This window comes from Lolium perenne, chromosome 4, assembly GCF_019359855.2.
Source record: "Lolium perenne isolate Kyuss_39 chromosome 4, Kyuss_2.0, whole genome shotgun sequence".
NCBI classification, from domain to species: Eukaryota; Viridiplantae; Streptophyta; class Magnoliopsida; order Poales; family Poaceae; genus Lolium; species Lolium perenne.
This window is the reverse complement of record NC_067247.2, coordinates 109,353,117-109,425,205: the sequence shown is the minus strand read 5'-3', so window position 1 is coordinate 109,425,205 and position 72,089 is coordinate 109,353,117. Positions and strand designations below refer to the sequence as shown.

At 45.8% G+C, this 72,089-nt stretch overlaps 2 protein-coding genes across 3 annotated transcripts; one reads left to right on the top strand and one right to left on the bottom strand.

Moving 5' to 3' along the window:
* Positions 1-30,902: 30,902 nt before the first annotated feature.
* LOC127293632 (uncharacterized) lies at positions 30,903-41,539 on the top strand. Its single transcript, XM_051323275.2, has 4 exons — positions 30,903-31,125; positions 31,240-31,324; positions 31,489-32,676; positions 41,245-41,539. Exons 2-4 carry the CDS (start codon positions 31,296-31,298, stop codon positions 41,255-41,257), a joined length of 1,230 nt encoding a protein of 409 aa, XP_051179235.1. The 5' UTR covers positions 30,903-31,125; positions 31,240-31,295; the 3' UTR covers positions 41,258-41,539.
* Positions 41,540-60,003: 18,464 nt separating this feature from the next.
* Positions 60,004-69,608, bottom strand: LOC127293631 (probable E3 ubiquitin-protein ligase BAH1-like 1). Of its 2 annotated transcripts, none has more exons than XM_051323274.2 (7): positions 69,375-69,608; positions 63,081-63,296; positions 62,227-62,471; positions 61,895-62,158; positions 60,973-61,110; positions 60,654-60,712; positions 60,004-60,556 (listed from the first exon to the last, which is right to left on the bottom strand). In XM_051323274.2, exons 2-7 carry the CDS (start codon positions 63,289-63,291, stop codon positions 60,451-60,453), a joined length of 1,023 nt encoding a protein of 340 aa, XP_051179234.1. In that variant the 5' UTR covers positions 63,292-63,296; positions 69,375-69,608; the 3' UTR covers positions 60,004-60,450. The 2 variants fall into 2 exon arrangements, with proteins under 2 accessions (XP_051179234.1, XP_051179232.1); XM_051323272.2 differs by lacking the exon at positions 69,375-69,608 and adding an exon at positions 65,059-65,345.
* Positions 69,609-72,089: the final 2,481 nt, after the last annotated feature.

Sequence of the window (72,089 nt, the reverse complement as noted above, 5' to 3'; positions counted from 1 at the left end):
ACACCTTTTTATTAGCAGCATAACAATATACTAACCACTAGCAATCCAGGCTCCAAATGGAACCTTTGGAGTAGATATATAGAGAGCCAATATAGCATGTCACTCCAAATGAAACTATCCATATGCAGGCAACAAAGTAATTTATTCAGATACTGCACATGAGCAGCATCACTGAATCAAAGAAACTAGCAGCAATGCATCCAGAGCAACAACATCAATGCATCCAAAGCAACAGCAATGCATCCAGAGCATCATCAGCACAACCTAGAAGCACGAGCATTTCGTCGAGCACTTTGTGCTCGCGCGGGAGAGGAAGAGGGAGGGGAGGGGAGAGAGTTCACCGACGACAGGGGTGGAGGAGGAGGTTGACGATGACGGGAGCGGTGGAGGAGGAGGAGGACGCGGCGGCTCCTCCACCTTCACGCGACGGCGGCCCCTCCTCGCGGCGGCCCCTCCTCGCCGTAGCGGCAGCTTGTGCTGCAGGTGGCGGGGATGGGAGGACCGTGGCGGCATGCGGCCCTCGCGGAGGAAGGCAGCGGCGACGGCGATGGCGACGACCATGGTGGCGCGCGGCGGATCGGAGGAGAGGGGAGAGGGGAGAGGGGAGAGGTGAACAGGCGGGGGAGGGCACAGGCGAGATGATATAAGTTACCTTAATTCTGTGGCGCACCCGAGCAAGTGCACCACAGAATCAACTACTTCTGTGGCGCACCGAAGCACGTGCGCCACAGAAAGAGTTATTTCTGTGGCGCAGCATGCCATGTGCGCCACAGAAATACCTACACTAATAATTGGTGGTGGCAGGATGTGGGCCCCATACAATTTCTGTGGCGCAATGTTCAGCAGTGCGCCACAAAATTAAGCTATTTCTGTGGCGCACCTAGCATGGTGCGCCACAAAATAACATTCTGTGGCGCATTTTCAGTGGTGCGCCACAGAACTAAGCTCTGCCTATAAGGGTTTTCCTACTAGTGTTATGCAAATTGTATTCAAATGCAACATTTTAATCTATGCATACCTTGGGGAGCTTCCTCATTTTATTTAAAGCACAATTTTGTGGTGATCATTAGAGTTTAATTTACTTGGTATCTTTTGTTTTGAATGCTTTTATGGGAGTGATGATTCCATGTTTGTGCACTTTATACTCCAATGCAAATTGTCTAGTGTTGTGCACAAACCTTGGGAAGCCTCCTCATATTATTTAGAGCAATCTTCTTGATCTTATCATAATATCTATCTTTCTTTTGATATCTTCTTTGTGGTTCATTTGGTTGCTTGCTTCATTTGTTGAAGCTTCTTGACTTTGTTTTTTTTTGAAGCTTTAACAGTAGGAAAGGCTCCTACTGTTTTCTTTTTGTATTACTATAAGATATGAGGTTACATCAAATTACATCATACATTGTACATCAAAGTGGAAAGTATCCCCAAAAACAAAGTGTGAGGAAGCAAGACTTTTTTCCTAGAGATTATTTGAGAGATCAAGAATAAAGGAATGTAATTCCTCTTTGGTCCTATGAATTAATAGTGGGAAAACCTCTTTGAACCTTCTCTTCCAGGATTGCAATGTCGGAGCTATGTTCTTGAAGATCATGTCATTTCTTTCCTTCCATATGCACCATGCTCCAACAGTGAAAATTTCCATGAACATCAAGCTTTACCATTGTTCTTTCCCTTTTTCAATAATCTGTAATCTTGTACCACTTTGTTGCCAGTGGAAGTTCAGTTCAGTCCAGCGGGAAGTACTGAATTCACAGTGAAAGAGCAAATGCTCGATTGTTTCCTCACGTGTTTTGTCACAAAGTACACAATCATATGATGAGTTGATGTGATAATGTCGTCTTTTAAGCATGTTGCGTGTATTCAACCTGTCAGATAAAACCAACCAGGCAAAAAACTTCAACTTGGGTGTACATTTGGACTTCCAGATCCATTTGAAGGCACAATGGGGTGTAATCTCTTTGAAGCAGAATTTATAATACATTCTTGGCGAGTAGCAATCAGACCCATAAGCATATGTCCAGGTATCATGGGTATTTCCTGTAAGGGTGACATCCAAAGTTTGTGTTTGTAGCAAGGAAAAAAATAGCGCGCTATAATAAAATAGCGTGGGTCTAAAAATACGCTATTAGCATGTTATAGCGTGCTATTAACGCGAATAGCGCGCTATAGCGCCGAAATAGCGTAGCGTCGGCTCTCCAGATATGCTATAGCGTGCTATTAGCATTGGAATAGCACGCTATTTTTTCCATGGTTTGTAGCCTTCTTAGTTCACTCATTGCTTCTGGAGATAGAGGGAGGAAAAAATTATCTGATAACCTGGAGGCAGTTAGAATTTCCTTAACTGAAGAATCCTCCCTGATGGCATAAGAATAGGCTCTTGGGAATTCCTCATTATTAATATGTGATAACCATAAGTCTTTACAGAATAATACAGAAGTGCCATCTCCAATTTTGGCTGTTGCAATTCCTCTAAAAATAGGTGTTAACTTGAAAACCTCCTTCCACCAAAATGATCCACATGGAGCAATGCTATGGGGAATATGCTCCCTGTAATAAGTATTCCAAATCAACTGCACCCATGGAGTGTCCACCTTGTTGTAGAATTTATGTAAGTACTTCAGCAACAAGCCTTGGTTTTGAATTTTGAGATTTAGCACTCCAAGACCTCCTTTATCCTTAGGTCTACAGACCATATCCCAGGCTGCTAGAGAATTACATTTCTCCCCATCCTCTGTTTTTTTGTTCCATAAACAATGTCTTCTAATTTTTTCAACAGTCTCCAAAATCTTAGGATTAATCTTCAGAGAGCACATAGTGAAAGTTGCTATGGATGTAATTAAACAATTTACCAGAGAGACTCTCCCACTATATGACATCATGTTAAAGGAGGCAGAGACTCTTATTTCAAGTTTGTCTATGAGAGGCATCATCTCCTGTACTGTAGGTTTTGTTGTCCCCAAGGGCAATCCCAAGTAGGTAAAAGGCATAACAGCAATATTGCATCCAAATAGTGCAGCCATATTCTGAGCATTTCCTTCTGAGAGATTAATAGGCACCAAAGAAGATTTATGAAAATTGATTTGCAACCCAGTAGAAGATGCATACTTATTGAGGATATCTTTCATTATGGCTATTTGAGTGGAGCAAGCTTGCATAATTATTAGTGTATCATCTGCATATTGGATCACTGGGAAATCCTTGATGAATTCAGATTGGAAGGGAAGCTCCAAGAAACCTTGAAGGAATGCCTTATTAATAGCAGACTGTAAAAGATCTGCAGCTAGCACAAAAATGAGAGGGGATAATGGATCTCCCTGTCTTACTCCCCTTCTGCAATGAAACTGTCTGCCAGGAACTCCATTAAGTAAAACTGCAGATTTTCCAGAAGCAAATATCATGTATATCCATTTGAGCCATTTGTCATCAAATCCCATCCGTTTCATAATTTTAATCATGGCAGAATGATCAATAGTGTCAAAAGCTTTTGCAAAATCCAGTTTTAGAAGGATTATTTCTTTCTTTGACTGCTGGCATTGGTACAAAAATTCATATGCCCATGCCAAACAATCCTGTATATTCCTTCCTTTAAGAAATCCATATTGATTTTGATGCACAATTTGTAAGACCACCTTCTGTAATCTTTTGGCCAACAACTTGGTTATAATTTTGAGCACACAATTAAGAAGTGTAATTGGTCTATAATCATTGATTCCTTCTGGTACACCTATTTTTGGTATAAGAGTGATATGACCCATATTTATACTCTCCAAGTCCAGTTGTCCATCATAGAATTGAAAGCATAACTGATAAATATCCTCCTTTATTATCTGCCAACAAGATTTTAAAAATTGTCCATTGAAACCATCAGGCCCAGGTGCCTTGTCTGCAGGCATTTGTTTTATGACCTCATCAATCTCCTCCTTAGTAAATGGATTAGATAAATCATGCAAACCAATTGTCGGCTCAATCAAGGCTTCTAGATCAAACTGCATAGCAGGAGTAAAGCATGTGCCAAGTCTCTGTTTATAAGTCTCATAAATAATTTTCTCTTTGTCTGAGTGCTCAGTGACACAGGTCCCATCAGAAGCTTGTAAAGAGGATATAGAATTTTTCCTATGTCTTTCAGTAGCAATGGAGTGGAAGAACTTTGTGTTTTCATCACCAAATTTTGTCCACCTAATGGTACATCTCTTCTTCCAATAGGCATTTTGGTATTCCAACAATTTAATCAGGTGCTTCTTGAGTATCTTCCTAAAATTTGTTTCAGCAAGGGATAAAGGTCGACAATCTTCAATAATATCTAGCTCAAGCAGTGCATTATTTGTGTTTTGTATGCAGATAGTTAACTTGGAAATAGACTTGCTCCAAAACTTAAGATCATATCTCAACCTCTTAAATTTAGCATTTAAGTTGGCAGCACTATTCTTTTTGTGTGTTGGTTTGGACCAACTTTGTTCCACTGTTTGTTGGAAACCCTGATGTGCAACCCAATAGGACTCAAACCTGAAGACCTTACTGGCAGGAATAGTTGTCTTGATAGTAATAACACAAGGTACATGATCAGAAATTGGTTTTCCTTGTGTGGTGACAATTGTAGCAGGGTATACAGTTGTCCAGTGCAAAGAAGTGAAAAACCAGTCTAACTGTTCCATCAATGGATCCTCCTGCATATTGCTCCAGGTGTATTTCCTCCCCTTGATTGGCAGTTCAGTTAGATTTTGTTCTCTGATAATATCATTGAATATAAACATATCAGTCACACTGCCACCAGGTTTATTTCTATTTTCTGGAGATCTTATGAAATTAAAATCCCCTAATAAAAGCCAGTCCTCATCAGTTGGAATGTTAAGATTATATAACCATTGCACGAAATCTTGTCTTTTTTCTCCTTGGCAAGGGCCATACACATTGATCAGTGTCCAAGATTGAGAAGATTGTGTAGATGTGAAATGCACAGAAATGGCAAAAGATTCACAGTGCATAACCATGCCAGAAAATACTGAACTGTCCCATATAATTATTAGACCACCAGAAGCACCACTTGATGGAATAAAAACATAGTCATCAATTTTTTTTAGGACAGCAAGATTTAATAAAAGATATATCGAAATCATTTTTCTTAGTCTCTTGCAAGCATATAACAGAGCAACCACTTGTAGTAGCAGCATTCATAAGAGCAAGCTGCTTAGATTTGGCATTAAGTCCCCTAATATTCCAGCACAAAATATTCCAGTGCTTTAAAAGGTTCATTACTTATTACAGATAAAAAGACAAATTAAACATTGTCTTCACTTGGATCTTCCTCTTGAAGGGTGGAGAGCAGCTTCTGGGGAGATATCTCCTCTGCAGGAACTCCACAGAGGTTCACAGCAATAGACTGCATCACCTGAATAGGAGTGTCAGGAAATACAGAAGTGTTTGCAGCAGAGTCCTTCCCCTTGATCAAACTCTTCTCTTTGACTTTTGGAATTTTCCTGGGCTTCACCTTGGACTTGAGTGGCTTGACATCTGGATTGTTGTGCTGCTTGAAACCATCATACTTGTTTGATCTAGTGATTCTCCTCACTTGTGAAGAGCATTCTGGGGCAGGTAAGAGAACTTGCTTCCTTTTCTGGCCAATATTGGCATCTTCAGATAGAGCTAACCCATTCCTTTCTAGAGAAAACACAGAAGGTGTAGCAAAGGTTCCAGTTTTCCTAGCAACAAGCCTACTCTGATACAGAGCATAAAATTATCCAACCAATTCATGAAGCATGGCAGTTGTCATTTCCACGGTTACTGACAGAAACCTACAGTTATCTTGGTTGACAGAAGGGGTACCACAGGCAGATAAAGCAGCTCTGGCCAAAGTAACCCTGGCCCATAATTCTGAATGAAGTGTTGCAAAGTTACCCTCATGCAATATCACAGAGTTAATCTGGACAGGTGGCTGTGCATCAATCATCATATTATCCCCAACAGAAGAACTAGATGAACTATCAGCTGATAGACTGTCATTCCAGGCTTGCATAGGACTGTCTACCATATTATTAAGAGGCAATAAACCATCAGTGAAAAGAGCACCCTGTTCTGCCAACACAGTTTGGAAATTAAACAAAGGTGGTGCTTGTTCCAGCTGAGGATTAATATTGACTGGCTCTGCTTGATCATTGGGATGGTGATGATGGAGGAAAGCCTGGTGCTGTCCCTGTTGGTGTCCATGATGAATGTTGTGTTGCTGACCATGTTGATGATGGTGACCATGAGGATGATGACCATGTTGGTTATGCTGCCCTGCTGCTCCATTTTGTTGCCACCATAATGCCAGTTGCTGCTGATAGATCTGCTCAGCTGTGAGATCATGACCATAAAGTGGATGTGGGTTACCATTATCAGGTGCTGGATCTTCTGGGGGTGGTGGCACATAGGCTTCATGAGCATTCCAATCCACACTCCTAAGCATAACCACAGGCACAGCCCAGCTATGTCTTGCTCCACCCAATTGATTCATAACAAGAGATTTTGGGACAAATTTGGGATCTACTATCCAGGCCTTAACTAAGACAAATTTCTTGTTCCCTCTTGGGTTTTGCCAGATAGTGAGCAGACCAAAGTCCTTAACAGCATTCTGAATATACTCTGTAGTCTGATAATCTAAAGGAAAACCAAGATATAAAATCCATGTCTCTCTACCAAAAGAAGTCAACCTCATATTCTTGGCTTCATTGTGCTTGACAAAAGTAACAGTAGTAATCTCATCGAGCTCATAGGTCAACCCTTTAACAGCATCAGCAGTCAGAGTATCAGGGAAAGTATAAACACCCAGACCAAAAGGATGATCATCATAATAGCGCACAATGTACCCTTCAGTGACTAACCAATCCCTTACATCTTCTCTCATCTGCTCTCGATGCTGAATCGGAATAAATCTACTCGTCTCTGCTATGAGGACTCTATCATTCTGTAACGGAGCAATAGCAGGAACTACCAAATCCGAGCGTACCTTCCTGTTCACTGGACCTTGATCCACTGGCATGCCATCAGGTAAGAACGGGAGAGGGTTGACGGGGAAGGTAGCCATGGCGATGTCGACAGCAACCTTTGCAGCAGTAGATGGAGGAGGCGAAACGGTAGGGGTGGGATATGCAGATACTTTTGGAGGAATATGTGCCGGGGTCTTAACCACCCAGATTTTTTTCCCTTGCTGTTGTGTCCGACCTTGAGAAGCGGGAAGAGCTTTAACTCTCCAGATAGATTTCCTTTTATTAGAGCACATCCAAAAGAAGTGACCAAATTTCCCACAGAATTTGCAACCAAATCGTTGATTAGATAAAGCGCTAGGTTGTTGTCGCTCCCGCTTCTGTTGATGGGCTTCCATAGGTTGGGCCTTAGAAATGCAAGCAGGGCACTTAATGCCCAGAAATTGGCATTGTTCACAAACACCTGGACAGTTGGGCTGCAAATGATCAGTAAGAGAACACCTTGAGCAGCACCCGATAAATTCATAAACCAAGTCTTTGGGCGGGATAAAAGGTAATTTTAGAATTTCCATAATATCCTTTTCTGAATACCGTGCCAAACGGAGATCCTCAAGGTGCTGCAGAACAGAAACTAGCAAGCGTTGGCATAAAATTCTGCCGCAATTTGCTCCTATAAAAGTGAGATCCTTAACGGCCGGCAAAATTGTCGGAAGTTCAAAATTAAGAGATCCGAAGTTCAAGGACGTAGACTGTCGCAAAGAATGATCATGATGAACAGCAGGAGTGGAATTTGTGGATCCAATGTTGCATGCTGAATGAAGAACCCTTTGATCCAAACCAAATTTTGCAAGTTCAGCAGAGGAAGATAAAGGATCCCGAACAGCACTATCCCGAAGAACTTAAATGGAGGAATTAAATTTTATAGAGCTCCTGTGGGCAATGTCAACTAATTGATCTGTCGAATTCCAAGCAGATTCTTCAGAGGGTGCAACAAAAAGAGATACATATCCTCGATAGACTTTGTTATCTTTTTGCAATCTTTGATCCTATCTATAGTGTGATTCCTTTTGAATATTCGTCATTGGATACGTGCATTTGATTCCACTCAAATTATGAGAAATGCACACGCTATGGAGGAACTCTCACTATATTGGCCTTCTAAATTTTTCACCCATTTCGGCAATTGGTGCCAATGGGGGAGAAGTTTGAAGGGTTTAAGGGAATTTGGTTATGTCTTTGCTTTGTGCTTAAGCATGTGCCTTTATTGCATTGCATCTTGTTGCTTTGCATAGTTGAATATTTAGAGGAAACTCCACTAGGCTTTGAATGCCAATATATGCAATGAAAGTCAAGATCATTCACACATGCATATATTATGGGGGAGTTTGCTCTATATATTCAACTTGTTTGTTACTTAAATTCCTTATATAAACCCTCTCAAAGAGATTGTCATCAATTACCAAAATGGGGGAGATTGAAAGTGCATGGAGCCCCCATGTGTGGTTTTGGTAATTAATGACAATCCCTATAGACTAATGTTTGCATTGAGTTATATTTGTAGGTGTTGTCCATAGGCAATGCTTGAACCATATATTGGCTTCAAGGTTGCAATAAGAAGAAATTGATGAAGAATATCAAGTGTCAAGTATGTCTTGAAGATGAAGATGAAAGGAGCCCTCAAGTTACTTCAAGACATCAACATGATGAAGAAATGAAGAAATGAAGTGCAAGTTCAAGATGAGCCAAACTCGAAGAGATCATATGCTTGAAGCTTGCCATCCATATGGTGATCATGGATATGTGAAGATGCGTCGAAGAAGAAGCTCTCCCATAGTGGAGTATGGGGAGCATTTCGCATGACTTCATCAAGCAAGCACAATCAAGAAAGGCGTTCCATCTTGTTGCGGTCAAGACCGTCATCATCAAGCTCAAGTGGAATGCGCAAGGTTAAGGTTTGCTGTTGATAGGGTTTCTTTCTCACCGGTCTCATGGTGTAGTTGGAGACCGGTTTATAGTTTAGTTGCCGTACTATCAAGAGGGCTCTCGAGTGAGTAACTCGATCGTATCCTTCGGAGAGCTCAAACCTTTGCATCCTTGCACCATCTTTCTTGGTTGTTATTTGGATCTTATCCATGTGATGTTTTAGAGCTTGTGCTTGTTCTAATGACAAGCTCTAGTTCATCGAGAATGGTTTTTGCACGGGCAACTTGTTGCATTTTCAAGGTTGAAGGTTTTACCGGTATGTTTTTTTTAGATAGGTCAAACCTTTATTCATTTATTTCTATCCTAACTTACTGGACTATGATGGTTCCCTGCATGATCTTGTAGAGCTTTTTACTAGCTTCGAAACGAGCCCAAGATCATCAAAATCGGAGTCCGGATGTAAAAGTTCTTGAAGTTTTCGTGAAGCAGTTTTTTGGCCGGAAGTTGGCCGGCGGAACTTCCGCCCTACTTCCGGTGAACTTCCGGAAATGACGAATCTGCACACAGAAAGTATACTGTAAGCATTCCGGGGGCGCCCTACTTCATGCGGAAATTGGCCGGTACTTTCGGGGGGCGGAAGTTCCGGTTTTGACGAGTTTTGTGCATAACGGGCAGATTTCTCTTGCCCTATTTAAGGGGGTCTTCTTCCCCAAAGTTTCCTATCCGTTAGAGCTCGTTTTTGCCTCAATTGTTGACCTTCTTTGAGCTTGCTATCTCCCTCTCCCTCCAATGAATCTTGCATCTATTTGAGAGAAAGATAGAGGAGATCTAGATCTACATCTTCACCAATCAAATCCCTCTCTTTGTGAGGGGAATCCACTAGATCTAGATCTTGGAGAAATTTGGTGTTCCTCCTCTTATTTGTTCTTCCTCTCTTATTCCCCCAATAGCTTTTGTAGCTTTGTTGGAATTTGAGAGAGAATGACTTAAGCATCTTTGTGGTGTTCTTGCCATTGCATTTGGTGCATCGGTTTGACTTCTCCGCGGTGATACGTGGAGGTGAAAGTTCGTGAGATATTCACTTCGGGAGCTTGTTCCCAGAGCTTGTTCCTTTTGGGTCTTTGGACCCTAGACGGCTTAGTGGTCTTTGTGGTGTTCTTGGGGACTCCAATTAAGTTGTGGAGATTCTTCAAGGGAAAGGCCTTTGTGGCAATGCTTAGTGGTCTTTGTGGTGTTCTTGGGGACTCCAATTAAGTTGTGGAGATTCTTCAAGGGCAAAGCCTTTGTGGCAATTTATTAGGAGCCTCCAATTAAGTTGTGGAGATAGCCCCAAGCTTTGTGCGGGTTCGGTGAACTCCCTAAGCTTCCATAGTGGATCGAGGACATCCCTTTTTGGTGGGAATTCTCGAGGAGAATACGGTGGCCCTCGTGCATTTGGAGTGACTTGTCCTCCACACCGCTCCAACGGAGAGTAGAACTCGCAAGAGTGTGAACTTCGGGATACATTGTTGTCTCCGCGTCACTTCGGTTATTCCTATACCCGAGCTCTTTACTTATGCACTTTACCTTGTGATAGCCATCGTGCTTGAAATTATATATCTTGCTATCACATAGTTGTTTGTATTGCTTAGCATAAGTTGGTGGTGCACATAGGTGAACCATAGTATATAGGCTTTGGGCTTGACAAAGTAAACGCTAGTTTTATTCCGCATTTGTTAAGCCCATCTCGTAAAAGTTTTAAATCACCTATTCACCCCCCTAGGCGACATCCGTGTCCTTTCAGCAAGGAGCATCAACTTATCCACCAGAAATACAAGTTGTTCTCTCTCAATTTGAGTCAGTTTTTGCAGAACCTACAGAATTACCTCCACCACGGCAATATGATCACACTGTACCTCTCAAAGCAGATGCTTCTCCATTCAATGTCAGGCCATATAGGTACAGTCCAGCTCATAAAGATGAGATTGAGCGACAAATTAGGGAAATGCTAGCTTGTCGAGGGTACTCCTCGGCAATGCCCTCCGTTTGGGGCTTAGGGTTGATGGAATCCTGTAGGCTGACACGAGACATCGGTTATCAAACAAGCGGGGAAAGCGATTTACCCAGGTTCGGGGCCCTCGATGAGGTAAAACCCTTACGTCCTGCCTGTCTGATCTTGATTATGAAAATATCGGGTTACAATGGGATGCCGAAGGTTTCGGCTATGATCGCGTCGAGAGACTAAGTTCTGCGGGGACCTAGCTCTAGATTTATTGTGGCTATGGTTGCTAAGATTGCGTGTGTCCTCGGCAGCCCCTCTCCTGGCCCTTATATTGGGAGCCAGGTCTCGAGAGATCTGTCCGGGTACGACTAGGTTACAAAGAGTCATAGTTCTAAACTTTCCTTTTATTCTTCATCTTCTTGTCTTGCTCTTCAAGAATCCAGCTTGCGAACCGACGTTGTGGCCTACCTGGCTATCGGGTGTCTTCATGGGCCTCCGATTGGGCTGCAAGGGGTAGCATGATAATTGTTACCCAAAGGGTAATGCCCACGTCAGTAGCCCCCGAGTGTCTAGCCGAAAATATTTCGGGTAGAGACTAAAGCATGCCTCTGCAGAATGTTCGCTTCATCCGACAAATCTTGTTCTCCTTGTAACAGTATCATCTTCTTCTATCGGATGCGCGTCCAGCGCTCCCGATGGGAGTAGCCCCCGAGTCTAGGTACGGATGCTTGCAACCGTGCGTAGACTCAAGTTGTATTACTCAAATGCTTTCTTCCGCCGAAGCTTTCTGCAGGTCTTCAGAGGTCATCCGATACATTTATATCAGGGCTTCAATTTTTTAAACAAGATTCAGAACGTAAAGGATATCGAGTAACGTGCCCAACTTTGCCGGTTAACTACCGATGGCAAAACAACGCTACCCTACACAGAATCAAGTCCCCGGGCATGATCCTGGAGTGCAAAAAAGTTTTGTCGGGTGTGCAATCCGCACTCCCGATGGGAGTAGCCCCCGAGTCTGGTCGCGGGTGCTTGCAACCGAGTGCAGACTTAGGCCAGATGGCTTAAATATTTCAATCTTTCTTTAGACACTTCTGACATGCTCCTCCTTGCAAGAATTTCTTCGAGTCTGGATTATATCGGGTGCTAGTTCAGCGCTCCCGATGGGAGTAGCCCCCGAGTCTAGGTATGGATGCTTGTAACCGTGCGTAGACTTAAGTCAATCTACCCGATGGTTTTAATTTTTCTTCGAATGCTCCATATGGACCTGAAACTTCTCATGACGTCACTGATGACGTCTCCACTGCTGCGGTTTGATTTGATGGGACGTGACCTAACGGGCCCATCCCACTTCTGCGCGGTTCTGTTTTGGAAATGACCAGTACTTCTGTGCAGTTACCAAGGTGTCTCCTCGATTTTCGCGCTTAATAGTGAAGAGAGATCCCTTTACTAAATCGAGGGCACCAACACGTGTCCACTCAATTCTCAAACTTCCTTTTACCTTATAGTAGTAATCTCAAAGGGTAAATTCTCCTCTTTCCACGCTTTTCTCCTCGCATCATTTCTCCCTCATTCATCCCCCTTGCTCGCAGCCGCTGCTCCACCACCGCCGCCGCTTTCTAGGCCTGCTTCAGATCTCGCGATGGTGAAAAAGAAGAATCTTACCCTCGCCGCCAGCGCCACGACCAGCGGCGCCGCCACCAAGGTTCCTCCAAACTCATCGAGGAGAGGCGCATCAGACGCTCCTCCCCCAGCTCCGGCGCCGCCCGCGCCGGAAAATTCCACGGCTGGGCCTATGCCCGGCGATTGGCCGGTTTCTACCACCACAAAGCGCGACAAGAAGAGGGCCCGAAGCCTCGGAATAGTTTCTACCAGCGAAGGGAACGTCATCCTCCCAGGTGCGACTTCGCGGCCCAATCCCCCTACCGGTTTTACTGTGATGTTCTTATCCTTCTTGTATCTAGGTGTTTCGCTTCCTGCTCACAAATTTCTCCATCACCTCCTCCGTGTGTATGAGATCCAACTGTGGCAGTTGACCCCCAATTCAATCCTTCATCTTGCCATCTTTATCACCCTCTGTGAAGCATTCCTGGGTATCGAGCCCCATTTTGGTCTGTGGAAGAAAATTTTCTTTGTGAAGAGATACAACTACAGTGGTGGGTCCTTCGTTATTGGTGGAGTTGGGTTCGTTGTCCGTAAAGAAGTTAACTACTTCAACTTCCCAATGAAAGAATCCGTTCAAGGATGGAGGATGAAGTGGTTTTATATCAGAGACTCATCAGCAATCGATACTCAGCTTCCCCAATTCTCCGATGTCCTGGAAGCCGAACCTAAGAAGTCTTGGAAGAATATCTTTTCACCCGATGAAAGACCAGCAGTCGATAGATTATTCGAGAGATTCCTTCGGATCAAGGAATCCGAAGGCCAAACCATAATAGGTACCGAGGTAGCCGTTGTGTTCTTAAAACGTTGAGTCCAGCCAATCATGTCTAGGGCTCACCCGATGTGGCTGTATTCGGGCCCCAAGGATGAGACCAGAGTGAATTTTGCCGAGTTATCCGAGAAGGAGCTGCTTGATGAAGTTAGGCGCCTTACTCTCTTTAGCCAAGAAGACTCAATCCCATTAATATCTCCCCAGCCGCCGTTTGATGCTGATCATCCACCAACCGAGGTAAATTTCTTCTTCATGTTCACAGTAACCTGTTTCTTTCACTCTCCACAATTTTCACTATTCTTACTCGATTACTACGACAGATCCCTACAGCTCCCGAACGTTTGCAAGACCTATCGAATGATGTTTCTGAGAGAAGAGACTCTTCAGTCCATATAGAATCCCACACTGATGGAAATATAAACTCAGAAGATGAACATGACGATCCAATGAATCCTGAAGCTTCGTTCATCGATCCTCAATCCCTTGCTGACAATATAAGTGATACAGCGGGGTCGATCCATGGTGACAACGCTGATCGCGCTGCCTTTGTTGATGCAGCTATGGAGAAGGTTGACGCACTACCCTCAAAGAGATCATCCGGCGGCTTTGCCGATGAAGATGATCTTTATGATCTGTAAGTCCTTACTGCTTTCTCTAAAGTTAGATTCCGATGATTACTATCTGTACTCAATTCTCACTTTATCAGTTTCTCACTCTTGTAGTGAGGGTTTCATTGAACCCCCTTCCAAGAAGGCTAGAACGAGCACCAGCAAGATAGATCCACCAGCCTCCGAGGCTTCGACTCCTGCTACAGCCCCAGTGGCTCAAATTTCAACAGCTTCTTCCCTCTCTAAAGGGAAAGAAATTCCTTTGACTGCCGCAGCTACAATTTCTCCTTCTGAGAAATCTGTAAGCCTCTTATGCTTTAATAATATGTCCATCTCTGGTAGCTTCCGAGTGGTTCTTCATCAAGTTATAAACTTGCCGACGATTATTTATTTGTTTAACAATAGTCATCTTTTCCTACTTCCCCAGGATTTGCGAGCTGTTATCTCTTCTCTGGAGGCCTTTGCCTCCCGATATACTTCTCTTGAAGCTGATAAAGCTCAGTTGCAAAAGGAGATCGAGTCTTCTTCTTCAAAGCTGGAGGGCGCAATTACAATTGCTGCCGAGGCTCGCCAGAATGCCGATTCTTTGAAGGATGAGCTCGAGAAGCTAAAGGGGAAGCTGAAGGACGAAGAGACATCAAGGCTTGCTGTCGAAGCTCAAATGAATGAAAAAGATGATCTCCTTCGCCAATCTGTTTTGGCCTTGCTCAGTAATTCCGATTTGGCTTTCTCTTTTATTTTCCCTTTATTGATTCAATTTATAGTTAACAAACTCTTCCTTTTCGTTCCTTGCAGAAGCTGTCGATATCCCTGCTGAAGCTTTTGACAAGCTCCCGAATAATTCCCCTGCAAATGCTTTGTCGCTGACCCTTGAGTCTCACAAGCTTGTTCAAGCCCTTCTCCATAAGGGTAAAGGAGCCATGACAAGGATGCACTCGATGATCTTTCCCAAGGTTGACCAGAACAAAACTTTGGGACATCTGATCGATGCTTTTGCCGTCAACACGAAGGAGGTTATCGAGGTATTCAAACGTACTTTGCGCACCTATGGCGCCCTCCTAGCTTTTCAGCTTATGATGGGTCATGGTTTCAAAGCCGATGTCGAAGAAATGTCCAAGGACCTGCCGAAGGACCAAGATGGACGATTCGTTGACTTGGGTGACTTTAAAACCCCAGCGCTTAAGTGTGCTCGCTAGCTTCTTGAATTGGTCTCGGCAAAGAAATCGTCTACTGGACCAAGCTTGTCAAACCAGACCCAAGCTCCTTGATTTCATTTTTGTAATCTTGTTTGATTGAAACAATTTCCCGTCATAAGACTTTTGTAATTGTAACCAATTTCGTACTAGCAATGTTGCCAGTACCCTCCTGTTATAATACTTTTATTTGCATGCTCCCGATGGGAGTAAATTCCAATGTTGAACCCATATAATCCATCATGCTTCTTAATAACTTTTGCAGGTTTTTCCTGTGCCTTCATTTACCGATGATTCTTCGGGTGCTAGTTCTGATAAGGATCGACTCCAACGCATGAAGGATCGAATTGTTCAGATGGAGAAGGATATGCGCAGTACTTATGCCTTGGCCGCTATTATTAGGAAGAAGAGCGAGCTGGCTGCCGACGCAGAACATTATGCTCTTGCGGAATTGCATAAAGCCACCGAGAGTTTGAACTGTAAGTGCCCTTAACTTCCATCTCCTTAACTTCTATTAAGGTAACTTCTCATCTTCCTTCGTTACTCCTTCCAGTCATAGCTCTGAACCCAGCCGAGGAAAACAAGCGTATCCATGAACGCGTAAATGCGTTGACTCAACTATCATCTCTAGATGAGGTTTTCTAGAAGAATCAATCAAAGGCTTCCACTGTCACGACGTTCCAAGATCGAGTTCAACAGGTCCACCGATTCTTCGACAAGTGCTATAAAGGATTAAGAATAATCTGGAAGACAATGTTTCCTTTCAACGGGGTTCCTCCCACGTTGTTGACTTTAATGTCTGAGTTCGGGAATATCAGGAAGATCCGAAGGTTGATCCGTTAGCAAGTGATTGCTGGGGCTCAATCTGCCTTTTCTCTTCTTTTGGCCAAACATCCAGCCATAGATCTGATAGCCGTCGTAAATGCCGAAGGTGACGTAGATCATCTTTTCGACAAAGCTTTTATCCCTTCTTGCATTGTGGCCGATAAGCTGGAACAAAACTCGAAGGTAGACGAGAATATTGTAGAGGAGGAGTCCTGAAAAAATCTTTATGCTTAAAAAATGTAAACACTTGTTGCACCTGAATATTCGGGTGTGCCTGACCCGATGGGAACTGTATATATGTGTAGCCTTTTTAACTGCATGTAAATACCATTGGATATTTTCATTTAAGTGGAGTAAATCTTAATTACCCGTTGTACATCTGTATTATGATGTATACGTATGTTTATCGGCAGCAAAATGTTGAGTGATCAGCTCGTGTTGCAGGTTTTACTAAACCTGTTGTATGTGCAACTTTTGCTTTCAACCGACGTATGACTTGACAGCAGCTCCCGAATAAATCGGTGGAACTAGACCTGCTGATGACTCTGTCGCTCTTTAGTACTTCTGTAGTTTAAAGTACCGGACATAGGTCATTTTTATATGTGTTTCATGATCCTTGCTATCTGCGGCTCTCTTATATTCTTGAGGTGTCTGTAGCAAGGGAGAAAAAAAAGATTCCCACCGATTTTGTCTCATAGCACTCGTAATTTCAGAGGCTTTTTAGAGTGCAATCTTGGGGGTATTTTCAATTAGACCAATGTTTGCTGTAGTATACGAACAAAGGTCTTGATAATCTTGTTCGGGTAACCCGAATTACTGCAATACTTCAGAAAAAGAAACTTGAATCTTCATTAATAAAATAAGCAAGAACTAAGGGGCTAAAAGGGCCCTATTGAAAAGAGAATCTTATCCATCGTGCCGGTGGCTTTGGATGCATCACTGGCGTCATCAGGAGTGCTTGCGGCAAGTACTGGAGTTTTGCTTCCTTCAATAATGACCTTGTCACCAGCTGCCGAAGGTTCTACTGTCGAAGCTTTCAGAGCGAGGTGATACGTCTCCAACGTATCTATAATTTCTTATGTTCCATGCTAGTTTTATGACAATACCTACATGTTTTGTTCACACTTTATATCGTTTTGATGCATTTTCTGGAACTAACCTATTAACGAGATGCCGAAGTGCCAGTTCCTGTTTTCTGCTGTTTTTGGTTTCAGAAATCCTACAAAGGAAATATTCTCGGAATTGGACGAAATCAACGCCCAGGGTCTTATATTTCACGGAAGCTTCCAGAGAGCCAGAGAGGGACCAGAGGGGAGCCCTGGGGGCCCCACCCCACCTGGCGGCGCGGCCAAGGGGGGGCACCCCCCTATGGTGTGGCTCCACCAGGACTCCTCCGAGGCTGCCCTTCCGCCTATATAAAGCCTCCGTCGCGAAAACCCTAAAAAAATAAGCCACAATACGAGAAAAGTTCCAGAGCCGCCGCCATCGCGAAGCCAAGATTCGGGGGACAGAAGTCTCTGTTCCGGCACGCCGCCGGGACGGGGAATTGCCCCCGGAAGGCATCTCCATCGACATCACCGCCATCTTCATCGCCGCTGCTGTCTCCTATGATGAGGAGGGAGTAGTTCTCCATCGAGGCTGAGGGCTCTACCGGTAGCTATGTGGTTAATCTCTCTCTCATGTACCCCAATACAATGATCTCATGAACTGCCTTGCATGATTGAGATCCATATGATGAGCTTTGTATCACTATTAATCTATGTGCTACTCTAGTGATGTTATTAAAGTAGTCTATTCCTCCTTCATGATGTAAAGGTGACGGTGTGTGCATCATGTAGTACTTGGCGCAGGTTATGATTGTAATCTCTTGTAGATTATGGAGTTAACTATTACTATGATAGTATTGATGTGATCTATTCCCCCTTTCATAGCTTAAAGGTGAAAGTGTGTATGCTATGTTAGTACTCGGTCTAAATTGCAACGGTCTATTATGCTCTAGAGGTTACTTAAATATGAACACCGAATGTTGTGGCGCTTGTTAACTCCGGCTTGAGGGAGCTCTTGTAGCCCTACACAATGAATGGTGTTTGTTATCCAACAAAAGAGTGTATGTAGCACAAGTGAGGAGAAGTTATTTATTTATTATGTGATCAATGTTGAGAGTGTCCACTAGTGAAAGTAGGATCCCTGGGCCTTGTTTCCAAATACTGCAAACATCGCTTGTTTAATGTTTTACTGCATCTTTACTTCCTGCAATATTACCACCATCTATACCACCTGTGTTTTACTATCTCTTCGCCGAACTAGTGCGCCTATACATCTGACAAGTGTATTAGGTGTGTTGGGGACACAAGAGACTTCTTGTATCGTAATTGCAGGGTTGCTTGAGAGGGATATCTCTGACCTCTACCTCCCTGAGTTCGATAAACCTTGGGTGATTCACTTAAGGGAAACTTGCTGCTGTTCTACAAACCTTTGCTCTTGGAGGCCCAACACTGTCTACAGGAATAGAAGCGTGCGTAGACATCAAGCTATTTTCTGGCGCCGTTGCCGGGGAGGTAAGGTAAAAGGGATTCACATCCTCCGACTACTAAGCTATTTCCTAGCATTGTTGCCGGTGTGTGAGTGTTCGAAGATATTTCCTTTAGATCCTGCAATTATATCTTTTTGTTTCTTGTTTTCACTAGTTAGGCTTAATGGAAAACAACAACAAAATGAGATATCTTTATGAACTTTATATTGAATTAGGACATGATGTGTTTGAAGAGAGAATTAAAAAACCCATGGAACTTTATATGCATACTAATGGGAATGTTATTAATATGAATGCTTTGAACACCATTGTTGCTAATGCTATGGAAAATTCTAAGCTTGGGGAAGCTGGTTTTGATGAGCATGATATTTTTAGTCCCCCAAGTTTTGAGGAGAAAATTTACTTTGATGATACTTTGCCTCCTAATTATGATGATTATAATGATAGTGGTATTTTGGTGCCACCTACTATGGAGGATAAAGGTTATTATGATTATACCATGCCTGCAATTTATGATGATTACAATGATGGTTATGGTAGTTTTACTCCCACTATTACTAATAAAATTGATTATGCTTATGTGGAGAGTAATGATACTTTTATGCATGTGAATAAGAATGCTTTATGTGATACTTATATTGTTGAGTTTGTTCATGATGCTACTGAAAGTTATTATGAGAGAGGAAAACATGGTTATATGCATCTTAATAATATTAAGTTTCCCCTCTTTATGTTGAGAATCTTGAAGTTGCGCTTGTGTTGCTTTTCTATGCTTGTTGCATTATGCTTACATGACTTGTTTATTTACAAGATTCCTTTTCATAGGAAGTGGGTTAGGCTTAAATGTGTTTTGAATTTGCTTCTTGATGCTCTCTTTTGCTTCAACTCTTATTTCTTGCGAGTGCATCATTAAAATTATTGAGCGCATCTTTATGGCTATAAAGAAAGCACTTCTTGGGAGATAACCCATGTTTTTATTTTGCTACTGTTTTGTTGAGTCTTGGAAGTTGTTACTACTGTAGCAACCTCTCCTTATCTTTATTTTATTGCATTGTTGTGCCAAGTAAAGTCTTTGATAGTAGGGTTGATACTAGATTTGGATTACTGCGTAGAAACAGATTTCTTACTGTCACGAAATTGAGCAGCCCCGTCTGTAGGTAACTCAGAAAAATCTGCCAATTTACGTGCGTGATCCTCAGATATGTACGCAACTTTCATTCAATTTGAGATTTTTCATCTGAGCAAGTTAAGTGCCCCAGAAAAATTCGTCTTTACGGACTGTTCTGTTTTGACAGATTCTGCCTTTTATTTCGCATTGCCTGTTTTGCTATGTTTGATGGATTTCTTTGTTCCATTAACTTTCAGTAGCTTTGGGCAATGTCCAGAAGTGTTAAGAATGATTATGTCACCTCTGAACATGTGAATTTTTTATTATGCACTAACCCTCTAATGAGTTTGTTTCGAGTTTGGTGTGGAGGAAGTTTTTCAAGGTTCAAGAGAGGAGGATGATATACTATGATCAAGAAGAGTGAAAAGTCTAAGCTTGGGGATGCCCCCGTGGTTCATCCCTGCATATTTCAAGAAGACCCAAGCATCTAAGCTTGGGGATGCCCAAGGCATCCCCTTCTTCATCGATAACTTATCAGGTCACCTCTAGTGAAACTATATTTTTATTCAGTCACATCTTATGTGATTCACTTGGAGCGTATGTTTGCTTTTATTTTTGTTTTTTGTTTCAATAAAATCGGATCCTAGCATTCTTTGTATGGGAGAGAGACACGCTCCGCTGTTGCATATGAACACATGTGTTCTTAGTGCTACTTTTAATGTTCATGGCGAAGGTTGACAACTGCTTCGTTCATTGTTATATGGTTGGAAACAGAAAATGCTTCATGTGGTAATTGGTATAATGTCTTGAATAATTTGATACTTGGCAATTGTTGTGCTCATATAGATCATGTTTAAGCTCTTGCATCATGTACTTTGCACCTATTAATGAAGAACTACATAGAGCTTGTTAAAATTTGGTTTGCATGATTGATCTCTCTAAGTCTAGATATTTTCTGGTTAAGGTGTTTGAACAACAAGGAAGACAGTGTAGAGTCTTATAATGCTTGCAATATGTTCTTATGTAAGTTTTGCTGTACCGGTTCATACTTGTGTTTGCTTCAAACAACCTTGCTAGCCAAAGCCTTGTACTGAGAGGAAATACTTCTCGTGCATCCAAATCCTTGAGCCAAAAACTATGCCATTTGTGTCCACCATACCTACCTACTACATGGTATTTCTCTGCCATTCCAAAGTAAATTACTTGAGTGCTACCTTTAAAATTTCATTCCTTGTCTTTGCAATATATAGCTCATGGGAAAATAGCTTAAAAACTATTTTGGTATTGAATATGTTGCTATGTATCTTATTTCTTATAAGTTGCTTGTTGAGCGGTAACCATGTTTCTGGGGACGCCATCAACTATTACACCTTTGTTGGATATCATGTGAGTTGCTATGCATGTTCGTCTTGCCTGAAGTCAGGGCGATTTTACTGGTCAAATGGTTTGAGTATGCATATTGTTAGAGAAGAACATTGGGCCGCTAACTAAAGCCATGAATCATGGTGGAAGTTTCAGTTTGGACACTAATCCTCAATCTCTTATGAGAATATTATCTGTTGTTGAATGCCTATGCATTAAAGAGGAGTCCATTATCTGTTTTCTATGTTGTCCCGGTATGGATGTCCATGGTTGAGATTTATTAAAAACGAGAAATCAAATGCGATTTATCTCCTTGGACCTTTGTACAGGCGGCATAGAGGTACCCCTTTGTGACACTTGGTTGAAACATATGTATGCAATGATAATCCGTGTTAATCCAAGCTAATTAGGACAAGGTGCGAGCACTATTGGTATTCTATGCATGAGGCTTGCAACTGATAGGATGTCTTATACATAACACACATGAATTATTACTACCGTTGACAAAATTGTTTCTATGTTTTCAAAATAAAAGCTCTAGCACAAAAATAGTAATCCATGCTTCCCTCTGCGAAGGGCCTTTATTTTACTTTATGTTGAGTCAGTTTACCTACTTCTTTCTATCTTAGAAGAAACACGTGTGTCAACTGTGCATTGATTCTTACATACTTGCTTATTTGCATTCATCATATTACTTTGTCTTGACAAATATCCATGAGATATGCATGTTGAAGTTGAAAGCAGTTGCTGAAACGCATATCTTCCTTTGTGTTGCTTCAAAGCTTTCTACTAAGAATTTATTGCTTTATGAGTTAACTCTTATGCAAGACTTATTGATACTTGTCTTGAAAGTACTATTCATGAAAAGTTTTGCTATATGTTATCTGTTTGTAGCAAACTATAGATCATTGCCTTGAGTCACTTCATTCATCTCATATGCTTTACAATAGTGTTGATCAAGATTATGTTGGTAGCATGTCACTTAAGAAATTATCCTTGTTATCGTTTACCTACTCGAGGGCGAGTAGGAACTAAGCTTGGGGATGCTTGATACGTCTCCAACGTATCTATAATTTCTTATGTTCCATGCTAGTTTTATGATAATACCTACATGTTTTGTTCACACTTTATATCGTTTTGATGCATTTTCTGGAACTAACCTATTAACGAGATGCCGAAGTGCCAGTTCCTGTTTTCTGCTGTTTTTGGTTTCAGAAATCCTACAAAGGAAATATTCTCGGAATTGGACGAAATCAACGCCCATGGTCTTATATTTCACGGAAGCTTCCAGAGAACCAGAGAGGGACTAGAGGGGAGCCCTGGGGGCCCCACCCCACCTGGCGGCGCGACCAAGGGGGGGGGGCGCCCCCCTATGGTGTGGCTCCACCAGGACTCCTCCGAGGCTGCCCTTCCGCCTATATAAAGCCTCCGTCGCGAAAACCCTAAAAAAATAAGCCACGATACGAGAAAAGTTCCAGAGCCGCCGCCATCGCGAAGCCAAGATTCGGGGGACAGAAGTCTCTGTTCCGGCACGCCGCCGGGACGGGGAATTGCCCCTGGAAGGCATCTCCATCGACATCACCGCCATCTTCATCGCCGCTGCTGTCTCCTATGATGAGGAGGGAGTAGTTCTCCATCGAGGCTGAGGGCTCTACCGGTAGCTATGTGATTAATCTCTCTCTCATGTACCCCAATACAATGATCTCATGAACTGCCTTGCATGATTGAGATCCATATGATGAGCTTTGTATCACTATTAATCTATGTGCTACTCTAGTGATGTTATTAAAGTAGTCTATTCCTCCTTCATGATGTAAAGGTGACGGTGTGTGCATCATGTAGTACTTGGCGTAGGTTATGATTGTAATCTCTTGTAGATTATGGAGTTAACTATTACTATGATAGTATTGATGTGATCTATTCCCCCTTTCATAGCTTAAAGGTCACAGTGTGTATGCTATGTTAGTACTCGGTCTAAATTGCAACGGTCTATTATGCTCTAGAGGTTACTTAAATATGAACACCGAATGTTGTGGCGCTTGTTAACTCCGGCTTGAGGGAGCTCTTGTAGCCCTACACAATGAATGGTGTTTGTTATCCAACAAAAGAGTGTATGTAGCACAAGTGAGGAGAAGTTATTTATTTATTATGTGATCAATGTTGAGAGTGTCCACTAGTGAAAGTAGGATCCCTGGGCCTTGTTTCCAAATACTGCAAACATCGCTTGTTTAATGTTTTACTGCATCTTTACTTCCTGCAATATTACCACCATCTATACCACCTGTGTTTTACTATCTCTTCGCCGAACTAGTGCGCCTATACATCTGACAAGTGTATTAGGTGTGTTGGGGACACAAGAGACTTCTTGTATCGTAATTGCAGGGTTGCTTGAGAGGGATATCTCTGACCTCTACCTCCCTGAGTTCGATAAACCTTGGGTGATTCACTTAAGGGAAACTTGCTGCTGTTCTACAAACCTCTGCTCTTGGAGGCCCAACACTGTCTACAGGAATAGAAGCGTGCGTAGACATCACGAGGTCGTCTGGTTTCTTCTTCATTTTCTTGATGCGTTCGTCCTCCTTATCATCGAGTGCTGCTGATTTAGAGGGGTAGTCATCAATTTCTTTCTTCAATCCGAACTTGGCAGCAATCTTCTGAAACTCGCGATCACAATTATCTGAGCGTGAGAAGCTTCCATAGACTGTGATGTTTGTTCCGTTGTTCCCAGGCATCTTGAGCTTGAGGTACGCATAATGTGGCACAACCATGAACTTGGCATAAGCTGATCTCCCGAGTATAGCATGGTACTGTGATTCCCAGTTTGCTACTTCAAACTCGATCTTTTCCTTCCTGAAGTTGTCGGGTTTCCCAAAGACAACATTCAAGTAAACTTTGCCAAGAGAGTACGCCGGTAAAGTGGGGAGATTCCCGTGGAAACAAGTATCTGTTTCTTCCAGCATCCTTATCGTGATTCCCATATTTTTTATTGTGTTGAGGAATATCAGATTTAATCCACTTCCACCGTCCATGAGCACCTTGCTCATGTTGAACCCTCCAATTTGTGCTTCGACTACCAAGGCTGCATGTCCTGGCTTTGGAATTGTCGTCGGGTGGTCCGCTCTACTGAACAGAACGCTCTGAGACGACCAGTCGATGTATTCAGGAATGTTGGCCATGATACTCTCCGCCAGATTGATTTCCTGGGTAAGCTTCTTCATCTCCCTCCTCGAAACATCGGTTCTGTGGATCATGCTCATTTGCCCACGTGGTGGTGGAAAAGACTCGTTAGAGCTGTGAGGCTAAACCTGCTGAACTTGGTGCTGAGGTGGTGGTGGTGGTAGATTCGGCTGCTGCTGCTGGATAAGCTTCTACATCTCAATGAACTGTCGACAATCCCTGAGCAAATGACTTGACTTCTTCTTATCATCCTTAGGATCGAAATGCGCGTGCAAGTAGCAAGGGGCATTTATCTGCTCTGCAAAGGGTAACTCAGGGGTCCTTGGAGGTCGTGGTTTGTAATTGCGGCGGTTCCCAGAGTTACTCCGATTCCCGTCCTGTCGATCGTCTCGCCTGTCGTCATATCGATCTTCTCGGTGATCAGAATATCCTGCGGCTACCAAGTTATTGTCATCGTAACTTCGGTCTTTCCTCTTCTTGCGACGATCCCTTCGGCCACCCGAGTCATGCCTCGGCTGATCATCGTCTTTGTCGTCACTGCGTGGTCGCGGCCTTCGTGCGTTGTCCTCGCCATCAACCCAACTGTTGGCGATTTCCATTAACTTAGTTATGGTCTTTGGCTTCTTGCGCCCGAGCTCCTCTATGTAAGTTTCGTGTCGAATACCATCACTGAAGGCATCGATCGCTCTGTCGACGGAAACATCTTCGGCAATGTTCAGGAGCTTGGTGAACCTCCCGATGTATGTGCGCATCGACTCCTTCGGTTTTTGCTGGCAGTGCTGCAACTCGTCGATTCCGACAGGCCTTTTGTATGTCTCTTGGAAGTTTTTGACGAAGGCGTCTACCAAATCATCCCAAGATTTAATGGACCCTTTCGGCAAACCTCTCAACCAGGCTCGTGCCGAATCCTTGAGGTAGAGTTGTAAGCACTGCATTGCCGCTATTTGGTTTCCCTTGTGCAAGATCACAGTCTGTAGGTAATCATCTATCCAAGATCTCGGCTCTTGCTGTCCATCGTACTTGGCGGCATCAGTGTGGGTAGGCTTGAACCTTTTGGGTGGCATAGTCTCGCGGATCTTGTAACTCAAACAATCAGCTCCCCTCATCTTGCCATCGTACTCCTGGCTTTATTCGGATTCGTCGCTGTCGTACTCTTCCCTTGCGGATCACCGTCGCCTGGCTCTGTCAATTCTACTCTGGGTGATTTCGTCTCGAGCATCCCTTGAACGGTGCTTCGAGCCGCTGGCTTGAAGCCCAGATTTATCTTTCCGTGGGACCAGACTGTTTCCCAGGATTGCGAGACTTTCCAGGGCACCCCGATGGGCTTGATCCATGGGACCTTCGGGTGCTGGTTTTTGGTTGATGAGGTATGCCGTAAGGTTGGCGGTTGCTCCCTCGACAGTCTTTGGCCTCAACATACCCGCAGTGTCCGTGGTCATAAAGGACTTGGTCAAATTTTCTCTGGCATCGTCTTCCGAAAGTCAGGACAGCCATGATCGATGCTTTCCTACGTCTTGGCTGCTTCGAGACGCACTTCCCCGCGAGCCCCTCTGTCGTTCACTAGATTGATCTGCTGCCAGCAGACGCTGCTCGAGGGTGGCCTGTTCATTCGACAGTTGCTGCTGATTCTTTTCCAAGATAGAGCGATATGCATTAAGGGTCCCAACCGAAGTTCTGGCAGGGAGTGGCGTATTGTTGAATACAGCCGCCCGGGCCGCTACCCATTCTTCCTCCGCGATGGTGTAATTGCTGTTATTGTTATTGGCACTATTTTCGAAGTTGCATCGTCTACCGGAGCGGGGGGGGGGTGCGATCTCCTTCTTTTCCTCCATTCCCCGCGTTTGCTGCGTTGTTGGTGGCGTAGACCTGATGACGGGCTGTTTTCCAGGTGGTTATCCTAGCGGCGCTGTCGATACTTTCCTCTCCCGATGAATATCTGGCGCTGCAGATGAATGGTGTGTCAATCGATCCCAATCCATGCCTGGTGTCGCAATTCAGGCAGTAGTACGAGGTCATATCCGATGACACAGAATCATCGGGTCCGGTTGACATTGACGATATCGACCGAGGCGTCGATGGTGGAGATGAACTCGTCGAATCCGTTAAGCTGGTTGAAAGATCAATCGATGATGACATGATCGATCCTGCTGCCGACGGGGACGATTTCCTTGCTGATCTGGGGACTAACGGCTCCAGCAGCCGAACAACTCCTTCTGCGTTGTCGTTGCAGTGGATGCTTCCGAACGTCATGCCCAGGTTTCCTTGCAGACCCGAAAAGGTCGAGCGAGATGAGTCGCTATGCGGGGTGAACTCGTAGGAGCCGAATCAAATCGGGCTCCCCGAGCTTGGTGATGTCGGCGGTGTTGATGACGCTGCCGACGACATGGCTGGATCTGCCGATGACGGATCTTGTGCCAACAGGGTTCCCACAGACGGCGCCAATTGTCGAGGGTACTCCTCGGCAATGCCCTCCGTTTGGGGCTTAGGGTTGATGGAATCCTGTAGGCTGACACGAGACATCGGATATCAAACAAGCGAGGAAAGCGATTTACCCAGGTTCGGGGCCCTCGATGAGGTAAAACCCTTACGTCCTGCCTGTCTGATCTTGATTATGAAAATATCGGGTTACAATGGGGTGCCGAAGGTTTCGGCTATGATCTCGTCGAGAGACTAAGTTCTGCGGGGACCTAGCTCTAGATTTATGGTGGCTATGGTTGCTAAGATTGCGTGTGTCCTCGGCAGCCCCTCTCCTGGCCCTTATATTGGGAGCCAGGTCTCGAGATATCTGTCCGGGTACGACTAGGTTACAAAGATTCCTAGTTCTAAAATTTCCTTTTATTCTTCGTCTTCTTGTCTTGCTCTTCAAGAATCCCGCTTGCGAACCGACGTTGTGGCCCACCTGGCTATTGGGTGTCTTCATGGGCCTCCGATTGGGCTGCAAGGGGTAGCATGATAATAGTTACCCGAAGGGTAATGCCCACGTCATAGCTGCTGGCATAATTACTCCGAGCATGTCTCCTTTTGCTTCTCCAGTACTTTTGGTTCAAAAGAAATATGGGTCCTGGAGATTTCGTGTGGACTATCGACGCCTCAATGATCTTACAATCAAGAATTTTTTTCCAATGCCCATCATTGATGAACTTCTAGATGAGCTTGTTGGTGCAAAGATATTTTCCAAATTGGATCTAAGGGCAGGTTACCATCAGATAAGAATGCTTCCAGCTGATGAACCCAAAACAACATTCAAAACACACCAAGGGCACTACCAATTCAGAGTTATGCCCTTTGGCTTGTGCAATGCACCGGCAACATTTCAGTGTGTGATGAACACTGTTCTCAGTCCGTGTTTACGCCGATCAGTGTTGGTTTTTATGGATGACATTTTGGTTTACAGTCCTTCTATGTCCGCACATGTTGAACATTTGAAAGAAGTGTTGACACTATTACAAGAAGAAAAGTTATACGTGAAAGCCAGCAAATGCTCTTTTGCTTGTACAACACTTGAGTACCTTGGACACATAATATCTACACAGGGCGTGGCTACTGATCCCAGAAAGACGCAGGCTATGTAAGATTGGCCTCAGCCAACAACTGTCACTGAATTGCATGGGTTTCTTGGCTTAACTGGATATTACGACATAATTGCCAAGCCACTTACATCCTTGCTAAAGAAGAAAGGATTCCTGTGGGATGACAATGCCACTGTGGCTTTTCAGGCTCTAAAAAAGGCCATGTCAACTACACCTGTTCTGCAGCTTCCAGATTTCCAAAAGCAGTTCACAGTGGAAACTGATGCGTGTGACACAAGTATCGGCGCTGTACTCATGCAAGACCAACATCCCTTGGCTTTCTTGAGCAAACCTTTGACTAAACAGCATCATCAACTATCCATTTACGAGAAGGAATTTCTGGCTCTCATTATGGCAGTAGAACGGTGGAGATCGTACCTGCAACGCGGAGAGTTTATTGTCAAGACTGATCATAGCAGTTTGACATTCTTGGAAAAACAGGAACTGCAGTCTCCTCTGCAGCGCAAGGCGATGACAAGACTTATGGGGTTGCAGTTTCACATTGTCTACAGGCAGGGCGCGGAGAACTATGTTGCTGGTGCCCTATCACGTATTGGCCATCTCATGTCCATCCAGGCTTGTTCAGTTGTCCAGCCTGCTTGGTTACAAGAGGTAGTGAACTCTTATGTCACTGATCATGATGCTCAAGACAGACTCACTAGATTGACTCTGTCAAGTCCAGATGAGCAGGGATATGAACTATCTCAGGGCATAATCAAGATCAATAGACGTATTTGGATTGGGAATAACGCTGCTCTCCAAACAAAAATCCTTGCAACTCTCCATGCTAGTGCTGTGGGCGGAAACTCGGGAATCCAAGCAACTTACCAACGAGTCAAGAGTTTGTTTGCTTGGAATGGGATGAAAGTTTCAGTAGAAGAATTCATCAAACAATGTGATGTTTGTCAGCATGCCAAACATTCCAATGTTCATCCAGCTGGCCTCCTGCAACCACTTCCAGTGTCCGCTGGCGCGTGGAAGGATATCACCATGGACTTCGTTGAAGGATTGCCAACCTCTGAAGGATTCAATGTTATTTTGGTGGTGGTCGACAGCTTCACTAAATACTCACACTTTATTCCATTACGACATCCTTACACTGCTCCTAAAGTGGCCCTGGTGTTCATTGACAACATTGTCAAATTACATGGCATGCCAAAGTCTATTACCTCAGATAGAGATACCATATTCACGAGCAACTTTTGGAAATTATTGTTCAAGACCCTGGGATCTATACTGCAGTACACCACGTCATACCATCCTCAAACTAATGGACAAAGTGAGAGAGTCAATCAGTGTTTAGAAATGTACCCGCGCTGTGCTGCTCAGGATCAACCCAGTCAGTGGAGAGCCTTGCTACCATTAGCAAAAGTCTGGTATAATTCAACGTTTCACACTGCTCTAGGATGTTCACATTTTAAGGCATTGTATGGCCATGAACCAGATCTTGGAGCATTACCTGCTATCGACCCAGAGTCTCCAGTAGCAGGTGTTATTTGGGATCGCACATCACAGTTGGACATTCTCAAGCAACGTCTGACTGAAGCTCAGAATAGAATGAAAATCTATGCAGATAGCAAGCGTTCTGAGCCCACATTCCAAGTGGGTGAACAAGTCTCGTTGAAACTGCAGCCGTATGCTCAAGCATCTGTGGTGAACATGCCATATCCAAAATTGTCATACAAGTATTTCGGTCCGTACAAGATATTGGCCAAGATAGGGCAGGTTGCCTGTCGCCTGGACTTACCATCTAGCTCAAAGATTCACAATGTTTTCCATGTCTCCCAGTTGAAGGAGTATCATTCTGATTTCACCCCAGTTTTCACTGATCTTCCTGATCCACCTGAGTTGGACACTGCTGACACTCAACCTGAGAAGATACTTGATCGCAGATTAGTCAAGAGAGTAATGCTGCTTTGCCCCATGTGCCGATCAAGTGGACAAATATACCCGAAGATTCGGCTACATGGGAGAACTGGGAGACGTTGAAGGCCAAATTTCCTGCTGTGCTGACTTGGGGACAAGTCAGTTCTCATGGAGGGGAACCTGTCGTGTCCCAGGACACGCCTTAGCCGTGCGTGGCGCCACCTTGGAGCAAAGTGCGATAGTTGGTGGCGCCTGGGTTGAGTTGGTAAGTGTGTGTGTGGTACCCTCCTGTCAGTGTCGGGCGTGTGTGAGTTGAGTCACGGCATGTTATAAGCCGAAGCCTTGTAACTGAACAAGGGAAGTTGGAAGAAACGAATTCGAAGACGAAATCTCCTCTCTCTCTCTCGTTTTCATTTCTATTTCTTCTTTCTTCCCTTGCAAGACACTGCAAGGTGGTTGGATCCTCACGCCGCCAATCATAATAGCAAGGGGGATAGAACATTTGGTATCATAAACTAAAAAGTACTACATGCCGTCGTCGCTCGAGTTCCCGGCGTTCGGCGCCGCCGGCGGCATCCCCAAGGGGGGGAGTTGCCGGCCTCGATGTGCGCGAGCACACGGGCGAGCGCGCGGCCCGGCGCACCCCACCAGCGGCGGCGGCGTTGTTACGCGCTGGAGGAGGGGGAGGACTGTCGAAGGCTGCGAGTTCCCGTTCGTGCCGGAGACGGAAGAACTCGTTCCAGGCGTCGTAGTTGTCGGCGCGGTAACGCTCCTCCGCGCGCTGCTCGTCGGTGAGGGTGACCAGCACATCGTCGATAGCGGCGTCGATCTCGTCGCCTCCCACCGGAAGCGGCGGGATCGGGCCCCCCCCCCCCCCCCCCGCGCGCTCAGGCGCCATCCTCCGGGCACGCGGAAGTCCGGCGGCGCTGGGTAGCTCGCCATGTGCAGGAGTCCCGCCTCCCACTGGTGTAGGGAACGGCGGCCGAAGCCGTTGTTCGCCGCGCCGTGCCCCGCCATTGCTCGCTGGGGAGGTGGATTGGGGAGAGAAGACATGGCTGGGGAGAGGAGGGAGACGGCGGTGGTGAATGCGGCGAGACGCGGTAGGTTCCGCGATAAATAGAGGGAGCCGCGCGTGAATCCGAGGCGAAGCAACACGTCCGGCGAAGTCTGACCGCCGGCAGCCTTTTGAAGCGCGCGGAAGACGATTGGCCTCTATCGCCGATAAGTCGGGGCCACCATCCGCGCGGGAAGTTTTCTCAACGTTTCGCGCGCTTTTGTTTCATCCGGAGTCCCCGAGCACTTCCCGGGGGCCGGAGATGATCTGGGCTCGCCGGACGGATGAAAGCCTAAATCCGAGCGAAAACGAGGTTCCCGGACGCGGCTGGGCTGTTTTCCTCCATACGGATGAAAAAAAATCCGGGGGCTCGTGGGGGAGACGGCTGGAGATGCTCTTCAATGTTAGCTAGGAGCAAGAGCACTTCACCGCACCGCGCCCGAGCTCTCTGGCCTCCGGCAACTTCACCCATCGACTTCGCCGGGCGGTCGGCATCCACTGACGCTTCTTCTCCAACCTCCCCCGATTCGATTGAGGTGATCTGCTCTCCCTCCCGTTCAGTCCCAGTTTCTTTCTATTTCTTCCCTTGCGGGAAACCCTAGCTAGATTCTTCTCCCTAAACACTACCAACAATTTATCTGTTGCGGCAGCCGGTGAACCGGGGGAGCTGAGCTGAGCTGAGGGGGGAGGAGAGGGGAGACAGAAGATGGGTGATGCTGATGAGATTCCTCAGCGGTAAGATCCATTCGCTCCATCTCTTTCGATTCTCCCCACATTTCATTTCGTCCAGCGTGTTTGCAGATGCTGTGCTGTGCTGTATAGGTAGATGAAATTAGTACTACGTTGCAATCGACACCGGTTTGCATTTTGTCTGGCGCTGCTGATTTTGGATTTTCCAGGGTCAATCCCGGGAAGGAACCTTGTTTGGATGGCCTGACACAGCCGCATTCCCCAACATCGATGTCGGCTGCGGTGTCGAAGGTTCTCGATGATGACAACCTCCTCGCGGAGATCATCATCCGTGTCGGCTTCCCCACCTTCCTTGTCCGTGCTGCCCTCGTTTGCAAGCACTGGCTCTGCCACATATCCGATCGCAAGTTCCTCAGCCGTTTCCGCAAGCTTAACCCACCCCGCCTCCTTGGCGTCTACATCGACAACTGGCTGGCTCCGCGCTTCGTCCCAATGCTGCCTCAGCCCCCGGAGCTCGCCACCGTGATCGACCGCATGGTGAGTCATAGCTTCGGCCAAATTGTGGACTGCCGGAACGGCGGCGTCTTCACCAGGTGCCTCGAAGGAGAAGTACTGGTACATGGAGTGTACTGGCCGCTGTGCCCTGAGAGAGGCTTGTGCATCATACCACCAGTCCCAACAACCGAGGATCCTTTCCAACTAATTTTGGGTACAACCCTCTCCAAAGAAGGCGACGGCTTGTCCTATCTATATCTGTTGGCAGACTGTATCCGGGAAATGGGAATTTTTAGGATGCGTGTATATATGTTGCAAGATGGTGTTTGGTGCATTCATGCCTCGGCAACAGAGCGGATCCTTCATCCGCTGAGGGCAGCAACAGCTGTGCTCGTCGGCAATAAAATCTATGTGGTTGCTGGCTGTGGTAATGATATTTTTGTCTTGGATTTGATAGGCTCAAGTTTATCCAGGATTCCGCTCCCACATGGAGTTAAGTATCAAGTGCTTTTCACTGCCTTATCACGGGCTGACGATGATTCCGGTGTATATCTCACCCATCTTGAGGACAGTGAGCTTCAACTTCACATCTGGCTCCACAAGGGGGACAACTGGTTGCTGGTCCATACCATCTGTTTGGATGAAATGTTGGCTAATTGGAGGATGCTAGGTCACACGCTTGAGGATGATGCTACTGATCTTCTCTACTTAGGCGAGGTGGGGGATAATGCCGAGGTTGTGTTCTTGAACATGTGTCGAGTCACACTCTATCTAGACGTAACAAGCAGGACACTACATGAAGTGCGTGGGAGTGCAGAAAATGATCGACATTTAACTGATGTCTATCCTTTTATGATGATCTGGCCTCCCACATTCCCTGCGCTCAAGGATGATCCTGCGAGGTTTGTCATTTCACCTTGAGATGATTGTACAGTCCAAAAAAAAAGGTGTTACATAATTCTGGAATATGCACTGTTTGTTGCATGTTTTTGTATTGTTGTGGAGATGTTATTACCCTGTTAGGATATTGGTTCCTTATGCTCTTCTTGCAGTAGTAGTTAAGGAACATGAGATAATGTTTGCCTTAAGATGTGTTTTAATCACTTGTGTAGTGGGGTAATATGTGGGTTTACGACCTAGAAATTGTCAACCCACATTCCTTACAGATGAACGTTTGTAGCCTTATTGTGTTGATCGCTCTATTTTCTTGTCATGAAATATTATCACAAGCACGCCATACTTGAAATTTTAGCTTCTTATCTTAAACATAGCTGTGGTGCACCTTTCTAATGCCTGCCTTTGTACTATGAACCACAAGCTATGCTAATTTATATATATATATATATATATATATATATATATATATATATATATATATGAGATTGTTAGTCTTGTTAGTTTTTCTGAATGTTACATTGTGGATCTTTATATTTCTTTTCTTGAACACAAGTGGATTAAAGATTTCATGCGGCTGGTTATGCTTGAGTTTATACATGATTTGTGGTCCAGTCATATCACCAAGAAAATTTTACTTGAAATTTTAGCTTCTTATCTTAAACATAGCTGTGGTGCACCTTTCTAATGCCTGCCTTTGTACTATGAACCACAAGCTATGCTAATTTTTATATATATATATAGAAAATAGTGGGCTACCAAGGGTGGTAGCTATGCATACACATCCAACCATTAGATCATATATAGAGAGCACAAAAGGAGCACACGGTGTTAGACATTTTCGTTTCTCCCCGTTTCAAACTATTCCCTCCGTTAGCCGTTCCACGAGAATTTTCCAAATGTGTCAACAACACCACGGTGCATCCAAACCGTAGCATCTTTTTTTGCCAAAACAACAACAAGTACACGGTCACGGTGTGTCCTTTTTTCGAGTTGACAACGTGTGGATCTCGCACCACATTTTTTTAAAAATCCCGTGGCCTGCACACCAATGACCGTGGCCGATACAAATGTGTGAAAACAAGTAAAATTTTCTCATCTCCAGACATATGCTTCTATCCACCGTGCCCGTGACAATGTGTCAAAAGGTGTAAAAAATGCTAAATGAGAACACGATGGATGGTCACCACCGATGCCGATACAATGTGTGAATTCACGTTAAAAAATAACGGTTGTTCATTTCCAGTGGTTCACGGTTCAGAGCTGATCAACTACGGAAACAATTACATTTGGGCATTTAGTCCTGCAACTCAAACCTTTTCAACTGCATTTGCATTGTTTGGACACAGCTCTCGTTAGGAATTAGCCACTCAACACATGGACCGCAACGTAGTTCCATACCTTGGCGAATCGTCACCGTCTGCCGAAGAGAAGATTGAGCAGCCGCCTACCGATACCACGGTCCAAAATGTCGCAGAAATGAGCATCGACGACCTCCCCGATGGAGTGATTGCAGCTATACTTGAAAAAGTTGCAGCTTCAGCTCGTTTGCCCGCCGACTTCCTATCCGCAACAATGACGTGAGTTTATTATTGTTAATTTATTTTATAACCCCCCACCCCCCACACACGGACGATCAATAGATACGTGGTTACAATCCGCTAAACGCAGGTCCAAGAGGTTCACAGAGACTGGAAGGAGCCGTTCTGTCCTCAAAAAAGTCAGTGCGCGTTGCTTCGACTTCAGCGCGAAAAAATGGTCGGATGGGCCAAAAACATTCTTGCAAACATGCGCTGAAGCAGGCAACCTTGATGCAGCATATATCCTAGGGATGGTATGTTTACATTTCGCCATGTCACCGTCTAGTTTTTCTTCACAAACGTTGCAGCATACATCTTTCTTTAGCACTTTTTAAATAAATAACCCCAATTTTTTGGTAGATCACGTTCTACTGTGTCAAGTTGCGTGCGGATGGCGTTGCAAAGATATCATTAGCCGCAACCGGAGGGCACAAAGATGCGATCTACGCTATGGCAGTCATCATGTTCAACGGAAGCGGTGCAGGCGAGGAAAGCAGAGACATACATGGGGCCACCCGTCTGTGTGCACATGCGGCAGCCCTAGGACATGTGATCGCCCTAAGAGAGCTGGGGTTCTGCATACATGATGGATACGGTATCGAACGAGACACACAAGAGGGTCACAGACTCGTAGCCCTTGCTAGGGCCCGTGAGATGGCCGAAGCCCTCGACGATCATGGTTCTCTCTTGGGCCCAACAGAACCAGGTAAGGGGGGCCAACCTACCATAGCAAACAAGTTTATGGTAGAGTGGTTCAGAGCTGGAGATGAAACACAGATCGAGTCGGGCAACGGGGACGACGTGTTACACATGTGCTCGAACCGCCTTTGCGGTCGGCAAGAGTCCAGAATTAGAGAGTTTCGACAGTGCTCCTTGTGCGCCATGGTTCAATATTGCTCTCAAGCATGTCAGGCGCGGCACTGGAGTCAACACGCAGCAACCTAAACGGTAGTTTGGCACAGAGCAGACCGCACCGTTTTTATCAATGTATCGATCCGTTTGTTCTCTGCATTACCTACTTTCTGCCCTAGGGCTATCCAACAAGCTATGTAACAGTTTAAAGTTTATGTAAGCGCATTTGTAAGGCAGACTAATCGCCTGTTACAAGGACTTTTTCAATTGCCTTGATAATTGACATAATACAGTGGTAGAGTTCATTTGGCTAATAGTCTTTAAAAAATTCAACAACAAGGCAAAAAACAGAATGACTTACAAACTGAACCACACTGATTAATTTTTGCATCCACCTAGTTTTTTAGATCGTGGGCAGTCCTTCCGTGTGGCAGATTTTTTTCACTAAAGCCACCCGTGCCGAAGACAATGTGTGAAAACAGGTAAAAAACTACACATTGCACACGGTGTGGTGCTAGCACCTGCCACAGGCTACCGTCACCGGTGCAATGTGTCAAAAGCAGTAAAAAGGTATAAAATTCCACACAACGGGTGATCACCACCGTTCCAGATACAATGTGTGAAAACAAGTAAAAAACGACACTTTACATACGGTATGGCGCTGGCACATGTCAAAGTCTACCGTCGCCGATCCAATTTGTCAAAAGCACTAAAAAAAGCTAAAAATCTACAAGACGGGTGGTCAGCACCGTTGCCGATAGAATGTGTGGAATGATGTAAAAATGGTGTGGGAAAGTTGTGGCAGCATTTTTTCGTGCATGCGATCACGGAGCTCAAACGGCCGTTTAGTGAAAGTGCTCCTGGGTATTTGATCTGGACATGAGTTGAATCAGAACTCCTTATATCCAACGGCTGCCACCCTGTGCATAGCTACCACCCTTGGTAGAAAATCCGCGTCGATATATATATATATATATATATAGAGTGTGGATTTGCTATGTTTGTAAGTAGTGGAGGGTGTAATCGGAACCACTCATTCGCATTGAGATCCGCACTTTTTTACCTAAAAGGATCCACTTTGTTTGGTTTCTACACACCCATAATCCAAAATAGCAAGGGGGACCGGCACCTTTCCTCTTACACATGTATCATTGTGGGCAACCTAGCCTGGCCTAGTCTAGCCTATAGGATTCAGCTTTTCACATCTTTCGAGACATGTGACCACCTCTTTCGAGACATGTGACCACCTTTTTCGAATCACGTGATGGGTTCGAGCTAATTTATGTTAGGTTCCATCCCCGTGCCGGACCTCTTCTTCTCTCTCATAACCGTAACGGGAACTTCCATTTAGTGCCTCGTTTTCTTCCACCGTGCAAGATCTATGCATTGATTATGCCTATTTTTGGAGATGGTACTGCATTGATCTATGGTATCTATATGACAGATGTGTTCCGAAACGCGGACGAGGATGCACAGCGCGATGTCGTCGTGGAGATCGAGCATCCGAGAGATCGAGTTCATAGTGCTGCGAGGTAAGGATGGGTGAGATTCTACCCCTAGACAATGAGTATTGAAAACTGAAAAAACTTCCCCTAAGTGATGGTTCAATGTTCTAACCTTTGCTGCAGCCGTTCGTCTCTCCAAATCGTTGCGCCGTGGAGGTGATTTCGCCGTTCGTCAGATAAAAGCCTGTTGCAGAGCACGCGGTTGGAAGGTCATGAGGGGTGAAGACGAACACTGTGACCTCGAGCACTGGCTGACGCCTGTTTGCACTTTGTGTGCCTGATACTGAATTCCAGCTGGTATCGGTGTGCAGTCAGTATAACCTTGGACAGCACAGATGTAGGGTTTTACATGCAGGGTTTGGCTGACGGGTGCATCACAGCACCAGAGTGTTGCCAGCCAAAAGGCCTGCAGGCATGCGACATAGACTAATAAATTACACCTCGCTTGAATTTCTTGTATTTGTAAGTTTAAGGTCTCCTGTATCGCGGACTAATTTGTATGATTATTTCCCAACCACGGACGCATGATTTGGCCAGGTGCATGCGGCAAGGAAACTCACACGACATCGATTTGTCTGGAATTAACAACAACAAATAGGGAACATCGGGGTTACTCCCCCAAATCATTACATCGAATTAGTTCATTGGAAAAAAATACGACGTATTCGTAACAAAAAACATCGCCCAATATCTATAGTGCGGGAGCTTCGAAGCAATTTAATCGAGAGCCGCGCGTCTAAGCAAAGAGTGCGTTCTATTGTATGTGAATGGTTCCACGCGTAGGATTTAAAGGAGCCGCCTGCTTCGCTGAGTGGCTTGCCTACTAATTGCCTGAATGTTACAGACCCCCCTTGAAACATGACCTCGTATGTACCACGGTCGGCTTGATTTTTGTTCTTCGGCACGATTGGGCCATTGTGGTGGGCGAGATCTAGCTCCTGCCGCTAACTGAAGATGGTGAGCCATTGTTCAAGGTTGTCAGTGTCCCAAAGGGGGTCGGTGCGGTTGCCTATGTTAGCTTCTCGGGGTGGGCGTACATCTCATGTTCCCACCATGCTACATACGGCACCGGCAAAATGTCGATGCCACAAGCACTTAGCTTCCAGCCCGTGAAGCCACATCTGGGGAGGCGTGGGGTACCTGTTGTGGTACATCGTCATGCCTCCTCGACTGTGAGGTTTTGTGGGCCGAACACGTTTGCACCTGCGCCCCGTACGACGGTTATGCGACATGATCGGCATGATACGGGCAATGTAGGTTTCTCGCCTTTGCTTTTTGTGACGCTGGAGGTTCCGGGTGACAGAGAAAGTAAGCGGGCGGGGAGTACATTGTGTGCACTAACGTCGCCGTGTGGAAATCCCGCACATCGCCACATGGGGAAGACACATTGACGACGAACGCCGCTTGCCGCCTAGGGAACCGACGAGGTCTTTAATCAAAATTGACCATTAATTTTGGTTGACCACCCACAGTTTCTATGACCTGACAACCCCTTTGTGTGTCAGGTCTGCCCATGGGCATTGTATAATTTTTTTGGGTTGCGCCGCACCGAAGTCGCGTTTAGGGCCGCGGTTGGGCGCACTTTTTTGCCCACAATCCCCATAACCGTTTGGGGAGGGCTATTGTGGCCGCGACCGGATATTCTATAATTTATATTAGTGCCAACATTCTCTCTGTATCAATGAATAAGGCTTACAAATTTAGTTAAAAGTTAGCATCCTCTAAGTTCGATAAATAGTGTAAATAAAAAATAAATATTTATGATACCTAATAGATTCATTGTAAAATATATTTATTTCATGGTGTAGATATTTCTGTTTTGTTCTTTATATTTGATCAAATTCTATAAATTTTGATTTTTTTTTGTTAAATTTATCAGTCTTGTTCATCGGAACTAGAGGTAGTACTTCAATATTTTTTTACGGGTGCTAATTAAAAAGTTTATGTCCACGGCACATTCTCCTCTTCTTACAATTTTTAACTCACATTCTCCCTTTCTCATGATTTTAACTCAACGTTCCATTTAGGTCTGAACCTCTTGGTGGAGGCATGGAGCTCAATCGTAATATCAAATCAAATCTGTAATACCGTACCTTTGGGAGTAATAAATCAAATCAAATCTCTTCCGAATTTGGGAGGAAATAAACTAATAATACCATACCTTTGTAGATATGCCTCAATACTACTAAGCCACATGACTAGTAAATTGTACCGTAAAACAGCTCAAGTTATTACATGAATCGGCGAAAAAATCGCAGCAATTTAATCGAGAGCCACGAGTCTAACCAAAGAGTGCATTCTATTATATGTGAATGGTTCCACATGTAGGATTTAAAGGAGCTGCCTGTTTCGCCGGGTGACTTACCTGTTATTACATGAATGTTAAAGACCCCCCATGAAACATGACATTTGTACCTCGGTGGCAAAAAATGTTGCCACATAGGTGTACATTTTGAACCATGTATGAAACAATAAAAAGATCACAGACCATGGCAACTGTATTTGGAAAACAAGAATATAATATGTATTATGAACTATGACCCTCTAGATTGGATGCTGTAGAGAAGGAGCATACAGAGATACCGGAGTGTACTAGAGGGGGACGAATGGATTGAGGAGGGATGAGCTGGGTGATAAAGCCTAGAGTAAATATACCTCCATGTTTGCTGCGTTTCCTGTGAGTAGTAAAACTCAAAACTACATTCAACTCCGTCTCTGCAGTAAATATACCTCCATGTTTGCTCCTGCCAGCTCTGGGTGGACACAACAACCCGTGACATACAGGCTGTGATCCGCTGGATCGATCTGGCTGCTCTACTACAAGCAAAAGCCTACCCAACACCCTAAAAAATGTAGGTCTCTGTAACCACAGCAGACTACACAACTGCAGAGACAACCTGCAATAATTTTGCCTCTCATGCATTCACAAATCCAAAACCCCGTTAAAAATCCTTTAGAACACCTCAACAGACGGATAGATAGATGCAGAAAATCAATTCCCAGAGAAACTACGAACGGAACCTTGCAAACTACGGCTCAAGAGAAAAATATTTCGTATGTGGGATCGGCAATCGCCACACACGCATCCTCATGGAACCCTACTTTCCAAGCGAAATTTCATAAACAAGCTTCAACTACAAGAACGCCCAAGCTATGAGGGCAGCTATAATGCTTCAGGCACCAACTCCTGCGACAAACGGCATCGCGTAGAGAGCACAGACCCTGCGGGGCGGTGTGTTCATGCTCTTCTCAATCTGGAGACGCCCGGAAAACGATGACGAGCTCTCTCCATGTCCGATTGGGTCATGGACCTCGGTGACGGATTGCATGATGCACAGCCGCTCGACCTCGCGAGCATATCGGATGAGCGATTCCTCGAACATCCATGTGTTGCAATGAGAACCTGGAAAGGAAGAAGGATGAACTTGGACGTGGTTTTGCGAGAAAAAATCATGCGGATCGAGAAGAGATGAACTAACACTCTCCGCCATGGGATCCTCGTCCACCAGATCTTCCTCGTTCCCTCTCACGTACCCCACTGGACAGCGAAGGAAAGGGCGCCCATGATCTCTTGGATCGGTAGAAAATCTCCTAACTACCGGTTCCCCACAATCAGAATGCAAAACGGGGGAAGCAGGGAACATTGAGAACTCTCTAACTATGGAACGGGATTTTGAAGAAGAGTGCATCACCTTATGTAACAATAGCACTTGATTGGGTCGAAAATCGAGGCTGCATGACATTTTTACTCGGGTAGAGAGCTACTAGGGGGGCAGGCCTATGTCTAAAAAGTTGTCATGGTGTGGACCTAACCCAACCCAAAGAGGAAATACCCAATGCCACAACTAAACACAAGAAACATATGTTGGAGGAAGTGGCACATGGCACCAAAACGAATCTCAAAGCAACCTCAAGAGTGATGATTGCCACCTCCATGGAGACACAAAATAGAAAAGCTTTTCTCTATATATATATATATATATATATATATATATATATATATATATATATATATATATATATATATATATATATATATATATATATATATATATATATATATATATATATATATATATATATATATATATATATATATCTATATATATATATGAGATTGTTAGTCCTGTTAGTTTTTCTGAATGTTACATTGTGGATCTTTATATTTCTTTTCTTGAACACAAGTGGATTAAAGATTTCATGCGGCTGGTTATGCTTGAGTTTATACATGATTTGTGGTCCAGTCATATCACCAAGAAAATTTTCCTTCTATATGACAAGTGACTGGTCCAAGCTAATAGTGGGTAGTCTGTGGTTGTGTGTCAGGCATTTCCCTTCGAATGATAAGATTTTTTGCTTTGCTGAAATACAAACTATAGAATGGAAACATGTTTGTCTGTGATAGGAAGGCATTTATCCCCAAATAGGCTGTAGCTTTTGAGAAAAAAAAGAACTAACTTGCAGGATCAAGTTCATTCTTTTGATTTCTGAATGGAAGTGACATTTGTGTGACTATCGTTATACTACTTCTCTTGCTAGTCCATTGCAATTTTGATCCATAATAAGGTGGCAAGAGATAATTAAATATCCTGATGCTAAATTCCTTCCATCCCAATCCTTACTCTTTTCCTTGAAACAGGAATGCCATGTGAAAAAGGATATCAGGAAGCTTCTGTATGGTCAGCAACAAGGACGTCGTCAGGGAAGAGCAGAGAGCTGCATTTAGTTTGTAGCAGTTCGAACAGTCTTTTTTATAACAAGTAGGGTATTTGTGAGGATGCTATGTAACTGGAGCAGGTAGTCCTATCCCTATGGTACCATGACTATACTAGGCCGAGATATTGGCTTCGTGAAGACTCCCTATGCGCATATTTAGTAGTTATGTCGTCAAATCTGCTTGTGTCTTGGCGGTCTTGCCGATCCATTGGTTGCTATGTTTGTTGATTGTGATATTCGCAGAATCATTCATCTACACTGCGAAACTTTTTATTAGCCATGTGTAGCTTTAGTCCTGCAGAGAAGAGAACAACTTCCTTTCAGGGCAGAGTCTGTCTACTCTACATGGACGACTATGGTAGTTGGCTTAGGCATCTACGCTGCAATACTAGTGGCTAGGTGGATGGTAGGTGTTCCTGCTGGATCTGAGAACTATGGGTAAAAAGTCCACGGTCGTTCCCTGTGAGTAGATTGAACCATGTTTGAAACAACCGTGCAAATTTAGAGCAGGACATGGCAACCTCCAACTTGATCTAGTGCAAACTATGGATCGAATAATCAATTGTTATGTGTCTATTTAGTGATGGGTTTTGGTTTGTCAGTTTGCTCAGAGGAAATAGGCAGATCACACCACTTGTTGGTGCTTCTTTTGCAAAGAACCACAACAATGGTTTGTTGTTGCAAGGAACACCACATTTTGCTTTAATTCTTTGCACAGAACACATAAAAGTAATTAAGCAGCTTGATGGTCAATCCGTTAGTCAGGCTTACTGTTACGTGAGCAATTCCTCTCGGTCTACCACATCGTCAGTTTGGACCGGCCCATATGCCATTTTTTTGTTTCGTTTTAGATTTTCCTTTTTATGTTTATTTTTTAATTTTCAAAATCAGAATATTTTTAAAAATTAAATATTTTTTAAAATCCAACCATTTTTGTGATTCCGCGGGACCATGAGGGTCATGAGGGTCATGTCTCTGCTGCTGCCGCACCGGTTCGCGGATTGTGATTCCCCCGCCGCTGCCGCGTCTTCGATTTTGGGACGGTGTCGTGTACTCCTTCACCTTGCGCTTCAGCGTAGTTTAAACTTCCGTGTCAATGCAATTAGACTTACTAAGTGGCGGAATCATAATCTGCGAACCGGCGCGGCAGCAGCAGAGACGCGCACACGAGTTTCGGCGGTACGACCCTCCTCGCCCCGAAGCCGGAGGTGAAGGAGGAGGAGGACAAGGACGAGGAGGAGGCCACGAAGGCCGTGAAGGTAGCGGAGTACCTTGGACAACAACGCCTCATCGACAGTAGCAATGACCCCGATGACTGCCCGATGTACTTTGTCACCATCTAATGAGAAAGGGTGGCATAAGCCTTGGGATGGAGGTCGTATGTGTTGATAATATGCATGTGTAGTTCATAGTGTTTTATAAAATAGTTGACTCTTACAAAACAATTGTTTAAAAATTGGCTGGCTTTTAAAAGTATGCAATTTTTAAAAATATTCTAATTTTGAAAATTAGAATAAATAAACATAAAAAACAAAAATTGGAAACGAAACAAAAAAAATGGCAGTTGGATCGGTCCAAACGGCAGACCGAGACGAATTGCCCGGGTAACAGTAAGCCTGACTAACGAATTGACCATCAAGCTGCTTAATTACTTTTATGTGTTCTGTGCAAACAATTAAAGCAAAATGTGGTGTTCCTTGCAACAACAAACCATTGTTGTGGTTCTTTGCAAAAAAAGCACCAACAAGTGGTGTGATCTGCTATTTCCTCGTTTGCTCATCTAGCATTAGGGTCACTTAGGGGTGCATGCTGATACAGTTGATTTTAACAAATTTGAGTGGACTATGCTGTGGAGAATGTCAAAGATGAGCCACTCCTTGATGGAAATGAAACCGGGCTTATTTCTCGCTCAGATTATCCAGGGGAGAGTCCTTGTACATCGTGAACATTTGAGTTATGGTAACTTCAATAGTTCTGTATGAGGCTGTTAAAGCAATACTCACTTCAGAATGTTGCTGTTACTGCTTAATACAGTCTGAATCTGGGTTATCACGAAATTGCTGTGCACATATATGGCTGATACTATCATCTTATCTTTTGAGTGACATGCCTAGATTGACCTGCTTTGGCTGATCATGTCTTTTCGCGAAGAAACCTACAATTCTGTCAAGTAGCAGTGTCCTAACTTTAGATTCAGCTTCACCAGACACCAGCTATCTGCAGAGCTTGAGTACCCTCTAGCAACTTGTAGATTACCCCCGCCCTTCAGTTATCGTTTAAGGATGACAATTTTATCCATGGATCCGGGTATCCATGGATATTCAGCCCAACGGGCATGGGTATGGAGGGAAGATTATGCCCATGAATTTTATGGGGCGGATATCCGATAAGTCATGGGACGGGCTTGAGAACCATTCTATGTTCGTCTTCCGATCGTGTTCTATGTTTGTCTTCCTATCGCGTGCCGAGATCATACTGGAGATATAGAAGTTTCCTCTGCTTCAAGTTCCTTTTTACTTGTATGGGGAAAAAATGTCGGTTTGCTTTTTGGTATATCTCTCTTATCGTTTCCTCTTTTTAGGGGAGATAGCGTTTGGACTTGTGGTGGGCTAGAAGGTCCATTTATAATTCTTAATTAGGCCGAACTGGAATGGGCCTTCAGAGCCAGGCTAGGCGCAGGAAGGCGATGCAACGGTTGCTTTTAGACGTGTGTTCGCCCTAAGGTTGGTGCCAGTGCATCACCTGTTATAGCCTCGTCACGTCAGATTTTACCCTCACTCTCATCCACTCTCACCCCACGGTGTCAGTGCACGGGCTATAGTGCCAGCTCTCACTTCTCTCTCCTCCACATCACCATTTCTTTTTCAGATTAAGTTATTTCACTCGATTTTTTTTAGACATTCAAAATAATGCAAGAAAATTATTTTATTCAACTCAAAATGTAATAATAAATAAAATTGCATAATAAATTTTAAAAATTACATAATAAATAAAAAATAAATTCTAATCCTCTTCCTCCTCCTCGTTGTCATCATCTTCCTCCTCCAGACCAAGCTCTTTTTCCACCATCTAGATAGCCTTCGCATGTTTGCGCTTTTCTGCTTCGTTCATGTCGGTGGTTGATCTGTCTTTCATTTTGTTCCATTGCTTGAGTAGCTTAGCCTTCACTAAACCATTCCACATGTTCTTCATCGCGAAGGATTTACTTGCTACCTCACTGCTTGATGAGGATTCCTTCCCCTTCCTCCTATCCTTACGTGTCGCGGCCTTCGCCCTATCGCGGCCCGTTGGATGCTCCTCCTCCATCGTCGCCTCGCTAGAGCTGTACTTACCAGAAACTCCCAGACGGCTTCTCTTGGCAGTGGAATCGGTTCCACTACCAGGACCATGTTGTCCTTTCCACTTCGCTTCATTGCGAACAACTTCCCACCAGTGGTGCCGTCTGAAAGGCTGAGTCACTCTTTTGTCATTCGCGTACCTCGCCATTGCCGCCTTCATGACCATTGCATCGTCTGCTCCACTCTGACATAACGCTTCTTCTTGGATGTGGTATGCATTGAACAGGGACACCTCCCACTAGTAGGAAAACCCTTATAGGCGGAGCTTAGTTCTGTGGCGCACCTCGAAAAATGCGCCACAGAAATTTGTTTTGTGGCGCACCAGCCAAGGTGCGCCACAAAAATAGCTTAATTTTGTGGCGCACCAGAGAACCGTGCGCCACAAAAACTTGGTGGGCCCCACAAGCTGTCACCCCCAATCATTGGTTTTACTATTTCTATGGCACACGTACCACAGTGCGCCACAAAAATAAGCTATTCTGTGGCGCACGGCGACAGTGCGCCACAAAAATAAGCTATTCTGTGGCGCACTGCAACAGTGCGCCACAAAAATAAGCTATTCTGTGGCGCAGTTTGCCTCGTGCGCCACAGAAATAAGGTATTCTGTGGCGCATTGTTTTAGGTGCGCCACAGAATTAGCGAACCAGATATACAAAAGTGAGCCAACCTCCCACCTACCACACTACACAAGCCATTCTTCTTCCTCCATCTAGCTCGTCCCCCCTTCTCTCTCATACCATTTTGACTCTACTTTTCACTTGCTTGGGTATTTATTGCACTTACTTTGGTTGATACTTAATTGGAGTTGAGGAGAAGGCTCTCCATACTCTCTCCTCCTCTCGAACTCATCGATCGCGGTCTCGTCTCGGTATCGAATCTAGAAGGTGAGTAGTTGGAGGAGACATACATATGCTTGGAGGAGACATGCATATGCTTGTAGATCTTGTGTGGCCGTCGTGTGTATGGATGCTTGTTGCAGGTGAAGCGCTTGTGTGTGTGCCGGTGTGGTGCATGGATGTTTGCCGAAATGTTGATTCATTTCCGTTTCGGCAAATTTTGCACTACCCATATGTCCTACTTTGAGGAGAGGTCATGCCGAATTTTTCCGCTCCATGTAATACCTTGAGGAGAGGTACGGCCCATGCATGCGTGTGCATTTGGTGCGGTTCTAATTTCCTGTTCTATGTATACCATTTGCAGGCAAGCATGGTCCTCTCGATGAGTTCCGCTCGAATCTCTAGATACAAGATAGACGCGAAGGAGGACATGATTCGGAACAATAGGCGCCAGATAAGATGTCCGTGTCGATCATGCAAACTCGAGCGCTGGATCAACCCCTGATTCCGGACAACCGGAGGAGCACTCGCCGAGGCGCGGTTTCATGCAAGACAACCAGGCGCGGCCGGCCCCATCAAATGGTGCGCATGAAGACCATGTCGAGCGAGATGACTATCATCATGAAGAAGACTATCATCATGCCGACGGGGACTATCATCATGAAGAAGAAGTCGGCGGAGAAGATCATCATGAAGAAGAAGATGCCGGCGGAGAACATCATCATGATGAAGAAGAAGATTCCGGCGCGACCCCGCTAATTTCGGCCTTGCGGGACTCTCATGTTCAAGATCTTCTCCTCCAGGAGACGAGCAACGATAGAGTTGCAGCTAGAGAGAGAGCCAAGCTGTCGCAAATGGAGAAAGACGGGATGACTCCGATCTTTCCTGGGTGTCGTCCGCAGGATACGCGCTTGCATGTAACGCTTGATTACCTGCAGATGAAGACGCAGAACAAGTGGACCGATTCCAGCTTCAGCAAGAACTTAAAATTCTGGCACGATCGTCTCCCGGAGGAGAACACATTGCCAAGTAGTACCGAGGAGGCCAAGAAAGTCGTGTGTCCCCTTGACCTACCGCACAAAAAATACCACGCCTGCATTAATGATTGTGTGATTTATAGGTGCGAGTACAAGGACAGAACCACATGTCCGGTGTGTGGCCACGGACGGTACAAGGTTGGGAACAAGAAGGTACCTCGAAAAGTGGTATGGTACTTTCCTATCACTCCCCGTCTGCAGCGGTATTTCGTGGACCCTAAGGAAGCAAAGCTCATGCAATGGCACGCGGAAAGGCGTAAGCCCGAAGAAGATCCGGAGATGGGCTATATCTTTGACACACCCTTCGACGCTGGATGTGGCAAGCATTAGACATCGCCTTCCCTAGGTTCGGGGCGACGCAAGGAACATCAGGCTGGGTATGAGCACCGATGGACTCAATCCGTTCGGCAACCGAGTAGCACGCATAGCACCTCTTTGTGTTTGTATGGCCTTACAACCTACCCCCGTGGCTGTGCACCAAGCAAAGGTACATACACCTGAGTATTCTCATTCAGGGGCCGAAACAACCAGGTGTCGACATGCATTTGTATCTCGGGCTGCTGAAAGAGGAGTTAGACACGTTGTGGAAGACGCCACCCCGTACGTGGGACGCCTACACTAGAACTTATTTCGATATGAGAGCCGCGTTGATCACGACGGTCACGGACTATCCTGGTTACGCATATGTATCTGCCCAGGTCGGCCACGGATTCAACGGCTGTGTGAAGTGCATGGACGATACCCCGCATCTACAACTACCAAGGGATCCCGGGTCCTCGAAAACCGTCTACCCAGGTGCTCGAAGGTGGCTTCGCTTGGATCACCCGTGGAGAAAACGCAGTGATCTGTTCAATGGTAAAGATGAGCCCGATGGACCCCCACGCCCGAGGAGCGGCGCAGAAATCGATGATCTTCTGAAAAATTGGAAGGAGTGCCCAGCGCCGGGAAAGAAGCGACCGAAGCCAGAGCCGCTGCTCGGTGTATGGAAAGCGAGGTCTGTTTTCCACGACTTGGAGTACTGGAAGGTCCTCCACACGCCCCACAGCCTCGATGTCATGCACATAACGAAGAATGTTACCGAGAGTCTGCTTGGCACTCTTTGCAACTCAGAAAAGTCCAAGGATGGACCGAAAGCAAGATACGATCTTAAACATTTTGGCATCAGGAAAGATCTTCAAGCCCCCGATACTGACGACGACGACGATGATGATGATCAGACGGAAGGGACTCAACGTCTCCGCAAAAGGGCTAAGAAGAACGCGGTGCAGCTTCCCACTGCCTGCTTCACAACGAGTCCGGAGGAGCTCGAGCAGTTTTTCAGGTGCCTCCTAGGAGTGAAAGTTCCTCACGGTTACTCGGGGAATATAAGCAGATATCTGGACGTAGCGAAGAAGAGGTTCACCGGGATGAAGTCTCACGATTGCCACATGCTAATGACGCAGATACTTCCCGTTGCGATCCGAGGCATAATGGACGAGCACGTCCGTGATACGCTGTTTGGCCTTTGCAACTTTTTTGACGTTATCACCAGGAAGTCGATCGGCGTGAGGCAGCTCAAGATGCTACAGGATGAGATCGTGGTGATACTATGTGAGCTCGAGATTTACTTCCACTTTGCATTCTGTGATATATGCGTCCATCTCCTTCTCCATGTCGTTGAAGACATCAAGCAGCTCGGCCCAACGTTCCTCCACAACATGATGCCTTTAGAAAGGCAGAACGGTGTCATGAAAGGATACGTTCGCAATAGGGCCCGTCCAGACGCAAGCATGGCCAAGGGGTTTCTAACCTACGAGTGCATCTCCTTCTGCCAGAATTATCTAAGCACCGAGGACGACGAGGATCATGTTGGTCTACCCCCCAGGACGCACCTCGGGAGGCTCGCTGGAGTCGGTCACCGCGAGGGCTACCGCTCGATCCATGTCGGCATTGAAAATCGACGCGACGACTTTGACAGGGGCTCACCGGGTCGCGCTACAACACTTAAAACTGATCGAACCTTTCGTGCAAGAGCACAAAAGCATGGTCGAGCAGAATTACATCGATATGGGCCGGCCGAGGAAGATGGGAGACGTAACCAAAAAGCACAACTCCAGCTTCACGCGTTGGTTCAAGCAAACTCAACTGGTTGAAGCACAGAGAAAAAGGCCTTCTACCGAAGATGAAAAACTCATATACACCTTATCACAGGGACCCGCGCATAACGTAAGGACCTATCAGGGGTACGACATCAACGGTTACAGATTCTACACCGAGGAAAATGACAGAAATAGTGAAAATCAAAACTCAGGAGTAACTATGCTGTCATACGCCGATGACGAGACTAATGTCAAGGAAAGATTTTTTGGAAGGATCGAGGAGATATGGGAGCTCAATTACTGTGGAGAGACGGTGCCAATGTTTCATGTGAGATGGGCCAAGAAGGTCGAAAAAGAAGGCCGATATTTCACAACCATGGTTATACCCGATGCAAAATCGAAGAACGCATCCGCGAAAAATGAGCCATGGGTACTCGGTAGCCAAGTTGACCAATGCTTCTTCATCACCGATCCGTCGAGACCTAGCCGTGTTGTCGTGAGGAGGGGCAAGAGGAGCATCATAGGAATGCAAGGAGACGCCAACGAGGAAGACTTGGACAAGAACGGTGACCCGAAGATGGAGGAGGAATTCGACAGGCACTTCGACATGCCTACTACTAGTAAAGTAAGAAGGAAGACCTCCCTACCCTCTAAAGGTTGTCCGTTCACGCGAAGAAATCTCAAGGTGGCTGGCATAAAGTATTCAACCGCCAACAACCGAAAGGGCAAGAAGATTGCGAAGAGACGCTAGAGCTCGGAGCCGGGACGAAGAAGATCTTTTTTTGGTCTATCACATGTGTGTGAGTGTGTGTGTTAGACAAGTACATGCATGTGTGTGTGAGAGAAACAAGAACATGTTTGTATGAGACAAGTAATTTATAATTCCCTACTAATTACTAAATAATATTGTGTTATTTATTGTATTTATTGAAATGTAACTAAAATATGAAAAAAGGAATAAAAATTGTGTGGCAGCCAGGGTTCGAACCTGGCTACTAACTACCTAACATTGGCCTTAACCACTAGACTAGTGCTATGTATCTGTCAGGACACAGCAGTAAACCGTTTTGTTTTGCTAAGTGTCTAAATTCTGTGGCGCACTCCCCATTAGGTCGCCACAGAAATAAGGAATTCTGTGGCGCATGTCAGTGCTGATGCGCCACAGAAAGCTTAATTCTGTGACGCACTGAGAGGGATGCGCCACAGAATTTGGACACTTAGTGAAATAACTCGATCAACAGCAGTTTCTTCTCCACTCAGTCACTCACAACCCTAGCGCCACACTTCTCTCGCGCAACTGCCACCACCGCCTAGCGCCGTCGCCACCGCCTAGCGCCGCCGCTGCTGAGGAGGAGGACGCCCGAGCCGCCGCCGCCACCGAGGAGGAGGAGGATGCCCGAGCCGCCACCGCCACCGAGGAGGAGGAGGACGCCCGAGCCGCCGCCGCCACCGAGGAGGAGGAGGACACCCAAGCCGCCGTCGCCGAGGAGGAGGAGGAGGATAGCGCCACCACCACCGCTTGATCCCCGCCACCGCCACCCGTTCGGTGAGAGCTCCTCTCCCCTGTCCTCCCCACTCCCCTGTCCCCTGCCCCTCTCACCTCCCCAGTGAATGCTCTCCTTGCAATGCTGCTTCGAATTCCCTCTCTGGCTAGCCTAGTTGCTATGGATTGCTTGCCATGTTGCTATGGATTGCTCAAATGTGCATCTCCTTGCAATGCTGCTATGGATTGCTCAAATGTGCATCTCCATTAGTTGTTTGGTTGGTTCAATAAAATGCATCAGTAGCAAATGAATGCAGTAGTGCTACTGTAGTCAAATAGAATTTCAAGAAAAACTAGGTTGTAGTGCTGCTGTAGTCAAATAGGTTGTAGCAAAACAAAAAAAACTAGGTTGTAATGCTGCTGTAGTCAAATAGAATTTCAAGAACACCTCAATTTGCTTTATAAGAGAGAGTCAAAAGAGGGTTAGTATGAATGCAGTAGCAAATAAAAATGAACAAGCTAATGTTGTAGCAAATGAATGCAGTAGAAACTTAGCAGATAAAAAGCTACTTGCTATCAAGAATAATGTTGTAGCAAAATAAAGGTAGAAACAAATGACCTATATCTAGCTACTTTGGTGGCATGCTGTAGTGTAGTATGTATATGTTATTGCTAGGATTTGTTAGCAATTCTTGGTGAAAGCTAATGATGCTACTGGTTTAAATGAAAATGATGAAATGATGCTATGATGAAATGATGAAATGTACAAGCTAGAAATTGATTTAGGTTCTCTTGTTCATGCAAATGATTCTACTGGTTTAAATGTAAATGCAAATGATGCAGTCAAATGCTATTTAATTTATTGCTTGCTATTTTTTTTAATTCATTGGTTGCTGTTTTTTTAATTCATTGCTTGCACTAGAGCTAATAAAGTTCTTGCTATTTTGTTGGCAGTAGAAAATTTAGGTTTATAAAAAGAAAATGCTTGGGTTAATAAAATGAAATGCTACTGCCTAGGATTTGTTAATAAAATGAAATGCTACTGCCTGGGTTTAGAAAATGAAAATGCTTGGGTTAATTCACCTCTGCCCACCTCTGCCCTAGCAAGAATATTCCTCTGAACCAAAAATGCCTCTGCCTAGCAAGAATGGACAGGCTCTCCTGACCCATTTTGGGGAATATTCCCAATGGCTTGTCTCTGACCCATTTTGGAGAATATTCTCCCTTTTGTGGATTGACATCACAATTCAAAAAAAGAAACTGATGGCATTGTCCTATGTAACACAACTGTTCAGCTTGTGTTCTCATACCCTCTGTGCATGCCCTCCATCCTATATAAATGCCTAGTGTAGTGAACCTGAAAACCACACCAAACATGGACAACCTGTCCTGGAGTGCAAAGAGGAGGAGCACTGGCTCCCTTGGTGCCTCTGGCTCTAGGGATGCCACTCTTTCCAAGACTTTTTCTATGGGTAGGGCAGACAAGGAGTTGCTAGTGTATCGTAGGAGAAGTGTGCAAGAGAGGGAAGCTTCTGCTGCCAGGTTCAGGGAAGAAGAAGCAGCAGATGGCTTGAACCAGCTAGGTGTGTTCACATACACTACACAAGTTCTCCCAGTTCCAAAATCCAGACCTAAGGGCATGATCAAACTGAAAAAGTATAAGCATCAGTTGAGGGAAGGAGGACCCACAGAGGTGTTGCCCTACTATGTAGAACCAAATCTTGAAGAAAAGGTTAAAGCTGGAGTTATCTTGTGCTGGCTGAGGAAGGGCATGAAAAAATCAAAGATTTGGTATCCTAGTTTGTTGTAGTTAGTTGTAGTTTCAGCCATCTAGTTTTAGTGTGTCCTAGGTTGTCTGAATAATTATGTAATGTAAGGGTTGATGTAATGCTTCCATGCAATGATGAATAAAAGGGTTTATGTAATGCTTCTATGCAGATGGTAGGAAATAATGTATGTAATGTAAGGTTAAATGATGCTCATGCTCAAATGTTGTCAGTAGCTACTGGTTGGCTTGCTCTATACTGCCTTTTTAAATTTAAGTAATTATCTACTAAAATTTGATTAGCTATTGGTATAATTCTCTTTGAATTTATAAAAAATTTAAGTCACTAGCTATTGCCTTTTGTAATGTATATTTATGAGTAATAGCATTTTTATTTGAAGTCACTAGCATTTCCATATGATGCTCAAGCTTCTGCTATTTAATTATATCTGGAATAATAGCATTTTCATTTGAAGTCACATGTTGGCAGTAGCTACTGGTTGGCTTGCTCTATAAGCTTGTATGCTTGTTTATGCTCTATAATGCTACTAGTACATGAAATGCTACTATTTGAATTCATTTATGAAATGATCATGCTCATGCTCATGCTCATTATCTTGTATATGCTTTTGTGCAGTTCTCTATATGCTGTACCAATGGTACTGCCCATATATAATGAATTAATGTTAGCTAAAAACTTGAAGTGCAGTTCTCTGGTTTGAAGTGCTAGCTTTAATGTACTCTGGTTTTTGTAGTGCTCCAGGTTGTGTAGTGCTCCAGATTGTGTAGTGCTCCAGGTGGTAGTGCTCCAGGTGGTAGATGCTCCAGGTTAAGAAAGTCATTGTTGTTGTACTGCTCCAGGTTAAAAAATATGCTGAAATAGATGCTCCAGGTTTATGTTGGCTTTTGTTTGATGTATTGTAGATGGGCAAGTTTGTATGGTCGATATATGGTGGATATGTTGGATATATGGTGTATATGGTGGATATTTTTGCAGGGATTTCATTGAGTTGCCCATTTCTCCCGAAGCGTTGATTAACTTCCGTTTCGGTTGAGAAATGGGCACTCCTACGTAGAAAAATTAGCAAAAGTCATGCCGAATTTTTTGGTTGACTTTTGTACTAACTTGTTGCCTCTTTTTAATGAAGTGCAAATAAACATGTCGGGCAACACTTCTAAGCCCAGGAGCCAGAACGAAGAAGCGAGAGAGGCCAACAAGGACTTCTGGGAGGGCTACGAGCAGCCCCGGAAGGTCGCCGCCGAGTCGCCCGGCGATGAGGAAGAGGGCCGGGACGCCGCCTCCGAGGGAGAGGGCCGGGACGCCGCCTCCGAGGGAGAGGGCCGGGGGGGCGCCGCCGACACCGACAACGATGACGATACCTGGGACGACGCCGCCCAGACCGGTGAAGAGACGACCGGTGAAGAGAACGCGGCCAACCGCACGGAAGGTGATAGCGGCGGCAACCCTCAGGAGGGTAAGAAGAAGAGGACGGCGAGGAGGCCAAGGAGGGATCGGAGGCCGCAAGTGCTCGCCAACGTCACCGATGCTGTCACGGTAGTCTCCGAAAGTGGCCTACCGATGGAGCCTTCGTGGGTTGCCAAAGGGTACGGCATGCAACTAGGGTGCATCGTCCGTGAAACCGTGCCGATCCTAACTCAGGACCTCAGAAGCAAGGAGAACGAGGCTATCGCCCAATCCCTCCTCCAGAAGCTTCACCAACGATACACGTTCCCGGAGCCGGTCAATAAGAAGGTGGACTCTTTAGCTCTCACGAAGATGAGCACCGCCTTGAGCAGCTAGAAGAACCGGCTGAAGAGAAAGATCGAGGCCGGTGAAAGCTGGGAGAGGATAAGTAGCAAAGACCCGTCGCTCTCCTTAGAAGACTTTAATGCATTCAAGTCTTACTTAGAGAGTGACACTGTTAAAAAATGGACCGCCTGGGGGAAGAAAATGCGGGATTTGAACTTAGGGACCCACCATTACGGAAGCGGCAGTTACCGAGGAAAACAGCCCACTTGGGACAAGGAGGATGCCGAGATGGTATGTTTGGGGAAAGAAAACCCCTGGCACAAAATCCAGGATGAACAGGCTAGGAACTTTGTCCAGTCCCGCTACTACTTAGACTGGGAGACGGGGGAATTTATTACGGATCACGAAGACGTGAGGGATTTCGAGAAGTACCTGGTAAGGATAGTTCTATATTATTTCGCTCATCTTATTAGGCAATGAAGCCAAATGGGCTAACCTTAAGTTCCTTTGTCTGAAGGATGAAGAGTTGACGAAGGCTGGCCCGTCGTCCCAGGGGTCGACGGAACCGTGGGACACGCCTTTCAACAGGGCGATGAACAAATACAAGGAGAGGGAGCTAGACAAGCCACCGACGTCGGGTGGCCGTGTGTCCGGCTTTGGCACAAGTATGAAGCTATCCGAGTACTACAGATCGGATGCCAAGACGAGAAAGCTGGAGAGGAGGTCGTCGGCTAAGGATAAATCCGAGGTTCAGGAGCTGAAGAAGAAGGTGGAGTCACTAGAGAAGCTGGTGGCCGAGAACCAACCTGAGGTTGGGTGGTTAGGAGGGTGGTTGTACCCCCAGCCCACCAGAGTTCAAACCCCAGGTTTGACATCTGTGTGTCTCATAAAGGCGGAATATTCATTCAGTGGGAGGCGACGTTCCCGTCGACAGCGAGGCGCCTGTGGTGACTTCATCAATTTCAAGATCCGATCCGCCGGCTCAGTCTTTCGAAGGTGCTCATAGGGGTAGGGTGTGCATGTGTGCGTTCATAGGGGTGAGTGTATGCGCGTGTATGTGAGCGCCTGCGTTTGTACTGTGTTTCTCAAAAAAAAAAAAGCTGGTGGCCGAAAAGCCTGTGGAGAACACGGAGATGATGAACAAGTTATTGGACGAGAAGATCCGGCAGATCATCCCCCCTGGGTTGATGGAGGGGTTAGCTGCTTGGAATGCGGGAGGTCAAGTGGGGCCGATACATGTGCCCAGCATCAGCGGCAGCAACTCAAGCTTCCACGTGTCGCCGACGGTGCCGCTCCACCCGACGCCGGCGTCGGGGCTCCACCAGACGCCGCCACTCCACCCGACGCCGCAGCTCCAACCGCCGCCGCAGCTCCAACTGGTCGCATCGACGCCCCTAACCGCCGCCCTTGTATCGACAGTAGCCGAGATCGACGCCATCAAGGAGGTAAACTCATTAGTTACTCCTTCGCGTCATCTTCTTTAACTATATATGCCTTTCGTGACTGCCATCTCACGATGCCCAACATGGCGCCCCTGACTCAGGATGAACAATGCATACTTCTGCAAACGGTGGAGCCCAGCGGCAAGTTGGTGGAAGTTGCTAGCGGCTATGTCATGGCTTCCCGCGTTATGCACGGCGCTACATTGGCGGAAGACGTGGCGAAGGTCAAGTTGGTAATGGTAGTGCCGGAGTACCGCTACGCCATCCCCCCCTTTCAACCTTCGGGCACAGACGAAGGCGACGTTTTGCCCCTTGGGGATTGCACCTCATGGCTTATGACATGGCCGAAGAACCAGATTCGTCTGGGGGGGGGGTGTTCCGAGTGGTAAGAAAAGCACCGGCGCCACCTCCCCTATCATCCGGCCCAAGATCGCCAGCGCCGACGACACCCTTAAGGAAACGGCGGTCGCCGCCCCCACTACCCTGAAGGAACCGGCGGTCGCCGCCGCCACCCGGAAGGAACCGACGATCGCCGTCACCACCAGACGCCACAAATGGTTGTTGGGAGCGCTACCGCAACGACCGTCTACTAGATGCACGGTACGCCAAGCGGCGGCATCGCAACCGCCACCACCTAAGGTCCAGGACATGGCGCCACTTGATGGCAACGATGTAGATGATGATGATGACATCGATGCCTACATCAACACTGGCGCCTGCAACCAAGATATGTACATGCCTCCTATGGATGAACAAGCCTTCCGCACACACGGCGATCAACTTAGTCGTCCCCCTACAGTCACGAAGCAGCGCCTGGTCTTCACGGGTCTTTCTCAAGACACTCCTCCGGAGGCTGGCAATCCAGCTCAAGTCAAGCCTGCTACCGTTTTCAGCCCTAACACGCTGCGTAAGACGATCATCGGGGAGCCACCCAAATCAACCCCAGCAACCTCAGAAGCACCACCAGCACCCGAAGCACCACCATCAGCACCACAAGCACCCCCAGTAGGTCAGGTGAAGAAGGGAAGGAAGAGAGGAGCCAAGAAGGGCGCATCTTCGAGCTAGCCTGCTCCTAAGAGGATCCGGGCCGACGACATGGTACCACCTACACCGGATGGCTTGCCCCGGTGTCATGAAGCTGGTAAACCTATACTGCCTCCGGACATGGAACACCTCGCAAGTGGACAAATGCTCCCTTTGCAGCACTCTATTCATTATCAAGAGAGCGTCCTTCTTAAAGAAAAGGATCCAAATTACCCGGTGTTCTCGGTCAAGGTGCCGTCCGACCAGAACTTCATCAATGAAGACCCCGCGGATATCTTCTTCATAGCGTTCGAGGACGTCTTCAATCTATTTCACTCGAAACGGCTCGACTATAACTTTGTCCGCCTATACGCGATCAATCTTCAGATGAAGATCAACAGAGAGAGACCCCGCCACATCGCGGTAGCGGATCCCTACTACATGCGCGATAGCCTGCTCCAGGATGGCTCAAGGACACGGACCAAGGCGGTGCGGTACCTCCAGAACTTCATGCTCATGCACAAAGAGAGCAACACCATTCTTCTGCCTGTCTTTCCCGAGTAAGTACACATCCGCTCACGGCCGTCGTAACTTATGCTTTCTTATATATTTCTTCCATTGCCGATCATTTCCAACATTCCATTTCAATTGCATGTGTTGAGCAGGGACAAATACAGCACACTCATCATCCTAGATCCAAAGTGGTCACTAGCCCAGTATTTTGACTCGTCGAGTACGACGACGAAGAAAGACTACAAGAGAATAAGGGGTGTTCTCGATGAGGCTATCCTTGGCTACTCCAAAAATGGAGGCACCTTCGACAAGAATGGGCAATATATCAGGCCGGACACTAAAAAGATCGGGTTCAAGCACGTGATCAACTTCCCTTGTATCAAGCAGCCAGCTGGCAGCATTAAGGAGGCCTTCTATGTCCTCCATCACCTTAAAGGGTTTGTCGAGGATGCAGAGATGATGTCTCTGCCACCTAGTAAGCGAGACCCCATTAAAATGTCGGGGGAAATCAGTGATGATGATCTTAGAGAAGACTTCCATCGCATCCAAGTAAAGCTCTCGGAAATTATCTTACAAGATGTATCCAACGGATCGGGGCTCTTACACGCAGCCAGAGCGTTGCCTAAGAGGGATGTCGAAGAACGCCTACATAGGCAGGGTGATGGAAGGACGTGGACGACGAAGGACTTGTACAAGCCGTTCCCGAAGCCGCTCAAGAAGACGTCTCGTTGACCGAGGCCGGTGTGCCTAGCATTACTTTGAATCGATGGACAATTTGTACCGTGTTGTAAACTAAACTTGCTTAATTTGCTCGAAACGGTGGTCGTCGTTGTTGGACTTCAATTACTATTGTAGTCGTTATCGTTGAACCATATTACTTATGTGATACCGATGCTATATTTCTTTTAGGTTTATTATTATTTCCTTGCTTTAATTCTTGTGAATATGTATGCATGTGAACCCTCTAACTCTTTCCATTGCGTTATATACTAATATGCCTTGTGTCCATAGAGATGACGTACTACGTCGTGTTCGAGGGGCGGGTTCCAGGAGTGTACGAGGAGTGGGAGGAGTGCAAGAAACAGGTGCACAAGTTCAGCGGCAACTGCTACAAAGGGTACCCGACTAGACACGAGGCGGTTGCCAAGTGGAGGGCGCACCAAGCGAACAAGAGCAAGATGAAGACCTTCCTTGTGCTCTCGCTCTTGCTCACCATCGTCGCGGCGGTACTCTATTTCATCCTAGTGTAGGCGGCGGCCGGTGTCACTTCGTTTGTATCTAGAGATGATGAGAACTTTCTTAATTTGCATGGATTATGAGTTGTATGGAGCTATATGTATAACTCGATCGGGCTCTAAGTAATGTGATGATGATGTGATGATTATATATGTCCATATTATATCTGTCTATATTATATCAGTATATAACCTGTATACGGTGTATAAAACCAGTATAAAACCTGTATAATACACCAGAGAGCACAAAATCGAGTATACCTGTAGATTGTTCTGTGGCGCACCAAAACATAATTCTGTGGCGCACCTATTTCTGTGGCGCAGCGACACCACATGCGCCACAGAACTACTTATTTCTATGGCGCACCGGACACAGTGCGCCACAGAAACCTTAATTTTGTGGCGCACTGCCAGATGCGCCACATAAACCTTATTTTTGTGGCGACGTTTCTGTGGCGCACCTCCCGTGCGCCACAGAAGCCTATTTTCGTGCGCCACTGATGAGGCTTTTCCTACTAGTGTCCTTGTTGTAGGCGTTCCAATGATCCTTCAGTTGCTTCGAGGTCCGATTACGGGCAGGATCCGAGGTAGAGTTGAAGGTTGCAGCTATCTGACCCCAAAAACTAGGGCCGGTCTTGCAATTACCGGCGACAGAGTCCTTGGAGTGAAAAAGCCAAGCATGAACCTACCCCGAAATAGATATTGTTAGTGAAAAATCCGAGCAAGAACCAACCCCGAAATATGTTATGGGTAAGTAAAGTACCAGTTTTTCCTCGTCCGCAGTTGTCCAGTCAAGCCTCTTTGAACACGTTGGACGCGTTGGTAGGATTGTTTCCGCGGCATCGGACTCGAAGCTTGGAGCACTGGCTTCAGGAGGTGGTGGGGGGTACGGACCATATGGCGCTTATGGATACAGAGGTGGAGCGTATGAACCGTACGAAGGTGGTGGGTAAGGAGGTACAGTCCCACTCCCTCTACCTGTAGGTGGAGCATGTGGAGGTGGTGGGGGGTATGGATACGGAGGCGGAGGGTATGAACCATATGGCGCCGGAGGTGGAGCGTATGGCCCATATGGCCCCGGAGGTGGTGTGCCGGAGGAGTATAAAACTCGGGGAAGCGGCGAAGAACCGACATTGGAGCGACGATGTGTCGGAGAGACATCATCTAGGGTGGCTGGTGACCCGTCGGGCTGCAAGAGATCCGTGAACGAGGTCATATCTGGAGTCCAACCAGACATGGTGGAGAAGATTTGAGAGAGTGAAGGAGATGAATGAGATGAAATGGGTGTGGAGTGAGTGAAACCATATGGGGGGTATTTATAGGGGTGGGGATGAAATTTTGGGGTTTTTGGCTTTTTTTCGAATTTTTTGAGCCAGCAACGGCTACCCCAACGGCTAGCTGACGTGGACGAATCAGATCGCGCCACATCAGCTAGCCGTTACCCCCTCCCTCTCGCCCCCGCTCTCGCCCTGACCCGCCAGCGCGCCGCCTCGCTCTCGCCCCCTCTCGCCCCCCTCTTGGCGCCAGCGCGGGCGGCAGCCGGGCGGTAGCGGGCGCTACCGCCGGGCGGTGGATCCACCGCCCCGCGCTGTCGTCTCGCCCCCCTCTCGCCTCCCTATCGCCTCCCGGCGGGCGGTACCGGCCGCCCTCCCGCCCGCGTTGGCACCAGCCTAAGACGGTAATACCGTTTGAGAAAGCGGTAGTACCAGTTGTGCGGTACTTTGTCTTCTCCATTGTTGCTGAGCTTCTCTCTCCATCCAACCAATCAAGCACATACTTTAAGGAGTGGAGGAGGAGGTCCCGATCTACATTTTCACCAAGAAAGAAATTCGTCAATCTCACCTAGTCCTTTGTGGATCTTGTAACCTAAGGCTCCTTTCTGGGATCTCTTGAGATGAGCCCCTATGAAAACTAGCTTGATGTTGTACTAGTCCCATAGGTTGTTGGAAGCCTCCGGCTATTGTCGAGCTTGCCCCAACCTTGTAGGAACCGGTTAATGATTCTTATTCGTGTAGTACCTGATAGTATATTAAACAATGACAACATGTAGCCAGTCTAGCACCTAATGTTCAGTAGTTCCACGTATTCCAACACGATTGCACGAACCGTGCAATCTATAACAGGGGCTAGTCCCTGTTGTTCTAGTTTTTTTAAGGCTGTTATGTAAACAAACATGTGGAACTGGCTGAAATGGTATGTGATGAATATCAAACAATCAATACTGAAGCAAGTAGCAAGATGCTCGAATGTGAAGTTGCACAGGATTCCATTTGTTCACTAAAAGAACTTATCTCTACAAAGAAAAATAGCACAATAGTAGACAGATGAGAAAAATAAGCTACACTGGAAGTACATCATTCCAAACAAGTACAACGGAAGCGAACAAAGGAATTGGTCGATCCTGTTTCTATCCAGATCTGAGGAGGTTGACAAGGATTGCTTCATCGCCATCTCCCCTCAGTTATGTTAATAACTGCCACCTTTGGGTCGGTGGTGCTGAGTAGCAGTCAATGAATCAAATTTCCAATTTTCTTAGAGGACTCTTCACGCCTCATATTCAGCGGCTGGATAATTTATTGGCAATCACCAATTTGAGCAAATGAAGTGGCTGCGGTTGCATGCCCAATATTCAGATACCCATCGACAACATCGCTTGTGACTCCCAGTATTCTTTGGACTCCTTCACCATCTCCGTCCGCTCTTCACGCATCCTGCACCTCCAGTAATCCTTACACCTGATAAATCCATAGATGCAAATTCAGAGTTAGAGAAAGGTGGTTTCTTTTCTAGAATTCTTGTTGCGTAATAGGGATCTAAGAGAAGTCTTGGTACCTTGTTTTGATGAGCAGGTCAAGTTCGTTCATATGCACGGCATGGGCAAAGACACCAACCTGCAGGTCATCAGATTCAAACCATTACCATGTTAGTTGAAGCAATGCTCCATTCTTATCAATAGTTGCATTTGTTTAGCAGCAAGTTCAAGTGTACCACCAACTATCAAACTAAAAAAGCTAAGAAATTATGGCTGCCGTTGGAAAACGAAGGTGGTATGGAAGAAACTATATGGCCATGGAAAAGAAGCAGGTAATCGACGGAAACAAGCAGACAGGGCCACAATGATACATAAAAGAATATAGGATTGCTCACATACCGCTCGGCATACAGGACACTTGGCCTCCGGAGGTGCAGTCTTAACGCCCTGGAAGATGTACACAGATGCAGCACCACATGCACAGCCTTTGCAGAAGAGGTGACCGCAGCTGAGTGCATACGGGTTGAACAATGTGTCCTGTGCAAATGGCCAAACCATAAGTCAAAAATGCTTCAAATAAACATGTACTACCTCCGTTTGGTTTTACTTAACATAGGCCTAGGTACAAATTCATGCAAGCGCAGCTCACTCCCCGCGTCGATAAAACAGAGGTAATACTGTATTGTAGAAAAATACTTATATAATATTGTCATCCTGCGACTCTGCAGTTCACAATATTTGGGGTCTCCATGAAGAACCCACAAAAATTTAGCATTTGCCACATTCCGTTGCGTAAATTGATTTCTAACCCGAACAGTTAAAAAATGATTAAAAAAATTAACTCGAATTTTGCAATCAACCTGTGTATAAATCCATGGTAATTTTTTTAATGTGCTTTAAAGCTCATTTTGCAATTTTTTTTACTTTGATATAATAGAAGTACTATCAATTATATAGCATGCTGCTCACGCCGATGCTTGGGTTCAGATGAGTAGCACTAACTGGATACAATAGCCATGCCAAATCCTATTTTCTACTCCCTCCGCTCCATACTAGTTGTCACTGATTTAGTACAAAGTTAATCAGCGAGAACTAATATGAAACAAAGAGAGTACAATTTATGGTGGCCAGTGGCTAGACAAAAACTAGCAATACATTCTACCAACGACATTAGAAGAAAGAATATGTACTGCTGGTACAAGCAATTGCTCAAACAAATACATGCTATTGCAACATAGTAGGTTAGCTATTGCAAATTTCATTACATAGGAACAAGATAATCAAAAGAGTAAGATAGGGAAACTTCAGAAAAACATCTTACCAAGCAAATTGGACAAGTTAGGTTGTACTCATACTTAATGGTTTCAGAGATGGCCATAGTCATTACTGGTTGTGTTCCTGCCAAGTCACAGGAAAAATTCTTGAAGAATCCATTCTTGAAGAACCCTACAGGTTCATCAACATCCAAACTATCACAGTTCAGATGGAAGGCACCCAGCTCAATAAGCCAAGGTGACTGCAACAGTTCAATATGCTCAGTTTGCATCTTGCTCTTGAAATCTCTACCACTCACAGAACCATGTATCTGCAAAATGCGCATATTAGCATGAAGATCTTAAAATGTAAAGGGCAGTTCGGAGATAAAGAACTTACCTTGTCATATTTCTTGAGAATTTTGCGGATAGCAATAGCATTCATGGTCACATAATTTATTAGCATTCGGCCTTCTTGAACCATGACTTGTTGATCATCTATGAAGCACTGCCGTACACGCCATATATACCTTTGTAGCCCTGAAGGAACATGAAGATGTAGAAGACGCTGTACTCTAGAGCTGAAACAGCCAGCTATGTCTGAAGCCTCCTTGTTGAGTTCTGTAAAGAACATTTGATCACACACTGAAAAAGAAATATTACAAGTCAGGATATCAACAGTAGAAGCAGTATTTCAGTGCAATATCAAGGAAATTAATGAAAACAAATTATTTTAGTCAAGATAACTAGTCCTGGCTATACAACAAAATCCCCAGTATTGAGATCCATAATACTTCACAGCTATACCAAATATTTTTGCCTTCCCCTCCAAAACCTATAAAATTTGAAAAACAGAGAACCGGGCATTCTACAAACTGAAATCAGATTTTTTTTTTAAATCTTTCACAGAAATTCAGAAAGGATGAATGGGTAGAAAATCAGAGCACAAGATTGTATAAATGGAAATTAGACACTTCTAATATTTGATAAAATTTCTCGGGTGCTTCTTATTTGCTGGTTATAACAGACAGTAAGCTCAACATTATCATTACTAGAGATAGAAAGTAAACAACATTTTACTAATTCTCTAAGTACGTTGTCAAATCACATCTGGGAAAAAACGAGATATAGAACACGAAAGGGAAAATGGGATCACTTCTATTGCCATATCACAGACATTCAGACAAGAAAGATGAAAGCACAGTACAAACAATGATGCATAGTCTGCCTATTTGCACTAGAGGCTGGACATACATGTGCACGAATTGCATTCGCAAATGTCTGAAGATGCGTCAGTCCCGTCAAGTAGCTGGTCACCATTGGTAACATCTTCTTGCAGTGAGCGGTCAACTCGACATCGCTTTAATACTTTCTTGAGGCGTTTGTACTCTACATGGGAGCACTTCGCTAGATACTTGTCCTGCTCCACCCTTAGGTACTCCTCGTAAATTGAACCAAACTTCATCTTGGCTGCAATGCAAGCTGGATATTAGCTAGATCCATGCGTTCTTCAGGAGGTTAAAAATAAAAATACACTGTACCACATCTACAGCTGCAATATCATCTTGTAACCAAAGAAAGGATGTTCCAGTTTTACAGTTTAACAATGCAGTAAACATTTCGTTGAATACTTTGACTTCCAAGTCTAATTATCCCAACACGTACTGAAACCACAAGAGAAAACCAGCTTCACATATTAACATGGACTTGCACTCTCTTAAGGAATAATATCATACTGAAGAAAGCTTGCCTGATTTAGCAGTCATATTGCAATGGCTTAAAACAGTAACCTAAGAAAGCTAAGAGAGTGGTGAAATTATGTAGTGTAAAGTGTAAAAATTGTATTCTTAAAAAATAACATATGCACCTCCACCAATAAATCTTTTTCCAAAACACGATTTAATATTGATATCTCAGAAAGGTAAAACCATTAACCTTTATATATTATTATTGGTAATGAACAAAACTTTGGCATGTATATGGCGTGGCGACCTGGCTACGATCAAACCCCCTGACCCTAGTGTATGGTCCTCTCTATGTTCCCACGTCGTCAGGCTTGCAAGCTAGCTAAGTCATCTCACATACTCCCCAAACCAGCCCCACGAATCAGGGAACATTCCAGTTAATACGTGTGTATTTGCAGTGCAGTATTCACTATCACAGCATTGTTACGTACTGGTCATGCTGCTGCAAACAATCGAGCTTTCAGTTGCAGATTGAGTTTTTCATGCCTACCTTTTGACATTATAAAAACTCTGCTGATGGTATGGCCATTTGCCACTGGAATCAGGGAAGGCGACACATGCTAGAAGAGAAAGGTTAAGCGGGCAACTGTTCACAAATTACACTCGCCCATGAACTTCCTCAGAATACATTCGACTTGTCATATCGTGACGTGGTCAGATATTTGGGTTCAGACTTTTCCTAGACGACATATCAACAGAATATCGTGATGTGATCAGGTATGTGGGTGGGTTCAGACTTTTCTGTTGCAGAAGACATATGAATAGTATTTCGTACGAAGATGACAGATCGATCGTTCACCAGGTAAATCTGGTTATAATCCTAAACAATACGACGAGCGCTGACTTTGAATCTAAAAAATAGTACAGTAGTATTAGGAAAATACGAAAGCAGCTAGATTACAAAACATCCCTGTCTTTTCTTCTGAAGGGACGTGTATACCCGTTCCTCTCCAAGAATTGAATACTTTACTGGGCTAAGTGGATAAGGAGCCAAGGCATTTGACTTTCTCAGAGGTTGGGTGGCTTAACGAGCAAGCAAACAAGGGTCCAGTGACAATTTTCTCTGGCAACAAAATTAACGGAGTTGAAACAGGACAGGAAACTGAGGAGGAGGAACAGGAAAGATGTAGAACGTAGGAGAGGACAAATGTGACATGGGCGAAGCGAATCTATTCCTGCGAGAATCGAACAAACGAGGATGGATTAAACCCATGGAACTGCGCACTTCCGGACAGAGGACCATTGGGCGGTGTTTTGTGTACGGAGAGATGCTAGATTCGCGAAAGAAAAAAAAATCTGAAACTTTACTGAACTCTTCTCGGCTGTTCGTGAAGGGAAGAAGCAGCGGGTTCGCGGTCACCTCCCCCGCGCCGCAATGCAAAATCCTAGATCAGTATGTGAAGAGCGATCGAGGACGCCGAAATGGGCAGATACGCAAAGAAAATTTTGAAGCCAGCGGCGGGGCGGTGGTGGGGGGAAAGCAGTACCTGCATGCGTGGGCGCGATCGGCGTCCCGAGGCGGCGGCCGCCGCCCGCGAGGAGGAGGAAGGTAGAGGTGGAGGAGACGCCGCTGAGCAGAGCCCTCCCGGTTGCAGGGACGAAGATCGGGAGGAGACGCGGAGGATCGGGGTTGGGTGGGCAGTCACGCCGCTTTTAATGGCGGGCGGCGGCGGCGGCGGCGGCGGCAAAGGCAGAGTCAGGTGCAGACGCGATCGGGGATTGGCGCTTCGTCTCGGCTCGGGCTTCCGCACGAAGCAAAACTTTGCTCTGTTCGATGGACTCCCGCTGTCGGTTCCGCCCGCGTTGAGATCATTGTTGGTTAATGAAGGGCCCCCACCGCGGGTTTTCCGTTTCGCCCAGCTCGACGGGCCCACGGCCCAGAGTCACATAGGCTCGCGCGGCCGCTCGCTTTCGGGAGATTCACTCGGATGTCCGCTGCTTCGCGTTTGCGTTTATGTTACGTTGCTTACTTGGCTTGGCTTTCGTGTCTATCCACGCCAAACACAGGCTTAAGATTAAGTTCAATAGCCAGACGGTCGTTGGCTAAGCAAGATTTCATGTCAGCTACCAGTACTATACTCCGTAGTTAGCTAAACAAATGTTGTATATCACAACATGACTCATATTTCACTTTTGTATAGGAGCACGTGTTATAGTTGATATTTTGCATTAGAGCCTACTTAACATTTTTTTTCCTTTCTTCAACTAAGCAATATTTAATATTTAAATCTGTATAGCATGATGGCTAGATTTTATTATACTTGCTTGCCCTAAGTAAGAATATCTCCAAACGGGCAACATATTCGAGTATTCGGTGTGCAAGTCTCTCAACGAGTTGTCGCGAACAAAGATTGTGGCCAAATACGGCGACCTATTATCGGCCTGCACCTGAGCCTACTTTGGGTCCACATGGACAGGAGACAGCAGTCAGCGTGCCCTCGTAGTCCAACTATCCACCTCCCTGGGCCTTAATATCGGCAACGCAACAACCCCTCGCGATCCTACTAAATGGGATAGCGGCCTCGTCGCCCCCACGTGCAAATTGTATCCCCGCTCTCTTACTCTCAATCCCACTGCGACCGCTGACACCAATAAGCCCTAGCCAGCCATAACACCAAAGCGGACGACCACAAGGATGATTCCTCCTCCACGTTTGGACACCTTTGTGTGCCTACCGGCGGCGCATCTTGTTTAACCCCCTCCCCACCGCCACCGGGCTCGGTAGGGCGGTAGCACGTGAACGTTGATACAGTGACTACACACATGTTCTTGGAGGTAGGCAGGCTGGTGCCATAGTCGTACATGCACTTATCTGGCATCTGGACCCTACTAGGGACCTAGTGCCAATCCCACCTGTCTTAGCTTCCGGCCGCTCCCTCGCGAGGGAGAACCACATATGTCGCAACCACCTACTGTTGGACCCACACGTCGACCCATGGCACGCCGCCAACTCCCCGCACTAGCACAATTTGGTTAGACACGAAGCATAATCGAAGCAGGAGGCTGTACTGCAGGCCTTGGCGAGGGCCGAGAGGGAGGTCACACTAGAAGCGGTACAGGAGGCAGCGGCGAGGGCCTCTATGGCTGCACCAACTAGCGTGTGCCCCCCCACCCCGACTCTAGTCGGCCAACCCACCGGGATCCATGGTTCTCCCCTCAGGATCTTGGTTGCCTTGGCCCTCGCTTGCGTCCCCCCTCCCACCGACATACCCACCAACGATAATTGCCCACCAGCGTTGTTGATGAGCGATGACGACAGCTACTAGGCCACGGGGGGCGAGCAAACCCTAGATTATCTATTGTTTCAATTTTATAAAAAAATTGTTTTGCATTAATATGTGTCTATTTCCTCTCTGTATGATTACTTTTTATCTTCACGAGAAAAATTTAAGAATTGGGGAGCTTGCTGGGTTTTCTCGTGATCCAAACGGGAACATGCATGCACGACAACTCAAGCGGATCAAATCAGACACAGTTTTGTGTTCGATTTGGGTGGCTGGCAAGGAGATGTCCTAATTAATTCCAGCGTACGGTAGTGGAGGCTTAGGAAAAATGGCTTCTTTTGCGACTGAGAAAATTATGTACTCTAGCTAAGCTATCTAGCCCGTAGGCAGAACACTCTGGGCGGGTTGATGGCGCCCAGCTGCGGCGGTTGGTCATCATCGGTGGCAAACAAAATTATGATTAGCGCAGCGTGAAGTGGATGGACGGGTGGAATGACTTCTCTCTCACACCCACGCATGGGCATGGCGAGAGGTGGGCGGAGCACTCGTGCCGGTATGTGCGAAATTTTTTGTTAAATTTTTTTAACAATTAAAAATATGTTTTTTGGGTGGAGGGAGCATATACACCCAAGCGCCGAATTGAATTTCCGGATACATACTCTATAGGCTGAGTGGAAGATGTCTTATTCTGAAAGAAAGCATGTCACATGTGGGGACAGGGTGTTTGCATATGCACCCTTTGACTGAAATACATTTTAAATATATTTTAAAAAGTTAAATAAATAAATAAAATCTCGTATATATCTTGATATGTTACCTGCTCATAAAGTTGTTTCAACAAATACCGACATGTTTTGTGCAGATATTTTTTTGTCCTTTTACACAGGTCATAAAAATATCAATTTTATGGAGTAAAAACTTTACGCACAGAGTGTTCTAAAAATGAGCGCTGACCCTAAATCTAAAAATGCATAATAAACTGAGCGCTGAATCTGGTTATAATAATCCTAAACAATAAAATGAGCGCTGACCCTAAATCTAAAAATGCATAATAGAATTAGTAGTAGGAAAGTTCCAAGGCAGCTAGCGCTGTCTGTTTCTGAAGGAACGTGCATGTACACCCGTTCCTCCAAGAGTGGAATACTTCATCATGGTAACTGGATAAGGAGCCAAGGCATTTGACTTTCTCATCAGAGGCTGAGTAGCTTAGCCAGCAATGAAAGAAGAAAACCTTGACGATCTTTTAGTTTGTTCTTTTTATATCCTTGGCACTGAAACGAAACTATTTGCTTGAAACACGACGGGAAACTTTAACGGAAGAGGAATAGGATGATAAAACATTAGCAGGACAGGACAATGTGACATGGACCAAGCGAATCTATTCCTTGGAGAATCGAACAAACGAGGGTTAAGAGCATGGAGCTGCGATTCCTCGTAGCCAAGGGGAGACAGAAGAGCGTGGACATTGTTTTGCGTACGGAAGGAAATCTTATGCGACCTGGGTCGTATCAACCCGTTGCTGGACCAAGTCGTCGGTTTGACACGTAGCAGAACGGATCTCACAGCATCTGACCACTTAATCACCTTTTTTTTTTTGCTTTCACCACTTAATCACCTATTCGTTCAGCTCTAGTACTAATCGAATCCCTAAATCCAGATTCAGTTCCCTTCTCCAGCATCCTCTCGACGCAGCCGCGATTCCTGCGCTTGCTATATTGCGGATCCGCCGATGCTCGCTGCTCTCCCTCAACGTCCACCGGCAAGCTCCTCCGCGCCCGGCGACAGCACGGACGCTGCAAGTGCCACAAAAAAAACCTTCTCTGTCCCCTGCGGCGTAGCTCCTTCACGTCGCCGTCCCCGGCGACACTACCGGCGCTCAAGTTCGGGGCTCAAGTTAGCCACGACCAACTAACACCAAACACGGTGGTGCCACCGTTGCTCCAGTTGTCATGGCCAACCTCCTTCACGACACAGTTCACTGTGAAGTTTAGGTATTTCTTTGATAATTGCTGCATGGTGATGAATTCAATCAAGAGAGGATTTAGAAAGAAGGGGATTGTACGTACATGTTGTAGATGTATACTGTACTCACGACGGATGGAGGAGCTGTTCGCAGAGAGTGCTCCAGGGGACCGGCTTCCAAGTCCATTCCATATGGTTGGTGTGCGATTAGGGAATTGATTAGTAGTGGAGCTGAAGGAATACGTGATTAAGTGGCCAGAAGCTTTGAGATTCGTTTCTGCTACGTGTCAAACGGATGACTTGGTCCAGCGATCGGATTGTGCGACCCAGGTCGTATAGGATTTCCTTCCTTTGCGTACGGTGAGATGCTGGATTCGGGAAAGGAAAACCTGAAACCTTAAGAAAAACGCTCGTCGACTGCTCCCAATCACTGTCGCCGTGATGCAGTGGACGAATCGCGAAATCCCGGACCAGTCCTTCCTAAACATTGGCGATCGAAGAAAGACGACGACGACGAAATGATGAACCCGCAACGCAGACACGCAGAAGAAAAAAAAACGCAAGCAGCCATGGAGTGGACGAAGGGGGTGAGGCGGTGGAGGAAGATGATTCAGTACCTGCATGCGTGGGCGCCAGGGGCAGGATCGGTCGACGTGCGAAGGTGCGCGGCGGCCGCCCGCGAGGAGTAGGAGGGAGCAGTGGAGGATCGGGGTAGGAGGAGAAGGCACGCCGCTTTTAATGGCGGGCGGGCGGCGGCGGCGGCCACGCGGCGAATACGCTCGGGGAAGGGCGCCTCTAGTCTGCTAGGCTTGGTGCGGCTCGGACTTCCTTCCTTCCGGACGAAACCAAACTTTGCTCCCGTTCTGTGGTGGACTCCCTCCCGCTGTCGGTTCCGCGTCCTAGAGATTACTTTCGCCGTGATAAAGGGCCCCGGACCGCGGGTTTTCTGTTGCACCCAGCTCGACGGGGCCTACGGCCCAGGGTCAGGGATATGGGTACACTTTTTCTATGTGTCTGTGTTGTCTCGTATGGGCAGAAAAAAGTTCAAGACAAGCTCGAATCGGCCGTTTTTAGCAAGTTAACCTCTTTTCACGTCAGTTGGGAAAATATGTCACCAAGCTGGTGCGAGGGCGAGAAGGTGGAAGCTCACCCACGTTCGCCTATTTACACCGCTCCGTTTCACCACCAAATTATGCTCCACCATTTTCTGCCATTTGAGCTCTCCGTCCGGAGAAGCTTCTTCATCGACGAGCAAGTAAGATGCGCCATCTACTCCGGTTAGTGGAGCTCCGATGTGGCAAGTCTGCTTCCTCCAACTCTCTGAGATGTCGTCTTCCTCCTCGATGGTCATCATTTTAGAAAATGGTCCCTCTTAGTAGATCTAAAGGCTGTAACAAGCACTACCTATAAGAAGCCGACTCAGCATGTGGTGCTAGGTTTGATGAAAACTGATGCCATGTCTGCATCTATTGCGAGGTGATATGCTACTACTATATACTTACTCCGTTTCTAGATATAAAGTGTTTATTTTTTAAGATTTTTTCACAATATAGAGTGTATTGTGCTGCATCACTTGCATGTACAACTTTTTTTATAATATTTTATTACATTTTCTTATTTTATGCAAACTCCTCTATTTTCTCATATCAATTGTCTCGGGATAATCCCGCTGAAACTTGGTGTAATTTTCCATCAAAATACGTTCTTTAATTTTTATACCAAAAACTATACACCTTATATCTAGAAACGGATGAATTAGTTGTTTGCTGAATTGGAATTGTCTCAAACACATTTTCTATCGTGTTTTTATGTTGTGTAGGCTCACCGCATATATAGCCTAGGAGAGGTATCCCTATCGGGCAAACTGCATGTAACCAAATGACGGCATTTAGCCGAAACATAAATTTCATGAAACCGAACACTTGGGAGTTTGCTTCTGGAAAAATTCTTAGCAACCAAACTAGTGGCATAACATGAATTAGTTAGAGATTGCATTCTCCATGCAGCCATAACCAAGTTTTTTTTTTCGAGAATACACCATGGAAGGTGTATCAATCATATAGAAGAAAGACCAAGATGGCCGAAACAACACGAACGCCAAGAAGGCTACAACTCCACACACACCACGATACAACATCAGGAAGGCTACCACTCAACACCAACACCACGATACAATGCCGAGCGGCAAACAACACAACCTCTGCAGACTCGATGATAAACGACCCGCTCTGCCCAACATCCAGCCACAAATGGCAAGGAGAAGGAGCACATAGTCTCCGGGCCGCGTCACGAACCAAGCAAGACACAGCCAAAGCCCGACCTCCACTCCGAGGCTGCTAGGACCAACGTACCTCCTCCCATGCGCTTAGAAGAGACGGCGAGAAGAAGGCAGGGTCCCGACAGACTAGAGAAAGAGGCCGACCAAGCTGTGTCCACCATGTCGTACATAGCGCCTAGGAGCCCAAGCCTCGGGCGCAGCCGACGACGGTATTACAACACATCGGCTCCAAACTCCAAAGCTGCATCAGCTCCCTCAAGATGGCCAAGACGACATCTTCAAGAAGATAACGACGCCGTGACGCCGCTGCCGCCTAGTCCGATGAACCGGACTTAGGGCTCCCCCGGCATCCGAGGGGAGGGGAGGCACGGTGAGGGCCATGAACACGCCTCCAAGAAGGGAACGGCGCCCGCAAGCGTCGCCGTGGCCAGCATCGGTCGCCGCCGAGCAGGGTTTTCACCCCGGCCAAACACCATGACCTCAATAGCCGGAGCTGGACTAGAGAAGAAGAACGAGGATGAAAGCCATCGTCTTGAGCCACCACCACCGAGAAGCGAGGAACGCCGAAGAAGGAGAGGGGTGTCGGTCACCACCGGCATCACGACGGCCACGTGAGACCGCCGTGCCACCACGACCACCGGGCAGACTGGATGGTGGAGGTCCAGCCTGCCGCCGGCGCCTGGCCGGTCACCAGCACCACCATGGTGCCAGGACGCAGCCAGAAATGGTGCGAGCAACGTTAATAGTGATGGAACTTGGCAGCTAAGAAAAAAGGTAAACTGGCGGAATTCTCTAGCCAGCTAGCTATGGCGGCTGAGAGCTTAGCATAGGCATTAGCCAGAGCGCACTGGGCGGATTAGCCGCCCTGACGATGCTTTAGGGTTGGTCATTTGAGACATTTGTAGTGTATACTTTTGACGAAGCTGGTCATCGTCAGTGGCCAACAGAATGATGGTTAGCCTAGCACGGCGGCATCAAGAATGAACGGACGGAATGACTTTTGGTATACTACGTCGGCGGAGCACTCGCGGCAGTACTCCACGCACCACACCAC

Excerpts from the sequence above, each read along its gene's own strand:
- LOC127293632 (XM_051323275.2), top strand. The coding sequence starts at position 31,296 with ATGGGTGATGCTGATGAGATTCCTCAGCG. Across the intron at positions 31,325-31,488 it reads GCTGATGAGATTCCTCAGCG|GGTCAATCCCGGGAAGGAAC; the intron begins GTAAGATCCATT and ends TGGATTTTCCAG.
- LOC127293631 (XM_051323274.2), bottom strand. The coding sequence starts at position 63,291 with ATGAAGTTTGGTTCAATTTACGAGGAGTACCTAAGGGTGGAGCAGGAC. Across the intron at positions 61,111-61,894 it reads TAACTTGTCCAATTTGCTTG|GACACATTGTTCAACCCGTA; the intron begins GTAAGATGTTTT and ends CCATTTGCACAG. Across the intron at positions 60,557-60,653 it reads GACCTGCTCATCAAAACAAG|GTGTAAGGATTACTGGAGGT; the intron begins GTACCAAGACTT and ends TGGATTTATCAG.